General features: G+C 40.0%; 3 protein-coding genes and 4 pseudogenes across 3 annotated transcripts; 4 read left to right on the forward strand and 3 right to left on the reverse strand.

The window, feature by feature from the left end:
• Positions 1-7,895: 7,895 nt before the first annotated feature.
• On the reverse strand, positions 7,896-8,849 carry Olr1869 (olfactory receptor 1869). Its single transcript, NM_213732.1, is given in 1 exon segment — positions 7,896-8,849. A coding segment is annotated over 1 exon segment (954 nt).
• A 13,861-nt stretch (positions 8,850-22,710) lies between these two features.
• Positions 22,711-25,283, forward strand: RT1-M2 (RT1 class Ib, locus M2). Its single transcript, NM_001001717.2, is given in 5 exon segments — positions 22,711-22,805; positions 22,993-23,262; positions 23,483-23,758; positions 24,419-24,694; positions 24,816-25,283. Coding segments are annotated over 5 exon segments (1,035 nt in total). The 5' UTR covers positions 22,711-22,732; the 3' UTR covers positions 24,956-25,283.
• An 855-nt stretch (positions 25,284-26,138) lies between these two features.
• Positions 26,139-27,703, forward strand: Sppl2a-ps1 (signal peptide peptidase-like 2A, pseudogene 1; annotated as a pseudogene).
• Positions 27,704-40,387: 12,684 nt separating this feature from the next.
• LOC147998424 (U2 spliceosomal RNA) lies at positions 40,388-40,524 on the forward strand (annotated as a pseudogene).
• A 2,631-nt stretch (positions 40,525-43,155) lies between these two features.
• Positions 43,156-44,121, reverse strand: Or12d17 (olfactory receptor family 12 subfamily D member 17). Its single transcript, NM_213731.1, is given in 1 exon segment — positions 43,156-44,121. A coding segment is annotated over 1 exon segment (966 nt).
• RT1-M3-3-ps (RT1 class I, locus M3, gene 3, pseudogene) lies at positions 53,668-58,182 on the reverse strand (annotated as a pseudogene).
• Or11a7-ps1 (olfactory receptor family 11 subfamily A member 7, pseudogene 1) lies at positions 62,171-62,788 on the forward strand (annotated as a pseudogene).

Consider the following 64,299-nt stretch of genomic DNA (forward strand, 5'->3'; position numbering starts at 1 on the left):
CATGGTCAAGTTGTCACAGACATACTCCACTATGCTGGTACCAATTTGTCTTAGTCAGGGTTTCTATTCCTGCACAAACATCATGACCAAGAAGCAAGTTGGGGAAGGAAAGGGTTTATTCAGCTCACTTCCAAATTGCTGTTCATCACTAAAGGAAGTCAGGTCTGGAACTCAAGCAGGTCAGGAAGCAGGAGCTGATTCAGAGGCCATGGAGAGATGTTTCCTACTGGCTTGCTTCCCCTGGTTGCTCTGCTTGCTTTCTTATAGAACCCTAGACCACCAGCCCAGGGATGGCACAACCCACAATGGGCTAGGTCCTCCCACCTTGACCACTAGTTGATAAAATGACTTACAGCTGGGTCTCATAAAGGCATTGCCACAACTGAGTCTCCTTTTCTCTGATAACTCCAGCTTGTGTCAAGTTGACACACAAAACTAGCCAGTACAGGGACCTAGGAGCAGTCAGGGGCAGGACTCTTCCAGTTCCTGCCTGTGCCTAGAGCTGAAAGCCAGCCGCCAAGAGCAACTACACACCTGAAAACAGAACACTCTGTTCCCAGAACTGGATGAAAGAAAACAGGAAAACAGGTCTACAGGAGTGCTGACACACAGGCCTATAGGAGGGTCAAGCCATTATCAGAGACAGCAAGACAAGCTAACACCAGAGACAACCTGATGGCAAGAAGCTAGTGCAGGAAACTAAGCAGTAGAAACCAAGACACCTTGGCATCATCAGAGCACAGTTCTCTCACAAAAGCAATTACTGGATATCCAAACACAATGGAAAAGTAAAGTTTAGATGTAAAATCACATTTTATGATAATGATGAAGGACTTTAAGAAGGACATAAATAACTCCCTTAAAGAAATGCAGGAATACACAAGTAAACAAGTAGAAGCCCTTAAAGAGGAAACACAAAAATCCCTTAAAGAATTACAGGAAAACACAACCAAACGGGTGAAGGAATTGAACAAAATCATCCAGAATATAAAAATGGAAAAAAAATAAAGAAAGCAAAAAGGGAGACAACCTTGGAGATAGAAAACCTAGGGAAGAGATCAGGAGTCATAGATTCAAGCATCACAAGCAAAATATAAGAGATAGAAGAGTGAATCTCATGGGCAGAATATGCCATAGAAAACATCAACACAACCATCAAAGATAATGCAAAAGGCAAAAAGCTCCTAGCCCAAAAAGTCTAGGAAGTCCAGGACACAATGAGAAGATCAAACCTAAAAATAATGATTATAAAAGAGAGTGAAGACTGCCAAATTAAAGGGCCAGTAAATAACTTCAACAAAATTGTAGAAGAAAACTTCCCTAACCTAAAGAAACAGATGCCCGTAAATATACAAGAAGCCTACAGAACTCCAAATAGATTGGACCAGAAGAGAAATTTCTCAAGTCATATAATAGTGAAAACAGGAACTGCAAAAAACAAAGAAAGAATACTAAAAGCAATAAGGGAAAAATGTCAAGTAACATATAAAGGCAGACCTGTAAGAATTACACCAGATTTCTTACCATAGACTACGAAAGCCAGAAGATCCTGGACAGATGTCATAGAGACCCTAAGAGAACACAAATGCCAGCCCAGGCTACTATGTCCAGCAAAACTCTCAAATAACATACATGGAGAAACCAAGATATTCCATGACAAAACTAAATTTACATAATATCTTTCTACAAATCCAGCCTTACAAAGGATAATAGATGAAAAAGCCCAACACAAGGAGGAAAACTACATCTTAGAAAAAGGAAGAAAGTAATCTTCTTGCAAAAAAAAAACTAAAAGAGAGACACATAAACAAAACTCCACCTCTAAATACAAAAATAACAGGAAGCAACAAACATTATTCCTTAATATCTCTCAACATCAATGGACTCAATTCTCCAATCAAAAGATATAGACTAACAGACTAGATGCATAAAGAGGACCCAGCATTTTGCTGCATGCAGGAAACACACCTCAGAGACAAAGACAGACACTGCATCAGAGTAAATGGCTGAAAAACAACTTTCCAAGCAACTGGCCTGAAGAAACAATGCCATTCGAATATCAAGTAAAACTTACTTTCAACCAAAAGTCACTAAAAAAGATAAGGAAGGACACTTCATATTCATCAAAGGAAAAATCCACCAAGATGAACTGTCAATCCTGAATATCTATGCTTCAAATGCAAGGGCACATACATTCATAAAAGAAACCTTACTAAAGCTCAAAGCACACATTGCACCTCATACAATAATAGTAGGAGATTTCAACACCCCACTCTTTTCAATGGACAGATCATGGAAACAGAAATTAAACAGAGACATAGAGAAAGTAACAGAAGTCATGAACCAAATGGATTTAACAGATGTTTATAGAACATTCCATCCTAAAACAAAAAGATTACCTTTTTCTCAGTTCCTCATGGTACCTTCTCCAAAATTGACCATATAATTAGTCACAAAACAGACCTCAACAAATACAGGGAGGTAGAAATAGGCCCATGCATCCTATCAGATCACCATGGACTAAGGCTTCAATAACAACAAAAACCACATGATCACTTCACTAAGTGCTGAGAAAGCATTTGACAAAATTTAACAGTCCTTCATGATAAAAGTCCTGGAAAGGTCAGGAATTCAAGACCTATACCCAAACATAGTAAAAGCAATATATAGCAAACCAGTAGCAAACATCAAACTAAATAGACAGAAACGTGAAGCAATCCCACTAAAAGTATGGGCTAGACAAGGCTGTCCACTTTCTCCTTACTTATTCAATATAGTACTAGAAATCCTAGCTAGAGCAATTAGTCAATGAAAGGAACTCAAATGATGCAAATTGGAAAGGAAGAATTCAAAGTATCACTATTTGCAGATGATATGATAGTATATTTAAGTGACCCCAAAAGTCCCACCAGAGAACTACTAAACCTGATAGCTTCAGCAAAGTGTGTGGGAATAAAATTAACTCAAACAAATCAGTAGTCCTCCTCTACTCAAAGGATAAACAGGCTGAGAAAGAAATTAGAGAATGACACCATTCAGAATATTGCCAAATAATATAAAATACCTTCGTGTGACTTTAGCCTAGTAAGTGAAAGTTCTGTATGACAAGAAATTCAAGTTTCTGAAGAAAGAAATTGAAGATCTCAGAAGATGGAAAGATCTCCCATGCTCGTGGATTGGTATGATTAATATAGTAAAGATGTCTATTTTGCCAAAAGCAATCTACAGATTCAATGCAATCCTCAACAAAATTTCAACTCAATTCTTCATAGAGATAAAAAGAGAAATTTGCAAACTCATTTGGAATAACAGAAAACCTGTAATATGGAAAACTATACTCAACAATAAAAGAGTTTCTGGGGGAATCACCATCCATGACCCCAAGTAGTATTACAGAGCAATAGTGATAAAAAATGTATAGTATTGGTACAAAGACAGACAGGTAGATCAATGGAATAGAATTGAAGATTCAGAAATGGACCTATCCACCTATGGTCACTTGATATTTGACAAAGGAGCTAAAACCACCCAATGGGGAAAAGATAGCATTTTTAACAAATGCTGCTGGTTCAACTAGAGGTCAGCATGTAGAAGAATGTAAATTGAACCATTCTTATCAACCTATACAAAGCTTAAGTCCAAGTGGATCAAGTACCTCCACATAAAACCACATGCACTCAAACTAATAGAAGAAAAAGTTGGGAAAAGCCTTGAACACACGGGCACTGGAGAAAATTTTCTGAACAAAACACTTTGTTTATGGCTTATGCTCTAAAGATCAAGAATCAACGATACTGCAACGCTTCTGTAAGGCAAAGGACACTGTCATTAGGACAAAACAGCAACCAACAGATTGGGAAAAGAGCTTTACCAATCCTACATCTGATAAAGGGCTAATATCCAAAATATACAAAGAACTCAAGAAGCTAGACTCCAGAGAGCCAAATAACCCTATTTTAAATGGGATACAGAGCTAAACAACGAATTCTCAGCTGAGGAATATCAAAGGGCTGAGAAACACCTAAAGAAATATTTAACATCCTTAGTCATCAGGGAAGTGCAAATCAAAACAGCCCTGAGATTCCACCTCACACCAGTCAGAATGGCTAAGATCAAATATTCAGGTGACAGCAGATGCTGGTGAGGATATGGAGAAAGAGGAACTCTCCTCCATTGTTGGTGGGATTGCAAACTGGCACAGCCACTCTGGAAATCAGTCTGGAGTTTCCTCAGAAATTTGGAAATTCTACTAACTGAGGACCCAGCTATACATCTCCTGGGCATATACCCAAAAGATGCTCCAACATACAACAAAGACACATGCTCCACTATGCTCATACCTACTTTATTATAACAGGCAGAAGCTGGAAAGAATGCAGATGCCCTGCAACAGAGGAATGGATACAGAAAAGTGGTATATCTATGCAATGGAGTACAACTCAGCTATCAAAAACAATGACTTCATGAAATTTATAGGCAAATGGATGGAACTAGAAATATCATCCTGAGTGAGGTATCCCAATCACAGAAAAACACACATGGTATGCAATCATTGATAAGTGGAGATTAGCCCAAAACTTCAAATTACCCAAGATGCAATCCATGGACCACATGAAACTCAAGAATAAGGATGACCAAAGTGAGGATGTTTCACACCTTCTTAACAGGGGGAACGAAAATATCCATAGGAGGGGATATGGAGGTAAGGTTTACAACAGAGACTGAAGAAACGGCCATTCAGTGTTGACCCTCGTGTGGCCCATATATACATATACATATATATATATATATACATATATATATATATATATATATATATATATATATATATATATATACAGCCACCAAAACTGTATAAGATTGATAAAGTTAAGAAGTTCATCCTCACAGGAACCTGATATAGATCTCTTGCTTACCATTTGAGAAAACTGGTCTTTTCTTCATAACAAGGCAGGCTTAGTCTGATTAAAGGAACAAAGCTTTCTTCCTACAAACTTGAGTTTAATTCATTTAGCATTAAAAGGGTAAAAGCATTTTCTTTCTCTATTCAAAAAGGATTGGAGCTCAGTTTTCATCCAGAATGAGTGAGTTCTTTCTGCATCGGTGCTTGGTCTTTGGCTCCAAATGCATATGTAAGTATGAATGTGTGTGTTTAAGTATGTAATTGTGAGAATGTACACAAATCAGACACAACTGATTGAAATGTAAATGTATAAATATACAGGAATTAATCTATATGAATTTATGTAAGTTTATGCATATTTGCTTATGTAAAAGTTTTTCCTTCTACACATGTTATTCTCTTCTCCTTGTTCAATAGAAGTTTATTGCTCCAAACTTCCCACTAGCCTGACAAGCAAGAGGCATCTGGACAAAAGCAAAAAGGTTCTAGCAATTAATCCTTTACTTAATCTCCTGCTGTTTTAGGATGAAGTGCTAAGTGCCAGAGATAGCAGTTTCTGGCCTCAGAGGAACACAAAAGGCAGACCAGCTACAGCAGTAAGGTAACTTAGACTTAGACAACTAAACATTTTGTTATTATGTAGCATCCATAAATACCTTGTAAGACAAAGTCTTAGTCCCATGTCTTGTAAGACAACGTCTTACCTTCCACTGACACTCTTCTCCCTCCATTGCCTCAAAAAGACCCCACTGGGGCTGCCCCTCAAGCAATAGTGGACATGAAAAACTTAGGCCCAGGAGATTGAGGCAAGCAGATCTTTAAGTTTAATGTCAGCTTGGGACAAATCATGTTCCACATCCAGGTGTTGTGGTACACACCTATAATCTAGGCTACACCTTCTTCTGGAGCTCTACATAAGGCCCTTGAAAACAATGAAATTCACTCTTCCTTGCCTGCTTTCACTTACTTGCCAGCACATCTGTTGGAATTTACCTCTTCTAGATTCCAGCTTATCCAGCATACCAGGTGAAACAGCTAGCCTTGTGGACTGAGCAACTACTAGGTTTTTGGACTTACCATTCACAGCTATCCATTGTTGGGCTAGTTTGACTACAGGCTGCAAGTCATTACAATAAATTCCCTTAACAATAATCCACAAATTCTGTGATTATAGAGAATGCTAGTACATATCCATAGCCCCATGTTTGGAGACCCTTTCCCTAGTCTTTTCTGGCCTATGTGCTCTAATTCCTCCCTGAGTCCATGTGGCAGGGAGCACCTGGGTATTCAGGTAGGATCTTGTGGCCCTTGCATTCCTCTATGAGAAGGTGTAAATAGTAAACAATCCCAGATGTGGAGATATTTTGCAAGAGGATGCAACTGAATGTCACAAGATGGCAGTTTCTTGGCTCAGAGGGCAATCTTTCATGGCAAGTAATAAACCATGAATCCTATCAAGCAAATACAGCATGAGAGAGGAACCATCTTTAGATGAGCAATCCAAAATGGAGAAGACAAATGAAAAGGACAGAAACTAAAATAAGTAACTCCATTAGAGACTAACTGCTGGGACCCTCCCGGCCTGGAGAGAGTAGTGGTAGGGTGCACAGAGTAGGACTCTGGCTGGCTTTAAAATCTCAGGGTCTCAGGACTTTCTAGGTCTCTGATTGTACTGAAATGCTGATAACTTCTAAAATGTCCTAAAATTTTCTTGCTCTTTCTGAGGGGAAAAGGCTGCTGTGGCTTAGGTGATTTACACCTGTAGCCTAACGACAGAAGATTAAGTAATGTGGTCTTTGTTCTGTCTCAGCAGAAACTGCTGAGCTCTAACTTTTCTGCATGCTTAGTCAGCAGTCTCATGAAGAAAAAGGGACACTTAGAAAAGTTATTACATCGTTGATAACTACGTTTTTAAACAGTTTCCTATGAAAGCTATCTGATGGAAAAAGCAGAAATATCCTAAGTGGGGAAAGGAAAATTTCTTTTAAGTGGTGAAAGGGAAAAAATTAGTCTCTAAGCGGGGAAAGGGAAACATTCTCTTCTTTTTCATGTCTTTGTTCTCAGTACTTATACATCTTTCAGAATACATTATCACATGTTACAATGTCCATCACCAGTTCACACACAAAATCAAATCATAAATTGAAATTAAAGTTTACAACAGAGAATGTTTGCATGCATATCCATTAGGAGTAATTACCTGGCTAAACAACCATCATCTGTTACAGCTTCACAGGTTCACAGAAGGTTTAAAACCATAACTAAGTTATTAGTTAAGTGTTGTATAGATAAACCCAGTTAATATTTTACCTTCTGTCCTAGCACTTATAATAATTCATTGGTTCCTTTTTATGACCTTTGGTTAAGGGTTTTACAACCATTTGGAGTTTGCTCTGAGTAGGAGAAAGTCTGGTTACTATCTATGAGCAATTAACTGGAGACACTTGGGAGACTGGCAGAGTTCTCATTGCAGTTTTGACTGTCTAAAAAGGAGTTAATAGCAGTCCCACTACACAAGAGCTTAATAACCATTGATATCATTTTAGAAAGTCTTATAGGATTATAGAAGTCATCTATTTGTCTATATAGCATCACTACAAGAAGTGCATCTTCATGGATCGCCAGAGATTTGCTCCAAAAAGGGTGTCCTGTTACTTAGTGATTGTTATATATGTTTAATAAGAATGGGAAAAGCATATTAAGAGGAGGAATTTTTCCTAAAATTAATTCCCTTGTGGCCTTGCCACATTAGGGTGAACCTATCACAGATTATATGATAGTCTGAATCAGGCCATCTCAGGAAGATCACCTGCTAGTTATTAGCTTGCCCCATTATGGCTCCTGACAACTAACAAAAGATCAGATATTTACAACTAAGGTTCTGTATGCCAACTCTTCATTCTGTATCCAAATATCGCAAGCAGATTTTAAGTCAAATATTACTAGCAACAACTGAGTGGGGAAAAGAATGTTGATTACAGGTAAGCAAGTCTTATGTATCAGAAGAGAAAACTGATGGCTGCCACTTTCTCCCAATGGCCTTCACAGCCTCTTTGATGTCCTTATTCCTCAGTGTATAAATTACAGGATTCAGCATGGGTGTGACAACACTGTACATCACTGGGATTAATCTGTCTTTCTCTAGTGAGTAAGAAGATATGGGCCTCACATATGTGAAGCTGGCACTTCCATAATAGAGAATAACAATGACCAGGTGGGAGGCACAGGTGGAAAAGGCTTTGTGCCTCCCTTGAGAGGAGCGGATCCTCAGGATGGTGGAGATGATGTAAAGGTAGGAAAGGATGATGCACAGGAAAGGAGTCCAACCTATGACGATCCCAATGGATAGCAAAGCCAGTTCATTAAGGGCAGTATCACCACAAGACAAGATCAGCAAAGGAGGTATGTCACAGAAGAAATAATTGATCTGATTGTTACCACAGAAGGGCAGGTGGAAGGTCATTACTGTGTGCAGCACGGAGTTGAGAAACCCACCTGTCCAGCATGAAGCTGCTAACCAGCTGCACAGGGCCTTGTTCATAATAAATGAGTACCTTAAGGGCTTGCAGATGGCAATGTACCTGTCATATGCCATTGCTGCCAGGAGGAGGCACTCTGAGCCAACAAAGAAAATGAAAGCAAAGAGCTGGGTCACACAACCTCCATAGGAGATGGTTTTCTTCTCTGACAGAAGATGCACCATCATCTGGGGGACATTAGTGGTAGTGTAGCAGATGTCAATAAAGGCAAGATTTCGAAGAAAATAATACATGGGTGTATGTAAGTGGGAATCAACAATGGTCACCACAATGATAAATACATTGCCTCCTAAAGTACATATGTAGGTCAGAAAGAAGATGGTGAAAAGTAAAAACTGCAATTCATTCAGGTGGGAGAACCCCAAGATGATGAATTCAGATGGAGCTGTTCGATTCTTTCCTTCCATGATGTCATCTGGTTTCTCTTTGTGGATTTGACAAACAGGTGCATTGATAACAGTCTGCAAAACAAGAAAGCAAGTGCTAGTATCAATAATGTCACCACCAACTACATTGGCTACTAAACCACAAAAGAAGCACTTCTTTACAAGCACACCCCATACCTGCCACTGAAGATATATGTGCATAAAAAGTGCAGGCTGACTGGAACCGGATGTAGATCTCTCCTGAGAGACACAACCAGAATACAGCAAATACATAGGCGAATGCCAGCAGCAATCCACTGAACTGAGATCGGGACCCCCGTTGAGGGAATCATAGAAAGGTCTGGAAGAGCTTGAAGGGGCTCAAGACCTCATATGAACAACAATGCCAACCAACCAGAGCTTCCAGGGACTAAGCCACGACCCAAAAGACATGGACTGACCCTGGGCTCCAACCTCATAGGTAGCAATGAATAGCCTAGTAAGAGCACCAGTGGAAGGGGAAGCCCTTGGTCCTGCCAATACTGAACCCCCAGTGAACGTGATTGTTGGGGGAGGGAAGTAATGGGGGGAGGATGGGGAGGGGAACGCCACATTGAAGGGAGGGGGAGAAGTTAGGGGAGATGTTGGCCCAGAAACTCGGAAGGGGAATAATAATCGAAATGTAAATAAGAAATACTCAAGTTAATAAAGATTAAAAATACTTTCCTCCAATAAAAAAAAAGATATATGTGCATGCTCCCAATGTTTCTCCCAGGAATCAAGTCCCTGTGGAATACACAATACTACCATGTTGAACCGAGAAAAATCAAATAAGGACTCTTATCTTCTAAGGCCTCTCTTTTGATAATGACTAGGTCAAGCTCTTTTCTTGGTGACATGCAGACATGTTGCACTGTAGACAGAATAGTTGATTGTGGCTGATAGAATGCCAGGGCTCCAGATCCTACTGTACAGCCATCTCTGCTCCTCTTCTCCATTTTTGGAGACAAACATTAAATACACATCTTTGTTTTCTTGTTACAATTAATGTGTTTTCAGAAAGACTCAAGGTCACATACCACATAGATATTTCTGCATCCATATTGGTTTCTGTACTTGCTACAAAATCATCAAATGTAACCAGCCTAGATATCTATCAATAGATGATTGGAATTTTTTAAAAATGTAGTGCATATCTTCAATGACATTTTATGATAAAGAATCAGTTAATGGTATTCCATGTACATTCATTAGTCCTGATTTAGACATAAATCAAAAATGCTGGTCTGACAGTAGATAGAACAAATAGCTTCAGTCATTTAAGGTTTTATAAATTAATTATGGGGCTAGAGCGATGGCTCAGCAAATATAGGACCTTGCAGAAAAGACTGATGACTTGAGTTCAGTCCCCAGAACCCTCCAGGTAGGAGTCAACTCCTTCAAGTTGTCCTCTGACCCCCACATGTGCATGCCACAAGCATACATGATAATAAACAAATAATTGAATAAAAAGTAAAACCTATAGGTTATTTTTATCCCATTGTTAGCCATATTTCTGATTCTACTGAACATCATGGTTTGCTGTAAGAAGTTACTTAAAAATTTAGCAAACTTTTCCTGTTTCCGATCCTTATTAATGAATAGCATTGTTTCGTTTACTTGGGGCCTAGTACATTTCAATAGTAAGCATGCTAAATTATACTCCATGAGTTTGGGATCTTGTCACTTGTACTTTTACAAATTTTTCAAGGATTGATGCCTGTTCTAGTTAGGTTTTTGTTGCTGTGATAAACACCATAACAAAACAACTTAATGAGGAAAGAGCTTATTTTACAGTTCATCACTGAGGGCAATCCAGAACACTAGGCATGACTCTGGAGATAAGAAATGAAGTAGAAGCCATGAAGAAGTACTAGTTACTGGCTTCCTCCCCAGGATTTGTTCACCTTGCTTTCTTTTACAACAGAACCTACCCAGAGTTGGCACCACCTACACTGAGGTGGGCCTTACCACAACAGTCATTGATCAAACAAAATATTCTATGGACTTTCCCACAATTTGGTGGTAATATTTTCCAAATTAAGGTTTCCTCTTTACCTCTTCCCAAATGATTCTAACTTGGGTCAAGCTGGCTATTTTGGTCAGTTTTTAAGCAAGAAAATACCAATGAAGGACATACAAGAGCGATTCAAGTTTCCCAGATAATTTTGAAGACTTTTTGACATAATATTTCTGCTACTCTTATTTTTTTGTTTTCATTTGTTTTGTTTTGTTTTTGAGACAAGGTCTCACCATGAACCCCTGGCTGGCCTCACTACTCACTCTGGAGATCAGGCTGGTTTGCATTCACAGAGATTTGCCTACCTATGACTCCCAAGCTCTGGAATTAAAGGCATGTACCACACCTGGCTTCAGCTACGCATTATACAAATCCAGTGGGATGCACAGCATGATCTCTCCTGTATTCTATAGTGAGTCACAGTCTCAGCAAGATCAATCTGTCAGAAGTTATCACAGGATAAAAAGATAACTTCCCTCTCCCAAGATAATGTACAAAATTGGTGACTGAAGTTGTAATTTGTTTTACCTAGTAAGAGCAGAATGCTGTTTAAAAAAACATTGTTCTTGTTTCTAAGGCAATTAAAGATCATGCAATTGGATAGTTTATCCATACCATCACAAACGTTGATAGTTTGTTCCTGTAACTATGAATGTGCTCTGCGCACCCTCACAGAATCAATAATTAAACCTAATTATTGCCAAAGATTTAATCTTCTACTTGAACACTTATTTTTAAAAATTTAAATGATAGTGTGTTTTTTCATTTCTTAACATAGTTGAACATTATTTCAAAATTTTTTGTTTGTGCTACTAAAAGATACTATTCCAAAGCCTTGGCTAAGTCAATTAGTTAAAATATTTTAATTGCAAGGAGAATTATTACATAGCAATTTAATTACCAAATTACACCTTATTTGTGTGTGATATTTATTACACAAATTCTTTAAAAAGTTGAGATAAATAAAATGGATTCATTTTTAATGTCATTTTAAATTAAAATATTGTATGTTTACTCAAACTATGTACTTTATTGATTTCCCTGACATATACAGTTTTCTACATTTTACTCACAAGTTTGAAAAGCCATTTGTCTGTATTTTTGATTGCTTCCTTCACTTGTAGTAGACTAATGTGAAGATATTCAGTGGTGGGAAAGGAAAATTGGATAAAGCTTTGCATTTTCATAATATGTTTCTTTACCAAAATAAATGAATTCTCTAATACAGCATTCACAAGTTCATTCCACAACCTAAGAATCTCCAAGCTCTACTCCCTGATCCACATCTTATCCAACTTCTCATCTCTGCTTCTGCTTTCAAGTTACTTTAGTTTTAAATTTTACTTCTGTAGAAGTATTAAGCCAACTCTGTAAGCTCATGTTTTCTGTTAATTTTATTTAGCAAGCAAACTTTCATAACTCTCAGCCTGACACATATGGGCTAGTTTACTAAAGATGAAAACACAGAATTTGACCATGCACCAGAATGATACATTGAAGGTTATCTTGCATAAAATAATTTATAATATCTAATAATCATAATTATTGCCATAAAGGGAAAAAAGTAAGGAAGATGGCCTGGTTTGGAGACTAGTTAACAAAAACTTCCCAGAAAAGAAAATTTATTTGAGCCTCATGAATGAACATGAGTTGAGTAGATCAAGCAAGCTAGACGTAAACAATCTCTTTATGTGAAAAATAGGACACACGAAAAGGCTCCAGGTGTAGGGGAATCATGAGACGTTAACGAAGGCAAAGATGTTGTACTTAAGGGAACAAGGGAAAGAGACTTCTTTAGGAGAGATGAAATCAAGATATCAGAGCAATAAGAAAAAGTTCAAGTGCATGAGATATCTGTTCTGACAAAGAAAACTGTTCCCAAAATAAAAACTTTGCCTATTTGTCAAAATAAGACAAGCATGCAGACAGTGGAACCAAGGGGAAAGAAGATGAAATGAGCCCTTTGGATTTGCTCTTTGGTCATCCAGGAAAGGTATTGGAACTTCACACTAGAGAGCTGGGTTGGAAAGACATGGAGGAGCTGGGTGACATCAGGGAATGCAATCTTTAAAATTCAAAATGAGCAAGGAACAAAAGTTTAGGGATAATAACTGACATAAATTATATACCTTTTAAATGAGCCATGTGATAAGTCTTATGGCATCTCGTCCTGACAAATGCAATAAATATATATATTAGATATGCCATGTTAGAAAAGTTACAGGGGATAAATAATTTTCCTAAAATGATACTGATTAAAAAATAGCAATATTGGGAGGCACATTTCAGTTCATCTGAAGCCACAATGAGTGTCCTTTGCTCCTAGTTTAACAAATGGTCTGTGGAGTTTCTCACTGAAACACGGACAGCAGGAAACACTCTACAGCTAGGGTGGATCATGGTTCAGTTGTGGCCATGTGCAACTGGAGGCATCTTTGAGATACCCAGGTAAATATTAAGAGAATTAGTACTTGAACTTTAGAAGAAATGTATCTCTAGGGAGATAAATTATGATATACCAACATGCATGTGAATGGAAGCAGATGAAGAAAGAAAGGGAGGAACATGGGAAGGACATTTTTAAGGACTTGATTAATTTGCCACACTGGTTAACTTAACAGAAAGACTGAGAGGGAAAAAAAATAACAAACTAAAGAAACCCAGTGAAGCTCTAAATCACAGTTGAAGTATAAAGCCTGGTGCAAAAAAAATGTAAACACAAGAAGAGTCCTAGTTATCCACTCAGATGCTTCTCATAGAGAACTTTCCCTGCTGTCCCTTCATGGACAGGTCCTATGGCATCAGCAATCACAGCTCCTCCTCCCTCTTCAGTGTCTGCTCCACACTCAGAGAGCAAACGGAGGCCCTGAGGCACCTAGGTTTAGACACCTAAGCTCACACACAAGTCTCCTGTGCCCCTTTATCTTCTCTTTTCTTCTTCTTTGTTCTAGTTCATCAGCAAGCTCCCACATAGCAACGCAGATAGAATAAGTGAAACCATGAATGTTTCTCCACTAGGGTTACTTGCCTTGAAAGTTTTCCCAGGACAGACTTCATAAGTCTAAACACACAACCTGTATGTGTCTTCTTAACCTTATTTCTCTCTGTCAATCTTTATTTGTTCAAATCTCAATTTAAATGCCACCTTTAGCTTCACTTATAAAAAGATGTTTCTGGAAACTCTGGGGGCCTTTTTTTCCCCAATATTAGCTATGAAACTTAAGTCATTCTGTTTGCTTTTCTGACTTTCATTACCTATTCTGGGGATAAATCTTTTCAGAATAGATACCCTGTCTTATGTACTTTTTTAGTAAAGTAATGAACATATGTGTTAAAACATTCAGCAACAACCCAAACCTTTTGGAACAACAGACACTAGTAAAATTACCAAGAAAAGAAAGAAAGGAAGAAAGGAAGGAAGAAAGAAAGAAAGAAAGAACAAAAGGAAGGAAGAAAGAAAGAAAGAAAAAACAAAAGGAAGAAAGAAAGAACAAAAGGAAGAAAGAAAGAAAGAAAGAAAGAAAGAACAAAAGGAAGAAAGAAAGAAAGAAAGAAAGAAAGAAAGAAAGAAAGAAAGAAAGAAAGAAAGATTCTCTTTTATATAGTCAGAAGGTTGAAAAACTTGGGCAAGTTCCTAAAAAGGATGTCACTATTCTCATAGAAACCAAAGGATTAAAATAATTACTATTATAATGAATTACTAATGTCACACAGTTAACAAATCCACACTAAAACCAGAAATACAATAATTCCGTTTCTAAATCTGGAACAAATTTCGTTATTTCCTAAATGAAGTAGGCTAACTCCACACCAAACTGTCGAAGCACAATAAATCACCAATAAACAAATAAATGCTCACTCAGAGGTAGAGGGGAAGTGACCTTTTATCTCTTCTTGCAAAACTAGACAATTTAACACAAGAAAGGAAACAGACTTTTTATTTTTGTTTTCAGGAATATTGCATGGTAAGAACTCAAGAATTGTTTTTAAGCACCTACAGGGAAAGTTTTTCAAAACATTTAAGAGAAAGGATTCCTGTGTGTTGGGGACTTTCATGTCTAAGAAAACTCATGTCCCTCTTTAAAGAAGGTACTCAAGAGAACAGCCCTAGAAATGCAGAATTTTTATATAGCCCAGATCATCTGAACTATACCTTCAGCAGAACACTGGGAAAAAGTGTATTGGCCATTACCTGCCACTGAAAGCACATAAAAACTGTAAAACTGTCACACAAGTGTCCAATAATAAATAAGAGATAGATACAACAATATCAGACAATTCTTGTGAGAAACACAAAGTATCATCCTCACTGTTCTCTGCAATCCAGCAAGTAGTTCCTTTATTGAATAAGGAATCAGCAGGTTAACAAAGACCCATAACATAGAAATTAACCAAATTTAAAGACCCTCCCCCCAGTTTGCACAGTCACCCCAATCCTGCCCCTCACATCCTAGACAGAAAGTTTGAATTCTGCACCTTGGCATCCCTCTGGTCCTTATGCACCAAAAGATGGAGATGGAAAAGTCTATCTCTAAGAGTAATAGAGTTATAACTGTGCAAATATTAACTACTTACTTAGCTGTGAACAAAAATACTCAAGAGAGATCACCATACAGACTCTAAGAGCTGCTTTTAAGAGGTATGGGATAATATCCCTGGAGAGTCTAAGAGTGCCAAGAGCAAGCTCAGACTCTGCTGGCAAGTTCATGAGTCAATACCCTCCAGACATAACAAGTTCCACATTTTAGTTTGGTTTGGTTTTTCCTATTTCATCCACAAGATGAGACCACATCCTTATACGGAACTGAGCTGCCCAGAATCCATCTTCCCCAGTGTGACTTCAAGGTCTCCTGACTTTTCTTTCTGAAACTGGTTTTGTGACTGTGCCCCAGTGTCTGTCTCTTCTTAGTACAGTGTGAGAAAGTGAGAAAACCATGCCAGCACTGAGTGCTGAACAACCTCCCCACACTTCCCCTTTTTCCTTCCCCAGCTGCTATTCTGATGAAAATTTAACATTCTCTGAGCTGCAAATTCCTTCTTGAAAATAAAGCTGTGGATTTGTTTATATTTAAATTGTGATTAGGATATTCGTTTACAAAGAAGAAAATATACAAAAGTTTAACATAGTGCCTAGAGCTTTTATGTCTCCATTTCCAGTGATGAACTCAGTATTACAATTTTATCCCCCTGAAATAGGTAGATAAAATATCTCCTATTTTATCCAACATTGCTTTGGACATTTGATCCCACTGGGGATGTAAATTGGGGGGCCCTGGAGCATGTGAAAATTCATCTAGCCCGTGAGCTGCAAAGCTCAGTGATACCAAGCAGTAGTTCCTGGTCTGCAAAATGAGAGAAATTTCTAAAGAAAATGCAGCCCTGACACTAACATGCTCATGACTATCTGGTCTCTAACAGCATTCACTGCACAGTGAGAATGAAGGAAGCACAGTAGAGGCCACAGATGACCCTTTCCTATTTAAGCTCATGAGGAGATTCCAATGCCAAAGCCCTAGAAAGAAGAGTTTATTTTGTCAGTTTTTCTTTACTAACATTTTATTTTCTTTTGGTGTCTCTATTGAACCAAGGTTTTGTTCATCTTTTATTAATGTTTTAGCATAGTAAGGGAATGATTTATTCATTCTTATATTTTGAGACTTATGTATCGTATTTGTTCTACTTTATCATCCCTCCTACACTCCCATCCCTCATACCCAAAGCCACGAGCTGCTGACCAACTTCCTCTCCAGCTTGTATACTTAGGTCATGTTACCAACTCTCCCTTCTTTCCCTGTCCTCTAAGAAAATGTTCTCTCTCATGATCTCCTTTCTAGTTTCATGTCTATGCAGTATGTGTGTGTGTGTGTGTGTGTGTGTGTGTGTGTGTGTGTGTGTGAGAGAGAGAGAGAGAGAGAGTGTGTGAGAGAGAGAGAGACAGAGACAGAGACAGAGAGAGACAGAGAGAGTCAGAGAGAGTCAGAGAGACAGAGAGACAGAGACAGAAAGAGACAGTGAGAGAGAGGCAATATTATGCATAGGAGACAAAACAAAGTTTGTGTCTGATATCACTTAGCATGATGATTCCTGGTTCTAACCCCGTTTCTACATTGCTGCAATTTTATTTCAAGTAAAATTTCTACTGTATGTATGTATCACACTAACACTGCTTGTTCATCTGTTGGTGGAATCTAAGCTGGTTCTATTTCATAGCTATTTTTAAAAAGTGCAGCAAAAGACAAGCAAACAAAACATGTAAGTATCTGGCATGATACCTAAAATTCTTCTAACATATGCCTAAGAGATGTATCCTTGGGTCATGGAGTAGTTCTAGTTTCAGTGTTTGAGAATGTTCCATGACAACTTCCGTAGTGTCTGTGCTAGTTTACAATAGCACCACAGCATTGGTGGTCATGTTTTATGATAGCTCTTCTGATTGGGGCAAAATGGGATCACAAAACAATTTCTAACCAGTCATTCCCCAGCACACAGATGTGAAACACTGTTTCAACTCTCATTGCCCATTTTTTTTACTAAAGAAAAAAGCTTTAATAAAACTATAAGAATGAGTGTATTTTAAAAACGTTTGGTGACAAGTAGAGAGTCTTTTGTCATGTGGACGCATTTACTTGACAAAGATGATTACCGATGGCTACCTGTCCATATTTTTTATTTTAATTTAAATTATTTTATTTTATTACATCCCAGTTGTTTCTTCCTTTCTGCCCCCCCCCCCATATTTCCTCATCCCATTCCTCTTCCCCATGACTAGGAGAGGATGCCCCCCACCAGACCTACCCTTCCCTTGGACCTCAAGTCTTCTCTCACTGAGGCCAGACCGGGAAGACCTCTTCTGCACATGTGTCAGGGGCCTCTGACTTGCTGTGTATGCTCCTGGTTGATGGCTCAGTCTCTGGGAGCTTCCTGGAATCTGGGTTAGTAGAGACTGCTGGTCTTCCTGTGGGGTCGCTCTCATTTCAGTTTCTTCAACCATAGGGGTCCCTGAAGTCAGGCCAACGGTTGGGTGTAAGTATTTTGTGTCTTCTTTTAAGAACCTCCTCTCTGGCTCGCTAACTTGATTCTTGATTGCACAATTAGAAGGTTAGTGTTTAACTTTGCAGTTCCTTGTATATGCTATATACCATTCTTTGTGTAATAACGAGGCTTTAGGCTTGGAGCTCATTAACTCTTCTTGAGCCAGAGAGAAAGAATAAAGATAAAGGGAAAGCCATGTGTGCACATGCACACACACACACACGCACACACACACACACACACACACACACACACATATGCCGCACACTCAGTCAGGCCTGATCATTGGTTTCATCAATTTCACAACTGAACAGGCAACTTATATACATACACATATATTATGTATGTATATACATACATATATCAGACATATATGCATATAAACACGTATGAAAATGAACATTTGGTGGACGGAGCAGAGCTCCAACAGTCACATTTTTTAGCTTCTTAGACAAAAAGATTTTTATAAAATTACCTCACAGATAAAATTACACAAAAGGGAGTTACAGGACAATGTCCACAGTAAGCTTAAATCAGTGTTCCATTCTATAAGCTCATTATAAGTTCAAACACTAGCTGAGTACTCCATTGAGAAGATGTACCACATTTTCTGTGTCCATTCCTGTGTTGAAGGGCATCTGGGATCTTCCAGCTTCCGGCTATTATAAATAAGGCTCCTATGAACATAGTGGTGCATGTGTCTTTGTTGTATGTTGGAGCATCTTCTGGGGATATGCCCAGGAGAAGTATAGCTGGGTCCTCAGGTAGTGGAATATCCAATTTCTGAGGAACCTCCAGATTGATTTCTAGAGTGGTTGTACCCGTTTGCAATCCCACAAAGGAGGAGAGTTTCTCTTTCTCCACATACTTGACAGCATCTGCACTCACCTGAGTTTTTTATTTTAGCCATTCTGACTGGTGTGAGGTGAAATCTCAGGGTTGTTTTGATTTGCATTTCCCTGATGACTAAGGATGTTGAACATTTCTTTAGGTACATCTCAGCCATCCAATATTCCCGAATTGAGAATTCTTTGTTTAGCTCTATACCCCATTTTTAATAGGCTTATTTGTGTCTCTGGAGACTAACATCTTGAGTTTTTTGTATATTTTGAATATTAGCCCTCTATCAAATGTAGGATTGGTAAAGATCTTTTCTCAATCTGCTGGTGGCCGTTTTGCTCTAATGAGAGTGTCCTTTGCCTTACAGAAGTTTTGCAGTTTGATGAGATCCCATTTGTTGATTCTTGACTTAGAGCATAAGCCATTGGTGTTTTGTTCAGGAAATCTTCTCCAGTGCCCATGTGATCGAGGCTCTTCCCCACTTTTTCTTCTATTAATTTGGGTGTATCTGGTTTGATGTGGAGGTCATTGATTCACTTGGATGGAGCTGTGCATTGGGAGATAAGAATGCATCAATTTGAATTCTTCTACATGCTGATCTCTAGTTGAACTAGCACCATTTGTTGAAAAAGCTATCTTTTTCCCATTGGATATTTTAGCTCCTTTGTCAAAGATCAAGTGACCATAGGTGTGTCAGTTCATTTCTGGTCTTCGGTTCTATTCCACTGATCTACCTGCCTGTCTCCGTACAAATACCATACAGTTTTTGTCACTATTACTCCATAATACTGCTTAAGTTCAGGGATGGTGATTCCCCCAGAAGTTATTTTATTGTTGAGTATAGTTTTCTCTATCCTGGGTTTTTTGCTATTCCAAATGAATTTGCAAATTGCTGTATCTCTATGAAGAATTGGGTTGGGATTTTGTTGGGGATTGCATTGAATCTGTAGATCGCTTTTGGTAGAATGGCCATTTTTACTATATTAATCCTGCCAATCCATGAGCATGGGAGGTTTTTCCCTCTTCTGAGATCTTCAATTTCTTTCTTCAGAGACTTGAAGCTCTTGTCATACAAATCTTTCACTTGCTTGGTTAGAGTCACACTGAGGTATTTTATATTATTTGGGACTATTGTGAAAGGTGTCAGTTCCCTAATTTCTTTTTTTGAGTAGCCTTCATGAAATTCATAGGCAAATGGATTGAACTAGAAAATATCATCCTGAGTGAGGTAACCCAATCAGAGAAAAACAAACATGGTATGTACTCACTGATAAATGGATATTAGCCCAAAAGCTCAAATTACCTGAGATACAATCCACAGACCACATGAAGCTCCAGAAGAAGGATGACTAAAGTGTGGGTGCTTTACTTCTTCTTAAAAGGGGGAACAAAAATATTCATAGAAGGGGATATGGAGACAAAATTTGGAGCAGAGATTGAAGGGATGGCCATTCAGAGCCTTACCCACCTGGGGATCCAGCCCATATATATATATATATATATATATATATATATATATATATATATATATATATATATATATATACTGCCACCAAAACTGTATAAGATTGATGAAACTAACTGCAAGCTGACAGGAACTGGATATCGATTTTTCCAGAGAGACACAGCCAGAGCATGTCAAATACAGAGGCAAATGCTAGCACCAAACCACTGAACTGAGAACAGGACCCCTGTTTGAAGAATAAGAGAAAGGATTGAAAGAACTGAAGGGGCTTGCAATTCCATAAGAACAATGCCAACCAACCAGAGCTCCCAGGGACTAAACTACTACCCAAAAACTATACATGGACTGACTGACCAATGGCTCCAACTGCATTAGTAGCAGAGGCTGGCCTTGTCAGGCACCAAGGGAAGGAGAAGCCCTTGGTCCTGCCAGAGTTGAACCCCCAGTATAAGAGAATGTTGTGGGGGTGGTAAGGAGGTGTAGATGCAGAGGGGAACACCCTTATAGAAGGGGAGTGGGAGAGGTTAGGGGACTTATGAACAGGAAACCAGGAAAGGCAATTACACTTGAAATGTAAATGAAAAAATATCTAACAAAAATGTCAAAAACAAACAAACAAACAAACAAACTCCAAAACAACGAACAAAGAGTAAATGTTAAAAATAAAATTTTACTGGGACCTCCTCATTCTTTGGAAATATTCACTTATTTGGGAAACGAGTTCTGAAAAATGTACAGAAAATAAAAACGGATAAAGCTCAAAAAGAAGAATGACCAAGATGCGGATGCTCCCACTCCTTCTCAAATGGGAAAAAAATATCCATAGGAGGGGATATGGAAGCAAAGTTTAGAGCAGCAACTCAAGGAACAGCCATTCAGAGCCTGCCCCACATGTGGCCCTTATATATACAGTCATCAAAACTAGATAAGATTGATGAAGCTAAACATTGCATGCTGAAAGGGACCGGATACAGATCTCTCCTGAGAGACACATTCAGAGCATGTCCAATACAGAGGTCAATGCTAGCAGCAAACCACCGAACTGAGAACAGGACCCACTTGGGGGGAATTAGAGGAAAGATTGAAAGAATTGAAGGAGCTTGCAACCCCATAAAAACAACAATCCCTACCAAACAGAGCTTCCAGGGACTAAACCACTGCCGAAAGACTATACATGGACTGACCCAGGGCTCCAACTGCATATGTAGCAGAGAATAGCCTTGTTGGGGCACCAGTGGAAGGGGTAGTCCTTGATCCTCCCAAGGTTGGACTCCCAGTGCAGGGGAATATGGGTCAGGCAGTAAGGGGATGTATGGTGGTAATACCCATATGGGAGAGGAGGAGGAGGGGGGATGGGGACTTATGGACAGGAAACTGGGAAGGGGAATAACATTTGAAAAGTAAATATATCTAATAAAAAATTTAAAAATGGATAAAATATGGAGGTGCACAGGGTCCCTTACCCTTGTCTGTTTGCTGCCCATATCTTAAACTATATTTTTGCAGAGTCCCAGATATTGGAACTATGGCACTTAGAGACGTTTCCCTTTTCTATTTGATCCAAATCCCTTCCAAGGTGAACCCTTCTCCTCTGGTGCTTTTGCATAGCAACTACTGTCATGGTATATTGTTTTCTATTACAGATCTAAGGGTCAGTGTGCATGGATTTCACATCCTCCCTGTCTGCTTTTCACTGCCTCCCTTGTATGAATTTCCACACAGTTCATTCATGCCTCACCTTCTGTTTCAGACTCTAAATGGCTGTGAGCCACCATCTTTCCTGGATGGATCCACATGGTTGTACTTAAGATTCTCCATTGCAATGGTCCCTGAAGAAGCTAAGAGTGGTATGCTTTCATTGTCACAACAAGGATGGACATCCACATTATCGAAAACAATTCCCCATGCATACTATTTTCACTGATTATTCTCATATACTTCAACCTGTAACATAACAGGTTAAAGGCAGAAGTATATATAAAAATCCATCAGTGAAAGACAAGCAAAATTGGAACATGTAATAGAAAAAATCCACTCTTCTAAGTGTATTTTTTAAAATAATTATTTTTCCTAAAACAGTATTCCTATAAAAGGTTACTAAACTCTCTTAAGTGAATTATTTTGTAAGGGTCTATTTCTAATAAAAAATCTAATAAATCCTGATAGAGACAAACCATCATTAGGAATTTACCCTAATTCTTAAAGTCATATGAAGACTAAAACCTTAGCAAGACTTGGGGGGAAATGTAAGAATGAGCTCTGGGTACAGATCAGGGTTCTGGCCAAAGGCCCAGGTACACAAGAGGAAGCTTCTGGAGTCTCCTTAGGGGATTCCAGCAAGGGAATTCCTCACAACCTTGGGGTTTCCCTTCTTTTGTAAGCCAAATGAAGATCTTCTGCATGGACACTGATGACTACACTCCAATTCTCATCCCCATTGGGTATCAGGTTCCTAGAGAACGGCTGTTGAGGTTCCTCATTATATAATCACCAAGGACCCATGTGACCGACTCTCTTCAACTCCAGAGAATGGAGACTTCAGCAATCCTCACTCTCCACCTGCTGCTGAGCGCTTCTTTGGCCCTGACCCAGTCCTTTAAAGGTGAGTGCAAGTCTTGAGGGAAGGTCCTTTAGAAGAAGAGCACCCGGGATGTCCACCCAGCCAGACATTTTCAGTTGGGCTACCCACATCCCCCCACTCCACCTCCTGCTTTCCTTCTATCACCTGCCCTGGATCCCCATGGGAGGATGTTCAAGCCAGACAGTCATCAGCCTTCTGCTTTCTCGAGGCTCCCACTCCTTGCGGTACTTTGACATCGCAGTGTCAAGGCCTGGCCTAGAGGAGACCCACTACATGACTCTTGGCTACGTGGATGACACAGAGTTTGTGCATTTCAACAATGAGGCAGTGAATCCGAGGTTTGAGCCCCGGGTGCCCTGGATGGAACAGATGGGACAGAAGTACTGGGATGACCAGACACGAATTGCCAAAGTCGCGGAACAGCAGATTAGAGTGTACTTTCAGAAACTGCGAGGCTACTACAACCAGAGCCAGAACAGTGAGTGTCTCTGAGCCCAGGTTCTGTCCCACAAGTCTCTCCCATATTCCCACATCACCAGGGTCAGCCTAAATCTATGAGGCCACAGAGAGTATTGATCCAGAAGGGCTGAGGGAACTACGAGCAGTTTATGGTTCTCAGCTGAGGTGCAAATCTGGTTGGGTGGGTAGGGAGGATGAAAGGGCCAAGCAGGTGGAACTAACTTGTGGGACGGAACCAGGTTCTCACACCATCCAAAGGATGACTGGCTGCTACATTGGACCAGACGGACACCTACTTCACGCATACCGTCAGTTTGGATATGATGGACAAGATTACCTCACTTTGAATGAAGATCTGAGCACCTGGACTGCGGCAGATTCGGCAGCTGAGATCACCCATAGAGAGTGGAAGGCAACTAATGAAGCTGAGTTCTGGAGGGTCTACTTGGAGGGCCCTTGCATGGTGTGGCTCTTTAAATACCTGACAGTGGGAAATGAGACTCTACTGCGCGCAGGTACAAGGGGTAAAAAAGTAACTCCTCCTGATGAACTGGAGCTCATCAGGAATTTCAGATGGTCTCATCAGAAGGGAGAAAAAATGATACCATCTGGAATTCTCTGTATGTCTGTCCTTTGTCTCTGTGTCTCTGTCTATCACTCACAATCTCTGTGTCTATCCTCTCTCTCTCTCTCTCTCTCTCTCTCTCTCTCTCTCTCTCTCTCTCTCACACACACACACACACACACACACACCAGGAGAGGGAAGAATGGTCCTGGGATTTTTGGTCCAATATCGGTTCAGAATTTATCTCAAAATAGGAGAAAAGATCCCTAAAGTTGCCATTCCCTTCACAGCTGCAGCCCATGGCCTCTCTCAGGTTATTTTCTCTGGCCACACTCAATGGTATGGCACAGTTGCAGTGATGTAGAGTTTCTTGGCCTCACTCAGTCAGGACAAGATTTTTATTTTTCCTGGTAACCCAGCATCTCCTACCGTAGGCCAGTTCACCTTGATTCTACAACTTTTCAAGCAATCTATTATTGCAGATGCCTGAGTACAGTTGCTGTGTAGGTCTGGGCATATTCCCCTGACTATTTCCAAAATAATTACAAGAATAACACCGAGTCCCAAGAAAAAATGTAAATGTGCAAAATTTCCAACTCTTCTTCCTCAGATCCCCCCAAAGTATATGTGACCCATCACCCCAGACCTGAAGGTGATATCACCCTGAGGTGCTGGGCCCTGGGCTTCTACCCTTCTGACATCACCCTGATCTGGCAAAGAGATGGAGAGGACCTGACCCAGGACATGGACGTAATTGAGACCAGACCTGCAGGGGATGGAACCTTCCAGAAGTGGGCAGCTGTGGTGGTGCCTTCGGGGAAGGAGCAGAATTATACATGCTATGTAGAACATGAGGGGCTGCCTGAACCCCTCACCCTGAGATGGAGTAAGTAGGAAGTGGGCACATATTCTGTGGTTAGAGAAAGCAGAAGCCCTTCTGGAGACCTTGAGCAGGGTCAAGGCTGAGATCTGGGGTCAGGGTCCTACATATTTTCATTTCTTTCCAGGTAGACCTCCTCAGTCGTTCATTCCCACAATAGTGGTTGCTGTTGGCCTGGTTCTCCTGGGAGCTTCTGTGGTTACACTTGTCATTTGGAAGAAGAGCTCAGGTGGTGGAAGGGGTAGCCTGAGATTTCTTTCCAACTGAGGAACTCCAATCTCCAGATAAGTCTTCTCTGCCTCCTTGTTGGGAAGGGATATGGCCTGTTATTCCCAAAGGCACAATTCAGAATGTCATAACCACAAATATTTCAATCTTAAAAGATCAAAATACAAATTTTTAAATGTATCCAAAACCATACGCTAAATTTAAAGGCATATTTACATACACACACACACACACACACACACACACACACACACACACACTAAACAAAGATAGGAAGGAAGGAAGGAAGGAAGGAAGAAGGGAGGGAGGGAGGGAAGGAAGGAAGGAAAGAACGGAAAGCATGATAGAAAAGGGGCCTCTGTATGAACCCAGATACACTAACAAAAATCACACTGATGTAGCACTGTGAGGAGTAAACAATATTCACAAAGGCCTAGGTGGACAAACAAAATGTGTATATGTATATCCCCATGGTTGTCAGTTATGTGTGGGGAGCACTGCACTTGCAATTGTCTGAAACACTGGGGCAGACAATATAAGTTTTCTGGGAATGTTAATAAATATCAACAGTGGAGTGCCATCAATATCCAGTCATCAAAAAACACAAGATCTTGATAAATGTTATCTACACACATGGAAACACACAAAAAGGACATCTCCAGTTACTAAGGACGTTTCAGTCTTTTCATATTGTACCATGCTCACAAAGTCCACACTGTAACACATCTTCACAGACTCAATTTTGCCAAATATGTAAACCTAATTAGAGCCCTCAGAAAAACCTTCCCACAGTTTGAACCTCCGTTGTTAGAAATGGAAATGGTCTAAGAATGAAATAAACAATACTTCATATATGATGCTGAGAATTGTTTTGTTTATTCTTGTTTTCTTTTTATTATTTATTCGCTTTACAGGCCAGTTGCATAACCCTAGTTCCTCTTCTCCCAGTCTGACCCTTGCAAATCTTTCTCCCATTAACCCCTCCTCTTCTCCTCAGAGAAAGGGAAACTGTCCTTGGGTAAACCCCACCCTGGGACATCCAGTCACAATAGCTGTGGGCAGTATGGGGACCTAAGGAGAACCCAGGATTACTCAGGTAAAAGGCTCTGCCAGGAGCTGACAGTCTCCACAGAGTCCAGACCTAGTGGGAGGGACCGGAAGAAGAAATCAGGGCTGCACCCCAGAGGTTCCAGTACCACCAGCGCAGCTGCCCACCCATGGAATGGAGCTGCTGCATTAGCTGCAAGCTCCCGCTGCTGCCCTGCTCTGGAGCTGCCTCATTGAACTGACAGCTGCTCAGGAAGCTATCCTTCTGTGTCTGCAAATTATGTATCTTCACTTTCCAAGGACTGCTGCATGAATTTTAACAACAACTGGATGCAGCTTCCAAGTTCCCTAGAAAATGCAACTTCTCTTAGCTTGATGACTCTGACTGGCACAACACTGTGCCATCGTTCTGATATTACTCTTGATGGCATAAAGAACAAGTCAGTGGTGATGCACTGGGGACCCTGCCATTTACTTGAAAAAGCCAAAATTGCACAAGAAGGTGGTGCTGCAGCATTGCTGGTTGCCAACAACAGTGTCCTAATTCCTTCCTCAAGGAACAAATATGCATTATGAAATGTAACTATACTAATAGCAGTTATAACCCAAAAAGACTTTAAAGATATGAAAGAGACTCTTGGAGATGATATTACCGTGACAATGTATTCTCTATCCTGACCTAACTTTGACTATACCCTGGTGGTCATTTTGGTAATTGCTATGTTCACTGTGGCATTAGGAGGATACTGGAGTGGACTTATTGAATTGGAAAACATGAAGGGAGTGGAAGATGCTAAAGACAGAGAGACAAATAGAAAGAAGGAAGATTACTTAACATTCAGTCTTCACATGGTTGCCGTGTTCATGGTCATGTGCTGTGTAATGATTGTCTTACTGTATTTCTTCTACAGGCGGCTCGTTGTATGTTATGATAGCAGTTTTCTGCATAGCGTCAGCAATGAGCCTGTACAACTGTCTTGCTGCACTGATTCATAGGGTGCCATGTGGACAGTGCGCAGTGTTGTGTTGTGGCAAAAGCATTAAAGGGAGCCTGATTTCCCTTTCTGGACTGTGCATCTCAGTTGCTGTTGTGTGGGCTGTGCTTCGAAAAGAGGATAGGTGGGCTTGGATTTTACAGAATGTCTTCGGAACTGCTTTCTGTCTCTACTTAATTAAAACAATGAAGTTACCCAATTTCATGTCATGTGTGATACTGCTAGGCCTTCTCCTCATCTATGATGTGTTCTTTGTCTTCATAACACCCTTCATCACAACATAGGGAGAGAACGTCATGGTGGAACTTGCTGCTGGGCCTTCCGAGAATGCTGAGAAGTTGCCAGTAGTTATCAGGGTGACAAAACTGATGGGTTATTCACTCATGGGTGTATGCTCAGTGCCTGTTTCAGTATTGGGTTTCGGAGATATCATTCTACCAGGTCTGTTGATTGCATATTGTAAAAGATTTGATGTTCAGACGGGTTCTTCTCTATACTGTATTTCATCCACAATTGCCTATGCTGCTGGCATGGTAATTACATTTGTTCTCCTAATGCTGAGGAAGACGGACAGCCTGCTCTCCTCTATTTAGACACTTATTGCTGTCTCAGTCATTGCTTGGAATCGTAAGAAAATGAGAAATTTCTGGAAAGGTAGCAGCTATCAGGTGATGAATTACCCGGGCTAGTCAGCAAAGGAGGAAAAACCCCAATGGCTACTGATGAGCAGATTGCGCAACAGTAATTACATGGAATTACAATGGTGTGTTTTTTATTTTTTTACAAATAGATTTTGGCCTTTTCCCCGTTTTTCTTTTGCTTTTTTGCTCTTCAGGACAGAGTCAGGACTGGAGTTCAGTGCTTTGCTTCTGCCTCCCAAAGATTGGGACTACAGATGGGTAACACCATGCCCAGTGAGATTTAAATCAAACTTGGGATTGAAAACTGGGAACATTTACAGTGATGTTTGCAAACCTGAATGTTTTTATGAGCTGGTAAAATCCCATCCTACATAGTGAAAATGCAGTTTCTTTAAATTATGATAAAGTTGTTCCTTCACAATCAGATAAAAGCATAGGGTTTATATAGTATCCAAAGTGTATTATTGCATTATATTTTTCTAAAAAAGAAAAAAAGCTACCTTGATCTTCCTTTGTACTTGTCTTACTGAAGTATTTCTCCAAATTCTAAGGATAGGTCACATATAATTGTCATAGCAAGTTCCTGTTTTTGTTAAAGATTTATGCAACTCTTAACCAGAAATAAATACTTAAGGCTACAAGAAGGTATTTGGGCAGTGAAAAAAATTAAGAGCCTGGCAATAGGTGACAGCACTGTTCCATATGTTCTTTCATAGCCTTTGCCTTAATTAATTTATTTTGTTTTTTTTAATATTTGTATATTTACATTTCAAATGTTATTCCCTTTCCTGGTTTTCCTTCCATAAGCACCTTACCCCATTCCCCTGCCCCTTTCTTCTATGAGGGTGTTTCCCCGTCCCCAACCACCCTCCCTTTCCACCCTGACAATCCCCTATACTGAGAAGACCAGCCTTGGTAGGACCAAGAGCTTCTCCTTCCATTGGTGCCCAACAAGGCCATACTCTGCTACATATGCACTTGGAGCCATGGGTCTGTCTTGTGTACTCTTAGATGCTGAGAAAGCATTTGACAAAATTAAACACCCCTTCAGGTTTAAAGTCTTAGAAAGATCAGGAATTCAAGGCCCATATCTAAACATAGTAAAAGCAATATACAGCAAACCAGTAGAGAACATCAAACTAAATGGACAGAAACTTGAAGCAATCCCACTAAAATCAGGGAGGAAACAAGGCTGCCCACTCATTCTCTACTTATTAAATATATAGTACCCAAAGTTCTAGCCAAAGCAATCAGACAACAAATGGAAGTCAATGGGAAAGGAAGAAGTCAAAATATCACTATTTGCAGATGACAGAATAGTGCACTTCAGTGACCCCAAAAGTTCCACCTGAGAACTACTAAGCCTAATAAACAACTTCAGCAAAGTGGCTGGGTATAAAATTAACACAAATAAATCAGTACCCTTCTTCTACTCAAATGATAAAAGGGCTGAGAAAGAAAATAGAGAAATGCCATCCATCAAAATAGTCACAAATAATACAAAATACATTAGTGAGACTCTAACCAAGAAAGTGAAAGTTCTATATGACAAGAACTTTAAGTCTCTGAAGAAAGAATTTGAAGATCTCAGAAGAAGGAAAGATCTCCCATGCTTATGGATTGGCAGGAGTAATATAGTAAAAATGGCCATTTTTCCAAAAGCAATCTACAGATTCAATGCAATCCCCATCAAAATTCCAACACAATTCTTCATAGAGTTAGAAAGAGCAATTACAAATTCATTTGGAATAACAACAACAAAAGCAACAAAAACCAGGATAGGGAAAACTATACTCAACAAAAAAAGAACTTTTGGTGAAATCACCATCCCTGACTTCAAGCTGTATTTCATAGCAATAGTGATAAAAACAACAACAACAACAACAACAACTGTATGGCGTTGGTATAGAGACAGGCAGGTAGATCAATGCAATAGAGTTGAAGATCCAGAAATGAACCCACATACCTATGGTGACTTGATTTTTGACAAAGGAGCTAAAGCCATCCAGTAGAAAAAAAGATAGCATTTTCACAAATGGTGCTGTTTCAACTGACAGTTGCATGTAGAAGAGTGCAAATTGATGCATTTTTTTTTTATTTATTAGGCCTTTTATATTTTTTTTTATTAACTTGAGTATTTCTTATATACATTTCGAGTGTTATTCCCTTTCCCGGTTTCCGGGCAAACATCCCCCTCCCCCCTCCCCTTCCTTATGGGTGTTCCCCTCCCAACCCTCCCCCCATTGCCGCCCTCCCCCCATAGACTAGTTCACTGGGGGTTCAGTCTTAGCAGGACCCAGGGCTTCCCCTTCCACTGGTGCTCTTACTAGGATATTCATTGCTACCTATGGGGTCAGTGTCCAGGGTCAGTCCATGTATAGTCTTTAGGTAGTGGCTTAGTCCCTGGAAGCTCTGGTTGCTTGGCATTGTTGTACTTTTGGGGTCTCGAGCCCCTTCAAGCTCTTCCAGTTCTTTCTCTGATTCCTTCAATAGGGGACCTATTCTCAGTTCAGTGGTTTGCTGCTGGCATTCGCCTCTATATTTGCTGTATTCTGGCTGTGTCTCTCAGGAGCGATCTACATCCGGCTCCTGTCGGTCTGCACTTCTTTGCTTCATCCATCTTGTCTAATTGGGTGGCTGTATATGTATGGGCCACATGTGGGGCAGGCTCTGAATGGGTGTTCCTTCAGTCTCTTTTTTAATCTTTGCCTCTCCCTTCCCTGCCAAGGGTATTCTTTTTCCTCATTTAAAGAAGGAGTGAAGCATTCACATTTTGATCATCCGTCTTGAGTTTCGTTTGTTCTAGGGATCTAGGGTAATTCAAGCATTTGGGCTAATAGCCACTTATCAATGAGTGCATACCATGTATGTCTTTCTGTGATTGGGTTAGCTCACTCAGGATGATATTTTCCAGTTCCAACCATTTGCCTACGAATTTCATAAACTCGTTGTTTTTGATAGCTGAGTAATATTCCATTGTGTAGATGTACCACATTTTCTGTATCCATTCCTCTGTTGAAGGGCATCTGGGTTCTTTCCATTTTCTGGCTATTATAAATAAGGCTGCGATGAACATAGTGGAGCACGTGTCTCTTTTATATGTTGAGGCATCTTTTGGGTATATGCCCAAGAGAGGTATAGCTGGATCCTCAGGCAGTTCAATGTCCAATTTTCTGAGGAACCTCCAGACTGATTTCCAGAATGGTTTTACCAGTCTGCAATCCCACCAACAATGGAGGAGTGTTCCTCTTTCTCCACATCCTCGCCAGCATCTGCTGTCACCTGAGTTTTTGATCTTAGCCATTCTCACTGGTGTGAGGTGAAATCTCAGGGTTGTTTTGATTTGCATTTCCCTTATGACTAAAGATGTTGAACATTTCTTTAGGTGTTTCTCAGCCATTCGGCATTCCTCAGCTGTGAATTCTTTGTTTAGCTCTGAACCCCATTTTTTAATAGGGTTATTTGTTTCCCTGCGGTCTAACTTCTTGAGTTCTTTGTATATTTTGGAAATAAGGCCTCTATCTGTTGTAGGATTGGTAAAGATCTTTTCCCAATCTGTTGGTTGCCGTTTTGTCCTAACCACAGTGTCCTTTGCCTTACAGAAGCTTTGCAGTTTTATGAGATCCCATTTGTCGATTCTTGATCTTAGAGCATAAGCCATTGGTGTTTTGTTCAGGAAATTTTTTCCAGTGCCCATGTGTTCCAGATGCTTCCCTAGTTTTTCTTCTATTAGTTTGAGTGTGTCTGGTTTGATGTGGAGGTCCTTGATCCACTTGGACTTAAGCTTTGTACAGGGTGATAAGGATGGATCGATCTGCATTCTTCTACATGTTGCCCTCCAGTTGAACCAGCACCATTTGCTGAAAATGCTATCTTTTTTCCATTGGATGGTTTTGGCTCCTTTGTCAAAAATCAAGTGACCATAGGTGTGTGGGTTCATTTCTGGGTCTTCAATTCTATTCCATTGGTCTATCTGTCTGTCTCTGTACCAATACCATGCAGTTTTTATCACTATTGCTCTGTAATACTGCTTGAGTTCAGGGATAGTGATTCCCCCTGAAGTCCTTTTATTGTTGAGGATAGCTTTAGCTATCCTGGGTTTTTTGTTATTCCAGATGAATTTGCAAATTGTTCTGTCTAACTCTTTGAAGAATTGGATTGGTATTTTGATGGGGATTGCATTGAATCTGTAGATTGCTTTTGGTAAAATGGCCATTTTTACCATATTAATCCTGCCAATCCATGAGCATGGGAGATCTTTCCATCTTCTGAGGTCTTCTTCAATTTCTTTCCTCAGTGTCTTGAAGTTCTTATTGTACAGATCTTTTACTTGCTTGGTTAAAGTCACACCGAGGTACTTTATATTATTTGGGTGTATTATGAAGGGTGTCGTTTCCCTAATTTCTTTCTCGGCTTGTTTCTCTTTTGTATAGAGGAAGGCAACTGATTTATTTGAGTTAATTTTATACCCAGCCACTTTGCTGAAGTTGTTTATCAGCTTTAGTAGTTCTCTGGTGGAACTTTTGGGATCACTTAAATATACTATCATGTCATCTGCAAATAGTGATATTTTGACCTCTTCTTTTCCGATCTGTATCCCTTTGATCTCCTTTTGTTGTCTGATTGCTCTGGCTAGAACTTCAAGAACTATATTGAATAAGTAGGGAGAGAGTGGGCAGCCTTGTCTAGTCCCTGATTTTAGTGGGATTGCTTCAAGTTTCTCTCCATTTAGTTTAATGTTAGCAACTGGTTTGCTGTATATGGCTTTTACTATGTTTAGGTATGGGCCTTGAATTCCTATTCTTTCCAGGACTTTTATCATGAAGGGGTGTTGAATTTTGTCAAATGCTTTCTCAGCATCTAATGAAATGATCATGTGGTTCTGTTCTTTCAGTTTGTTTATATAATGGATCACGTTGATGGTTTTCCGTATATTAAACCATCCCTGCATGCCTGGGATGAAGCCTACTTGATCATGGTGGATGATTGTTTTGATGTGCTCTTGAATTCGGTTTGCCAGAATTTTATTGAGTATTTTTGCGTCGATATTCATAAGGGAAATTGGTCTGAAGTTCTCTTTCTTTGTTGTGTCTTTGTGTGGTTTAGGTATAAGAGTAATTGTGGCTTCATAGAAGGAATTCGGTAGGGCTCCATCTGTTTCAATTTTGTGGAATAGTTTGGATAATATTGGTATGAGGTCTTCTATGAAGGTTTGATAGAATTCTGCACTAAACCCGTCTGGACCTGGGCTCTTTTTGGTTGGGAGACCTTTAATGACTGCTTCTATTTCCTTAGGAGTTATGGGGTTGTTTAACTGGTTTATCTGTTCCTGATTTAACTTCGATACCTGGTATCTGTCTAGGAAATTGTCCATTTCCTGAAGATTTTCAAATTTTGTTGAATATAGGTTTTTATAGTAAGATCTGATGATTTTTTGAATTTCCTCCGAATCTGTAGTTATGTCTCCCTTTTCATTTCTGATTTTGTTAATTTGGACACACTCTCTGTGTCCTCTCGTTAGTCTGGCTAAGGGTTTATCTATCTTGTTGATTTTCTCAAAGAACCAACTTTTGGTTCTGTTGATTCTTTCTATGGTCCTTTTTGTTTCTACTTGGTTGATTTCAGCTCTGAGTTTGATTATTTCCTGCCTTCTACTCCTCCTGGGTGTATTTGCTTCTTTTTGTTCTAGAGCTTTTAGGTGTGCTGTCAAGCTGCTGACATATGCTCTTTCCTGTTTCTTTCTGCAGGCACTCAGCGCTATGAGTTTTCCTCTTAGCACAGCTTTCATTGTGTCCCATAAGTTTGAGTATGTTGTATCTTCATTTTCATTAAATTCTAAAAAGTTTTTAATTTCTTTCTTTATTTCTTCCTTGACCAGGTTATCATTGAGTAGAGCATTGTTCAATTTCCACGTATATGTGGGCATTCTTCCCTTATTGTTATTGAAGACCAGTTTTAGGCCGTGGTGGTCCGATAGCACGCATGGGATTATTTCTATCTTTCTGTACCTGTTGAGGCCCGTTTTTTGACCAATTATATGGTCAATTTTGGAGAAAGTACCATGAGGAGCTGAGAAGAAGGTATATCCTTTTGCTTTAGGATAGAATGTTCTATAAATATCCGTTAAGTCCATTTGGCTCATGACTTCTCTTAGTCTGTCTACATCACTGTTTAATTTCTGTTTCCATGATCTGTCCATTGATGAGAGTGGGGTGTTGAAATCTCCCACTATTATTGTGTGAGGTGCAATGTGTGTTTTGAGCTTTAGTAAGGTTTCTTTTACATATGTAGGTGCCCTTGTATTTGGGGCATAGATATTTAGGATTGAGAGTTCATCTTGGTTGATTTTTCCTTTGATGAATATGAAGTGTCCTTCCTTATCTTTTTTGATGACTTTTAGTTGGAAATTGATTTTATTTGATATTAGAATGGCTACTCCAGCTTGCTTCTTCTGACCATTTGCTTGGAAAGTTGTTTTCCAGCCTTTCACTCTGAGATAGTGTCTGTCTTTGTCTCTGAGGTGTGTTTCCTGTAGGCAGCAGAATGCAGGGTCCTCGTTGCGTATCCAGTTTGTTAATCTATGTCTTTTTATTGGGGAGTTGAGGCCATTGATATTGAGAGATATTAAGGAATAGTGATTATTGCTTCCCGTTATATTCATATTTGATGTGAGGTTATGTTTGTGTGCTTTCATTCTCTTTGTTTTGTTGCCAAGACGATTAGTTTCTTGCTTCTTCTAGGGTATAGCTTGCCTCCTTATGTTGGGCTTTACCATTTATTATCCTTTGTAGTGCTGGATTTGTAGAAAGATATTGTGTAAATTTGGTTTTGTCATGGAATATCTTGGTTTCTCCATCAATGTTAATTGAGAGTTTTGCTGGATACAGTAACCTGGGCTGGCATTTGTGTTCTCTTAGGGTCTGTATAACATCAGTCCAGGATCTTCTGGCCTTCATAGTTTCTGGCGAGAAGTCTGGTGTGATTCTGATAGGTCTCCCTTTATATGTTACTTGACCTTTTTCCCTTACTGCTTTTAATATTCTTTCTTTATTTTGTGCGTTTGGTGTTTTGACAATTATGTGACGGGAGGTGTTTCTTTTCTGGTCCAATCTATTTGGAGTTCTGTAGGCTTCCTGTATGTCTATGGGTATCTCTTTTTTTAGGTTAGGGAAGTTTTCTTCTATGATTTTGTTGAAGATATTTACTGGTCCTTTGAGCTGGGAGTCTTCACTCTCTTCTATACCTATTATCCTTAGGTTTGATCTTCTCATTGAGTCCTGGATTTCCTGTATGTTTTGGACCAGTAGCTTTTTCCGCTTTACATTATCTTTGACAGTTGAGTCAATGATTTCTATGGAATCTTCTGCTCCTGAGATTCTCTCTTCCATCTCTTGTATTCTGTTGGTGAAGCTTGTATCTACAGCTCCTTGTCTCTTCTTTTGGTTTTCTATATCCAGGGTTGTTTCCATGTGTTCTTTCTTGATTGCTTCTATTTCCATTTTTAATTCCTTCAACTGTTTGATTGTGTTTTCCTGGAATTCTTTCAGGGATTTTTGCGATTCCTCTCTGTAGGCTTTTACTTGTTTATTAATGTTTTCCTGTGCTTCCCTAAGTGTGTTCAGGTCTTTCCTGAAGTCCTCCAGCATCATGATCAAATATGATTTTGAAACTAGATCTTGCTTTTCTGGTGTGTTTGGATATTCCATGTTTGTTTTGGTGGGAGAATTGGGCTCCGATGATGGCATGTAGTCTTGGTTTCTGTTGCTTGGGTTCCTGCGCTTGCCTCTCGCCATCAGATTATCTCTAGTGTTACTTTGTTCTGCTATTTCTGACAGTGGCTAGACTGTCCTATAAGCCTGTGTGTCAGTAGTGCTGTAGACCTGTTTTCCTCTCTTTCAGTCAGTTATGGGGACAGAGTGTTCTGCTTTCGGGCGTGTAGTTTTTCCTCTCTACAGGTCTTCAGCTGTTCCTGTGGGCCTGTGTCTTGAGTTCACCAGGCAGTTTTCTTGCAGCAGAAAATTTGGTCTTACCTGTGGTCCCGAGGCTCAGGTTTGCTCGTGGGTGCTGTCCAGGGGCTCTCTGCAGCGGCAGCAACCAGGAAGACCTGTGCCGCCCCTTCCGGGAGCTTCAGTGCACCAGGGTTCCAGATGGTCTTTGGCTTTTTCCTCTGGCGTCCGAGATGTGTGTGCAGGGAGCAGTCTCTTCTGGTTTCCCAGGCCTGTCTGCCTCTCTGAAGGTTTAGCTCTCCCTCCCACGGGATTTGGGTGCAGAGAACTGTTTATCCGGTCTGTTTCCTTCAGGGTCCGGCGGTGTCTGTGGCAGGGGTCCTGCCGCTCCTGGGCCCTCCCCCACTGGAGCCCAGAGGCCTTATACAGTTTCCTCTTGGGCCAGGGATGTGGGCAGGGGTGAGCAGTGTTGGTGGTCTCTTCCGCTCTGCAGCCTCAGGAGTGCCCACCTGACCAGGCGGTTGGGTCTCTCTCTCACCGGGTCTGGGAGCAGAGAGCTGCTGCGGGCCGGGATCCGCGGGTGTGGGACTTCCGGTAAACACAGAACGTGCCCGGTTCTAGAGAAATTCTGCTTCCGTGTGTCCCAAGCTCACCAGGCAGCTTTCTTGCAGCAGAAAATTTGGTCTTACCTGTGATCCCGAGGCTCAAGTTCGCTCGTGGGGTGCTGCCCAGGGGCTCTCTCAAATTGATGCATTTTTATATCCCAATACACAACTCAAGTACAAGTGTATCAAGGACCTCCACCTGAAAACCTCCACATGAAACCAGATACACTAAATCTAATAAAAGAAAAAGTGGGGAATATTATCAAACACATTAGCACTGGGGTAAATTTCTTGAACAAAACACCAATGGCTTATGCTCTAAGAACAAGAATTGACAAATGGGATCTCATAAAACTGCAAAGCTTCTGTAAGGCAAAAAAAAAAAATGGTAACCAACAGATTGGAAAAAGATCTTTACCAATCCTACATCTGATAGAGGTGTAATATCAATTCATAGAAAGAGCCCAAGAAGTTAAACTTCAGAGAGTCAAATAACCCTATTAAAAATGGGGTACAGACCTAATTATAGAATTCTCAACTGAGGAATATCAAACGGCTGAGAAGTACCTAAAGAAATGTTGAATATCCTTAGTCATCAGGGAAATACAAATGAAAACAACCCTGAGATTCCACTTCACATCAGTCAGAATGGCTAAGATCAAAAATTCAGGTAACAAAAGTTTCTGATTCTTACCACTCTTCCATTGTCGGTGGGATTGCAAGCTGGAACAACCATTCTGGAAGTCAGTCTGGAGGTTCCTTAGAAAACTGGATATAGTACTACTTGAGGACCCAGCTACACCACTAATGGGCATATACTCAAATGATGCTCTAACATATAACAAGGACACATGCTTCACTTATTTATAATAGCCAGAAGCTGGAAAGAACTCACATGCCCTTCACCAGAGGAATGGATACAGAAAATGTGGTACATCTATACAATGGAGTACTACTCAGCTATCAAAAACAATGACTTCATGAAATTCATAGGCAATTGGATGGAACTAGATAATGTCATCCTGAGTGAGGTAATCCAATCACAAAAAATGCACACATGGTATGCATTCAGCGTTAAGTGGATATTAGCCCAAAAGCTCGAATTACCCAAGATACCATCCATAGACCATATGGCTCAAGAAGAAGGACGACCAAAGTGCAAATGGTTCAGTCCTTCTTAAAAAGGGGAATGAAAATATTCGTAGGAGGAGATATGGATACAAAGTTTGGAGCAGAGATGGAGGGCAGAACCTGTGCCACCTAGGGATCCAGCACATATATATTCATCCACCAAACCTAGACAATATTGATGAAGTCAAGAAGTGCATGCTAGCAGGAGTCTGATATAACTGTCTCCTGAGAGGCTCAATCAGAGCATGACAAATAAAGAGGTGAATGCTAGCAGCAAACCATTGAACTGAGATTGGGAGGGGGTACCCATTGGAGGAGTTAGAGAAAGGTTTGAAGGAGCTGAAGGGGCTTGCAACCCCATGAGCACAACAATACCAACCAACTAGAACTCCCAGGGAAAAAGGTACCATCCGAAATGTATACATGGGACAGACTTATTGCTCTAGCTGCATATGTAGCAGAGGATGTCCTTCTTGAACACCAGTAGGAGGAGAAGTCCTTGGTCCTGCCAAGCTGGACCTCACCAGTGTAGGGGAATGTCAGGGTGGAAAGGGACGGTGGTTGCGGAGGGGGAACCCCCTCAGAGAAGACGAGGGAGGGGCATGTTATAGGGGCCTCATGGACAGGGAACTGGAAAGGAAATAACATTTGAAATGTAAATTTAAAAATGCAATAGAAATGGTAAAACAAAACAAAACAAAACACCATGACCAGAAGCAACTTGAGGAGGAAATGGTTGATTTCACTCACAGTTCCATATAAGAGTTCATCATTGAAAGCAGTTAGGGCAGAATCTCAAACAGGGAAGGTCATAGGTCTATGGAGCAGCTGTGCTTATTGACTTCCTCATGATAATTTGCTCAGTCAACTTTCTCATGGCACCTAAGACTGGGCCCTCTTCTTTCAATCACTAATTAAGAATATGCCCTTCAGTCTTGCCTACAGCTAGACCTTATGGAGGCATGTTTTCAATTGAAGTTCTTTCCTCTCAAATGACTCTAGCTTGTGGAAAGTTGACATAAAAACAGCCAGGATTTTCTTTCTGCACTAATTTTTTTGCCAACTAGACACAGACTTCACCAGTTCTTTCAGACACATGAGGCTCTAAATCCTTAAGAAATGTTCACTATTGGGTCGGGAAAGCTGGCTCTGTGATTAAAAGTGCTTACTGCCCTTGCAGGGGGGAGGTCTGTGGTTTGTTTCTCAGCACACATATCAGGAGATTCACAACTTCCTATAACTTCAGCACACATGCACACATCCACACATGCACAAATGTGGACAATCATGTCCATACCCAAGTGCACTCTCTTTTATACACAGTAAAGTAAATAAATGTTCCTCGAGTTTGTAGTTTTCAGTGTTGTCTTTCAGAATTGTGATCAGCACAGACTGGGATATAATGTCTGCATCATATGCATGTGCAAACTTCGACTTGTGTACACACAGGTACAAACTTGGACCTGCATACAGACTCTATGATAAATAACATAGAAAATGTAGTACAGATTTATTACCATGTATATTCTGAGCCTGATTCCCAGCACCTAGAGGTCAGAGGAGAAGGTTCTTCTGAGGGAAGGCTCCAGGAGGGCAGTTGCCCATCTCTCCTCTTGCTTCTCTATTGTTTGGATCTGCAGAAAGAATTGTGACTTTCCCTAGTGTCAGGACTAAGATTTTTTTTTACATTCTAAAGGCTCTGCTTCTTCTCTATCCTTCCATAGTTTTTACCCTTCCCGCAGGTGGAAGAAGCCACAAATATACTTAGAATGTTAGTAAGTATGGTGGGGGGGTGAAGTGTATGAAGGAGCTAAGCTAGCTGAAAATTCCCCCCTTTAGGCACATGTCCTGTGGATTCAGACTTATTATTTTGTTCTGCCTCATTTAAGTCACTTCTCAAGGTTCTGATACATTTTTCATGGGTTAAAAATTTGACACCATAGAGCCTATGAAATTCAAGGAGGGTAGAGTGGAGAACAGACTCCTGGTTTAATGGTGTGGGGACTCAAGTGACACAGAGAGTATGTAGTAGGTTATTGTAAGTATCACTAATCACAGTGACTAATCTTAATTCCTTTCTGATTATTTTCTTCCATAGTATAAGACCATGCCATATGCTATTCACATCCACAAAGGATTTGTTGACATTTCTTCTCCTCCATATGCTGATTTCTCTTTCTGTAAGTGGCATTTAACTGTGTCCAAGTGTCTGTCCATTGTCAGTACCATGTGAGAAAGTAAGAATCTCAGCCCTGCTCAATTCTAAAGTCAGTGTGTGTGTGTGTGTGTGTGTGTGTGTGTGTGTGTGTGTGTGTATGAGTGTGTGTGTATGTGTGCATTTTAAATTTTTTATGTGGACAGAAATCCAACCCCATAAGTCAACTATTCTCTTTTATTTTCACCACTGCACATGGTACACAGTTATTTTGAGACAGAGTCTTACAATATGCCTTGGGCTGGCCTTGAGCTCCCAACATCCTGCCTCAATCTCATAAATACTTAACATAAGCTGTACATTTGTATTAGGATGAGCTGTGATATGTAAAGATTGCCTGAAAAAGAACAGGGAGAAGAAGGAAAGGAAAGAGAGCAACATATGTCTCTGAGCTCAGGGTGAGGATCTTATGCTTCAGGGGTCACAGAGAAGCGCTGGTCTAAGTCCCAGTCAGAAGAGATCCTGTATCCAGGAGTGGGAAGGTATCTATACTGATCCAGATGGCATTTATTCAACATTGTCTACAGAACACAAAATTTTGTCATATAGGATAAAAAAACTGAAAACAGTTTTGTGTACCAGCCATGTGGGGGATGTAATCTACTGGGAACTAGCCCCTGCTACACACTACAGAGTAATACATGAGGTTGGTGACCCATTATAAGGAGATAAATGTTACAGAGAAAAATATCCAGAGTGCAAGGAAGATGGCTGTTACTAGAGTGCTCAGTGTACACTTCAGTGACTTCTTGGGAAGGCCAGTTGTAAGGACAGATGTATAGGAAATGGAGGAATTGGTCATAAGCGTGTCTGCAGAACATTCTTTCAGATCAATGGGATCATTTATGCCCTCAGGTTAGGATCGTAGCTGTGTTCTAGAATCTAGGATTGATAGCTTCTCGGCCTTTTGGCTAAGATCAAGTGTAGAATCTAGGATTGGTGAGCAGTCATTGAGAGATAAAAGGCACAATCAGTCTTGTAGGCCAAAACACAGCAGAAGAATGATTACTGTGAGTGTGGCAGTTATAAATCAACAGATTCTATGTGGCTATTTTCAAAGGATCATTCAGCTTTACAGATGAGAACAGGACTAAAACACAAAGCTTTGGAGAGTTGGCTCAGTGGTTAAGAGCACTGATTGGTTCTTCCAAAAGAACCGGATTCAATTCTCAGCACCCACATGGCAGCTCACAACTGTCTATATCTCCAGTTCGAGGGGACCCCACACCATCAAACTGACCTACATGCAGGCAAAACACCAATGAACATAGATAAAAGTAAATAAATCATTAAAAACAAAACAAATAAACAAAATAAACCAGAAAAGCTGGCAATATATTGGGAACAGGATAGGAAATTATTTAGTCTTCCTGATAAGAATTGTCTATGTTGATTCCTGGAGCTCTGTATTAACAGTTGAGATAATGAGATAATGAAAATGATTGTATGCTCAGTCTATGCATTTTGAAGATGAATTTTATAGCATCTATTACTAGACCAAATCCAGAAAGTAGAAGAGTATTTTTTAGTATTATATTTATTATTAACTGGAGGAAAAATTTAAATATGTTTAATGCAATAAAACTGTGTGACTAAGGCATAAAAGATTAATATTTTTAAGAAGAGTAATTTTTAGTACTGAAATTATGACAATATGATTACAAAAGGAGTTACCCTCACTTGGTATGGGTAGGATCTTTACAGAATGTCTTCAATAAGAGCATCCACTAAGCTAGGGATTAAAAACCTATCCAACCATGCTCATATTATGCAATGAGTAGAAAAGAAGACATGGCAAAGGCCTAGTCAGGAAAGAGGTAACATTGGAGAGATGTTGGTAAGAAGAATTTTTATGAGGTGACAGACTTGGAGATATTGTATTTAACAGAGTAGCTCTAGTTTTACAACAAATAATTGGATACTTGAAAGTTGCTAGAAGAATAGATATTAAATGTACTCAAAAATTATTTGTAACTTAGTGGTGTGGCTAATGCTTAAAGTCATGTACATATTGGTTAGCTTTATTCAGTCATTCGACTGTGCACTTACACAAAACACCATGCTATACACAATAAACATATATAAATTTTATCTGTTAATTAAATTATGGTAAAATTCTTTAAACTAATTTATGCTAATACAAAAACTCCTCTATAACTCATCTTTTTTTTTTCATCTTTATTAACTTGGGTATTTCTTATTCACATTTCGATTGTTATTCCCTTTCCCAGGTTCTGGGCCAACATCCCCCTAACCCTTCCCCCTCCACTTCTATATGGGTGTTCCCCTCCCTATCCTCTCCCCATTACTGCCCTCCCCCCAACAATCTCATTCACTAGGGGTTCAGTCTTGGCAGGACCAGTGGCTTCCCCTTCCACTGGTGCTCTTACTAGGCTATTCATTGCTACCTATGAGGTTGGACTACAGTCCATGTATAGTCTTTGTGTAGTTGCTTAGTCCCTAGAAGCTCTGGTTGGTTGGCATTGTTGTTCATATGGGGTCTCAAGCCCCTTCAAGCTCTTTCAGTCCTTTCTCTGATTCCTTCAACAGGGGTCCTGTTCTCAGTTCAGTGGTCAAACTCATATTTGCATGCTGCATTAACTTTCTGGTAAGACAAGGAAAACAAATATTTGTTCCCCTCATATAGGACACTAATAACAGGCCAAAGAATTGTTACCACAAAATATAACTTGATAAGCCAAGAAATTTAGTGTTGCTTATAAGAGTTAATATAGAGTCTGCCTACAAGAGTGTGATAACATGTGGGTGACTGCATCACTGAAGAAGCACCTTCCTCAACCTGAACAACCATTATCAGTTTATGTGTCCTTGGGGAAGGATGTGTCCTCTTATATCTAGTATACGGACTTGTATGCTACCTTGATAGACACCTCCCATATCTCTTGTGACTTGTAACTTGTATCATTTGTTTTCCATGGCCCTGTGTCCCACCTCTAAGACCTCAAATGAAACAAATAATAACACCAATAACAAAAACTGCCTGAAGGCAGATGCCTGCTCTTTGCCTCAATCATGAGTACAGAGGGAAGCTGTGAGGCCAGGTGTCCACTGGGTAGCTGATGTTAGTTTTATCTGGAGGTAAAACATGTTGGGGGGCAGTTCAGATCCTCAAGTGCTTAGGAACTCCTTTTCACCAGGATTGGATCTTATCGCTGAAATTAATCTCTATTCTCCCTCACTAAGGAATCAAGCTACTATCAAGAGTCACAAATTTTTATATCTAATCATATAACCCTTCTGTTGTAACCAATCTCCCAATTGAGGTTTGCTTGGAGCCTACTATAAAGCCTATTGTTAATATAGACTCAGATGTGAATCAAATGGCCAATGAGTTACTTAAGGCAAAGGCCAAACATGTTGTCTAATATATATCAAGAACTTGATCACATCTCTCTCTGTCCCTCCTGGCTTTTTAAAAATTTCTACAGCATTGAATGACTCTGGTATATGTACTGTGAATAACCCTTGACACATTAAAATTTATATTTTAAAATATTGTAGAATTGGTTTGTTAACTTCCATGTGATTTGAACGTTCTCTCTTGCCTGAAATGTTCATAAATACCATGAGAGGAAAAAAATCAGGCCAACTTATCACTTAATAGCGTGAAGTACCTTCATGTACTTAAGATATGAGTGTCATTGATCTCCTGCATGTAGCTGGTTGTCTTTAAACAACTTCTTCCCAAAGTTCCTTTTCAGAGCCAACATCACCTCTTTGTTCCTAAGAGTATATATCAATGGGTTCAGCACTGGGGTGACTGCACTATAGATGATGGCCACCATCCGATCCTCACTCATGGAGGACGCTGATGCTGTGGCAGGACGGATGTATGTGAAACCAACAGGTCCATAGAAAAGACAAACCACCATAAAGTGAGAGGTGCAAGTGGACAGAGCCTTCCTAAGCATTCTGCAGGACCTGTTCTTGAACAGAAGAAAAGCAATGATGTAGAAATAGGAGAGGACTATGAGGAGGAAGGCCCCCATGGATATACTGCCTGTGACAACAGAAAGAAGCCACTGGTTGAGTACTGTGCTGCCACAGGCCACTTCTAAGAGAGGTTTGACATCACAGAAGAAGTGACTGAGTTTGTGAGAGTGGCAGAAATTCAAGTGAGCAGTCATGACAGAATGCAGCAGAGCATAGAAAAAGCTGGTGAGCCAGGCTGTAGCTGCCAACAGGATGCACAACTGAGGATTCATGATAGCAGTGTAGCGGAGTGGGCTGCAGATGGCTACAAAACGGTCAAAGGCCATCACAGCCAGCAAGATGGCCTCCGTGCTTCCCAGAAAGTGGAAGAAATATAGCTGAGTGATACAGCCTAGGAAAGATATGGTCCTATGCCTTGAGAGAAGGTTGATGAGAACCTTGGGAAGAGTCACCGAAGAGTAACAAATATCCAGGCAGGAAAGGTTTCCTAGGAAGAAGTACATCGGGGAGTGAAGTCTTCTCTCCAGAGTAACGATCATTAATATTACTCCATTTCCAACCAAATTCAGCAAGTAAATGGTTAAAAACATCACAAAAAAGATGGGCTGCAGTTTCTGAACAGTGGTCAGGCCAAGCAAGAGGAACTCATCCACTGAAGTGGAGTTCTCCATCACTAGGGGAAAATATAAGGAAAGCAATGTGTTCTGGTTTTCTGAATTGAAGACATTACTCTGAAGGGACTAAGTGAAACACAAGCTGACTCTAGGAGGAACTCGGGGTGAGTTTCTGTGTAAACAACATCCAGGACTAATGGACTCATCCACTTACAACAGAGTTAGAGATGGGTATACCTGATAAATTCTGAACCTGTAAAATGGTGTTTGACCAATAATTGAAGCATGTTAGAACTAAGCCAAATATATAAAGGCACTTTTAACAGGACCTGCAAATCAAGAATTGAACCTGTTGAAAGCACACAGAAAATTATTTACCTTCTGTTTTAGGTATTGAGAATTGTACAGATATAGCCTAGTGAAATTTTCTCCACTTCTGAACCCAAGCAGTCAATGATGGATCTCTATCTTCCTTGACCACCTAAATCTTTCAAGACATAAAAAGAAGATTATGAGTTTGAGGTCAGCCTAGGCTACAATGTGTCTGAGACCATGTTTCAACAGGAGAGAAAAAAATAGAAAAAGAGAAGGTGACAGAAATGAGAGAGGGCAGGGGAGGAAGGGAGAGCCCACAAATTTCAAATACCATGTAAGTAAAAGAAATGTAGAGTAATTGCATTACAGAGTTGCAGCATAGCTGTGGGGCACTGAGTATAGTTGGGAAAATATTAAATACTGAGAGGTTGTAGAAATATGGCAACACCCCATTTTCAGCCCAAAAAAGTATCCCACAGTGAGATTTTCTTGAAAGGAGAGGAGCTAGCAGGAAGAAAACAAGGCACAACATAAGGGTGAAGGGAAGAAGGACCTAGTAAATTAACAAGTAAAACTGCCATTTGAAAAAGAAAGCAACCATACAAGCTTAACAGAAGGAGGAGCCCTCGGGCTGTGTGCCATGTTGAAGCATTGTTAAAGAATGTGGGTTATTTTCCACTACCACCCACAGAAGAGTATCTGCTAGTTAGTGATCCAGAATATCAGAATCCAATATAAACTCCCAGTAAATAGCTTTAAAAGTTAAAAGAATGAAGAATTATATACTTTGTATACCTCTCAATAAAACTGATTAACTAAACACCCAAAAAGTAAGAATATGAACATCTGAACAACATAACTTCACAATTTGGTTAATTCATGTAAAGCATTGAACATAAAAATAAAAGAATTCATATTGCTGGGGCACATTGAACATTTACTAAGTCAAGCATAGACTGATTCATTTAAAAAGCTTGGGGTCTTTTTGCTATGTTTTGGTTGGTTGGTTGGTTGGTTGGTTGGTTGGTTGGTTGGTTGGTTGGTAGGTTTGTTGGTTTGTTGGTTGGGTTTGGTTGGCTTTATTTCAGAAAGCAGAACTACTCATGTTCTTTGAAACATGAACCTGAGGAAAATAAGATGGAGAAGGTAGAAATAACGGGAATTTTACAGTAAAAAACACATACACAATGAAGAAAATTCAGCAACGATAATCAGAAAATTATAAGAAAGCAATCTAAAAATCTTGCTAAGTGCTTCAAACCAAGTAACATCATTTAAATAACCTATTTATAGATAAAAATGGAAACCCAAATAGAAACTAGAAAATATGTTAGATGATTAGGGAAATAAGACATATCAAATTTTGTTATGTAGTGAAAACAATAAGTAGGAATACCATTGGCCCCCAGTGAACGTGATTGTTGAGGGGAGAGTGGTAATGGGGGGAGGATGGGGAGGGGAAGCCCATATAGAAGGGGAGGGGAGGGGCTAGGGGGGTGTTGGGCTGGAAACCAGGAAGGGGAATAACAATCAAAGTGTAAATAAGAAATACTCAAGTTAATAAAGATTAAAAAAATTCATATATAAGAAAAGGATAAACATTGAAAACCTGCATAGAAATAATAAATATTTGTAGTAACGAGCATGTAAACTAACATGTCTTGATCATTATAAAATTGTATACATATCAAAACATCCCACTGGGGCTAGACAATAGTGATGCATGAATGACTTTAATTCCAGCATTTAGGAGGCAGAGGCAGGTGGATCTGTGAAGCCCAGCCTCCTCTACATAGCAAGTTCCAGATCACCTAGATCAACACAGTAAGACTTACCTAAAAAAAGAAAACTCACATCACACTCATGAATATGTACAATTATATGCTAATAGAAACAAAATAAAATAAATGGAAGTGTTTAAATTTTCACTTCCTAAAGCTAGTTAAATACGTGAATAGATGCTAGAAACTTAAAACTGAAAAAAAATAAAATGGAAATAATAAAAAAAATCACAGGAATTTTACATGAAAATCAAATGTACATAGAGAAAATTCAACAAAGTTAAAACTCTTATTTAAAAAGATTATGAAGATGATAAACTACACCAGATGCATGCTACCAACTCAAAAGATAGTCACATTGAAAATATGATCAATGTTAAAAATGTAGAAAACAAATTGATCAAATGTTAACAAATACAATATTATGTATTTGTTAATTAGAATTTACAGCTGCGGTTGCACTGTAGTCCTTTCAAAACTTCAGCCATTTCCTCAGTAAGCTGAAAATGTATAATATATTCACATTATATATAAATATGCATGTATTATATATCCACAAAATATTACACACTAATGTTTGTAGAATACTCATTTATAAAAACCAAAAACTCAAGATAAGGCAAAAGCTCTTCAATGAATAAATAGCAAAACAAATTGTATTATATGCTAGAGAAAACAATCGTGCAATATGGGAAGAACAAACTGGATGTGGTGATTAATATTTGCAAAAACAAAGCAAAACCATTACAAGGAAGGAATGAACAATTCAACTAAACACCTCTGTAATCTGTTTAATTTTAGCCTCTCCCAAGAGGTTTTATTCGAGTTTTGACAACCACTCTGGAAATCAATTTGGAGGTTCCTCAGAAAATTGGAAATAGATCTACCTGAAGACCCAGCAATACAATTCTTGGGAATATACCCAAAAGATGCCCCACCATGCCACAGGGGCATGTGTTCCACTATGGTCATAGTGACCTTATTTGTGATAGTGAGAAGCTGTAAATAATGCAATGTCCCATGACAGAAGAATGGATACAGAAAATATGATCCATTTACATGATGGAGTACTACTCAGCTATTAAGAATGAGGACATCCTGAGTTTTGCAGGCAAATGGATGGAACTAGAAAATATAATCCTGAGTGAGGTAGCTATTGTAGCATGTTTTTAAGTGGATAATGTTTAGAAACTGAGAAAAGATAAGTAGTTTCCAACGTTGTGGAATGAGGTGTAAGAAGGGGCCGATATAAGGCTGTGGACATGAAAGGATAATGATTGATCCCCATGAACACACTATTCTGTATTTCCAGTGGAGTCGTAGCTGTAAGGACACATGATGAAATTATGAAGATGTAAACACAAACATAGAATGGATGAGTGCAGGGGCAGCTGGGTAATCATTAGAGTGAAGAGTCACAGCAGTTTATTAACCTCCCTGTGTCTTCTGTTATAATTTGTTACCTTTGGAAGAACAGACTACAGGAACACACCATGTCTGCATTGTTTACGGTCATACTGCATGTTGCAAAGACTATAATTAGGATTGTGGCTCATATGTTTGACAACAACAAAATGTTTTAAAAATAACCTGTTTTTTGAGGATATTAAAATAGGAATTTGTCAGGACAGGATTTTGTTCTATATATATGAAGATAAAATTTTGACTCTATCAGCACTGTAAGTTTTCAATCATGTGTATTACAATTACAGCTTACCTGTACAAGTCCCTGAACATGTGGAAAATTACATATTATGACATTATGTTCATATGACCATTTTAAACACAAGTGAACGAAAATAATCTAATCACTGAAAACTATGGCTAAATTATTACATTTATAAAAGGAAATATATGCAGAATTTAAGCATATATGTGCATATAAATGTGCTCAAAATAAAACTTAACTACTATATAGACTCAGAAAAATGCAAAAAACATACATGCTTTTAGGTATATATAATACAGATGCACACATAGGGCATACATTCAGAATGCCAGGATGATTTGTTGAATGACGAAAATCAAGGTTCAGTACAAGATGGTCAATGGGCTGAGAGTTCTCATTGAATTTTCTTTTGCGGGTAGAAAAACCCTCTCAACTCACAAGAAGAAACAACTAATGATCAGAATCTCTGGGAAAAGGGTTTCGATGGCAGATGGAGTAAGGTACAAGGAATGCACACCTTTCACAACGTTATTGATTTTGCAAATTATTAACATATAATATATTCAACATATAATATATATATAATCATGTGTTTACAAATAGGAAGGAGAAATTGTACAAGACTAGAGTGTTAAAATAGAAAAATGTGCAAGGTATACACAACTTTTAGTCCACTTATCATATTCAAGAACATTGAGGTTTGGGGTGACTCATGGTCTAGACTTTGCAATCTAGGAAAGAGAAATTATTTCTACACACCCTTTCACTCAAGAGCAATACAGCAAAAGGCACGAAGTAGAAATTTTAATAATTCTATAGTCAGCTATTCTAAGTATAGGTTCACATTTGTCTTTTTTGCCACAGCATACAATCATTGGAGATTTTCTTAATTACAGCATAGTCTTTCAAATCTTTGCAGTTCCAATACCATGCAAAAGTTGAGTGGAATTCAAATTGTGAATATCTTTAGCCATTCATTGCTATCATAAGTGACGTGTAGAATGAATAATGCCCCTGATGCATTCACTGATAAGTATAAAATACATCTGGAGTCTCCAAATGATATTATTTCCATTCATTCCAAGTAATACTTCTTTTAAACCCCATCTTGGATCACTGTTACCTATGTCTAATGATTTGAGGTCTCCAGTGCCTCTCATGTTGTTTGAAGGTTTAACACGCTGTGGTGAACTAGAAAACCATGCACCACCTTCCCCCTTTACTTACACATGTCTCTATGCTCTTCAACTTCCTTCCTCAACCACACTGAACTCAACCAAGTCAGCACCAGTTGTCCTAAACTCAGTGTTTTTCTGATTATCTCATATAAACACACACACACACACACACACACACACACACACACACACACGCATGCACGCAATTGTTGTCCTTCCCTGATCAGTTGTTATCAATAGACTGTATCTTAATTTGGTGTATTGAGTTTCATTACATATTTTCAACATGAATTCAAGTTCTAGGAAGAAACAAAAATGCTTTCTAGTTTTTTTCTAAGACTGTAACCTCAGAATCCCAAACAATAACTATCATTTTTACCTGCCCTCTGTGACTTACTGGGTTCATAAAGAGCCTAATGTTACCTATTCAATGCTGGATAACAAACCTCATGAGATCACATTTACCTATTATCATAGTTTGCATCTATACTTTATCCACAAGATTATCCTGATTGTAATGCTAAATTTAATGATCATCAGAGCACATAGAAACAACACATCAGAACTAAAGTGATCTGTGTCCTGGACTATGTAAATGACTTTAGCAAAAGAGGGACAATTGTTTGGACATTTTGTTGTCCTATATGACATATTCAGATTAGTTAGCATCAAAATCAGTATGGAAATTTCATTACATTATCAGTGATTCAACACAGAAAACAAGGAGATGCCTGCCATGAACACATATATAGGACAAATGTTCTAAATGTAACCGTTGATGATGGGCATTCCAAGAATCATGAATCATACTAAACAGACACATGGCCAACAATTTGGGCTTATATAAAAGAAATGTTGTAAGAAGTATATCCTACCAAGGTTCACAAATTATTTTCATGTTTCTGATAAAAGAATCCTCCCTCTTCCACTAAAACCATAGTATAGAGTCATGTGTTTATTTCACACAAACACAACCTAACTTGTTACTAGCACTGGAGCAGAACCTGCTTCTCTGATGATCATTGACTTTAACAGATACTAAGAGATGAATACTCTAATTCTTTGCTCTCTCTCTCTCTCTCTCTCTCTCTCTCTCTCTCTCTCTCTCTCTCTCTTTCCCTTCTTCTTATCTCCTCTCATCCTTACATGGATACAAGTGTCCAGACAAAATACTAGATCCACTAAAGTCACACACCAACATCCTACCACATATTTACTACATATCATATGCTTGATCACACAGCCTATTCTGAGATCTGAAAATCCCAAACACACCAAGAGTGCATGGAAAAAATTACAAACAAATTAGGAAAATAAAAGATTTCCAGATAGTGACTTGTACAGTGAACCTACTCTGTCTATGATATAGTTTTTACAAACTGCAGTCAAAAATGGCCCCCAGTTCCCCTCACTCACCCATTGCTGTGGTATGAACTTCCTTTCATCGGAGAGGGGAAAGACCCTAAAATGGATGTGAAGACACATTCCACATAAGCCAACCTCTCAGGAGGTGGATGAATTAGGTCCTCTGCACATATGTAACAGCTGCTCAGCTTGGTCTTCCTGGGGATTCATAACTGTGGGGACAGTAGCTGTCTGTGACTCCGTTACCTGCCTTTGGATCCCTTTCTCCTCACTCTGCTGCCTTGTCTAGCTTCAGTAGATGTGCAACTTGAAATGCATAGGCAGTTTGATATTCATTGGAGGCTTCCCCTTTTCTGAAGAGAAAGGGAGGGGGAGAGGGACAGACTGGGAGAAACAAATAACTGAATTAATATTTTTTAGTAGAGAGTTCTAAGAGTTAGTTAGGGATTTCCACACTAGTTTGGGCTATTGAACACCTTGTCTAAGGAAGGAAGGGAATTGGGGATGGGAGAAGGGAGGGAAGGAGGGAAAGGAAGAGAGAGAGAGAGAGAGAGAGAGAGAGAGAGAGAGAGAGAGAGAGAGAGAGAGAGAGAGAGAGAATAAACATAGGGGGAAATGAAAGAAAATTTCTCCCAATATTACATTGTCGTAAGTCTAAGCTGCTGTGCATACTTTAGAATGGACATAAGAACCTACTTATAATTATAATACTAAATCTCAGCAGATCTCACTTTGTGTTCTGACAGAGGGAAGTCCAGAATGAGCCCTCTCATACTTCCCCAGCAGCATCTTAGAGCATTAACATCTTGGGGTTTTCTCTCCAAGGAATCATTCTGTCCAAATTTCTTTTCCCATAAGAATCAAGTCATTTATTTTTCTTTGTGTTCTAGTAATTTCATTGATGTTAAAAAAATAAAATTTTGGTAAGACCTTTTGCCAATTACAAGGGTGAAAGGGGTCATAATATCAAAAATGGGGCAGCACCAGAGCCGTCCTAGTCCTAAGAAATTCAACATATAGTGAATGCAAAAGTTCATGAAACATAAAGTAAGATACTGCAATTTCAAATAATGAGCTTTATGCTAAGTTCTTTAGACCCTGTGAATCATTTATGATCAAACATGGAGACTGAGTCTGACATAGGTGGTGCACACCTTTGATTCCAGTACTCAAGAGGCAGAAGCAAGAGGATCTCTGTGAGTTCAAGGCCAGCATTATCTACAAATCAAGTCCAGGAAAGTGAGGGCTGTGAAACCCTGTCTCAAAAAAATAAAACAAGACAAAACATATTATTTTGATATTGAGCAATGGGGGTGAGTGTTTGGTTAACTTACCTGTGGAAACTGGTGTTTATATAGAAACTTGGCATTAGTGGAAAGTGTGCCTATTTAAACAGTGCAATTATTATTAATTAATTTTATTTTAAACAATATTTCTATATATCCATGTAATTTACATATAATACTAATAATATTTATAATATTTATAATATTTATATAATTAAAACATGATTTTATATATATTTTAATAATTGTCATATATTATTCACATTATACATAATATGATATGTTTATATAATGTGTACTCTTCATATAATACACTATAATATATTGTTCATATAATATTCATATGATATTCATTTTATTTTATTAACATTTCTGAGTGTGAGTTGGGTAATAATATATTTATGTCAATTCACTAAACCATTGAAATCAACGTTAGATTCATTAGACTTCATCTCAATATTTTTGTTTTAATACTGTCCTTATTTCCTACCTTCCAGCACTGTTCACCCTACATTGCAGCCAAATTGCTAGTTGTGTTCATGAATCTGTATCCAAGTCAGTTTCCTGTGCCTACATTGACTCCAAGAATTCTTGCTTGGATCCCCAGTGGGATGGGAGGACCTTAGAGCTTGCAGATACAAAAAATTCAGGGGCTTCCACTTTTAATATCCAAAAGGTCTGACTGTAAGACCTCTTGGCAGATTTTTCACCAGAGCTCCAGTGAATTTGTTAGGAGGAACCAAGGATCCCTTTTCTAGTGTGTTTACTGACCAGATTGCATACCTCCCATTTTAAAACTATGTTTTGCAGAATAGAAGACTGCCCTGCCTGTAGAATCAACAAGGTTTCCATTTATGTTAGTCAAAGCCATACACAGGACTTTTCCCCTTCCATACTTTTCTCTCCTCCTTCCTCTTCATTTCCTTCCCCTACCCCCTCCTTCCCCTCTCCCTTCCTCTCTCTCTCTCTCTCTTTTCCTCCCCTTCTTCCTACCCTTCCTTTGTTCCTCCCCCTCCCTCCCTCCCTCTCTCCTTCCCTTCCTGTTTCTTTCTTCCTTCCCTCTTTCTCAGTACTGAACTCCCTAGCTGAAAAACCTTGTTGAATTCTTTCCAAATTCCATTATGGCTACTCCTCTCTGAGACTGGGTTTACAAGTGTGCATCCCCAAACAGGACCTTGACACTTCTAACTTCCAAATGTGATAATTACTGGCAGACCGAACCAATAAAAGTTATCCATGGAGTCTGCCAGAGGACCTAGGTTTTATTTCCAGCACTCACATAGAGATAAATAGGGTTTCTAACTTCAGTTCTGGTGGATCAGATGCCCTCTTCTACTCTCTGCTGGCACCAGGTACTCACTTGGAGTACAAACAAACATATAAGCAAAACATCAGTACACATAAAACAAATGAACAAAAATGTTTGTTTGTTTGTCTGTTTGTTTCTTTTGGAGAACATACAGAGATAGTGAAATGTTTGAAGGGCTCTAGGAAATGTGACATTAAGTACTCAGTGTAGGAGAACAGGAGTCAAGGCAAAGCCCAGGTTCTACACTTGACTCTTCTTGGTGAGAGTCAAAGGAGTAGGAAAATAGGATGGAGAATCCTCCATTTCCTTGGAGATTTCACTTCTTTGTAACTTAAACTTTGCCTGATACTTTTGCATGGATATTGGTGATACTTGCCCAATTCTTATTACACTTGGGTGTTGGGTACCTAGAGAATCCAATCAGCACTACCACTGGAAGGATGGGGGAACTCAGAAGACTGCACTCTCCTGCTGGTGGTAGTGGTTTTTCTGGCTATTACTGAAGTCAAATTGGCCCCAGTGAGTTGAGGAGTCCAGTGGCAACCAACCACAGAGAAGATGAGCAAGGGCTTAGGAACAGACCCTTCCTCACCCTGTCCTGAGCTCCTTGTCCTGCCAAACCCTCTCCACCACCACCCCCAGAACCACTCCTGCATTGCCTGCATCCTCAGAGAAGTGTCCTGATCTCACCTCTCTTACACTCACATTCACTGTGATTTTTCACAACTGCCCTGTCACCCCTAGGTCCTGGGGAGGCACAGTACATCTCTAGGTTACAGAGATGACAGGCAGTTTATGCTCTGTGATAGCAATGAAGAGTTTCCAAAGATGGAGACAAGTAGACCCTGGATGGAGTAGGAAGGTCTAGAGTATTGGGAGGATCTGAAATTCAGAGTCAAGAACATTATTCAAAGAATCAGAGCTTACCTTCACACTGTTCAGCTAGTACAACTGACTATAGGCAAATGAGTTACCCTGGCCTGGGCTGGACTCCTACATGCCTCCACTACAGACCTCTAGTAACCCCAGGTACCACATTCCAGGTATGGGGGTAGGCTTTAGAGCCATCAGAAATGCTGAAACAGTTTCACTTTCTGTTTAGGTCAAATCATGGGGATGGGAAGAGAAGGGTGGGGTGACACAGGCTGACAGCCCTGTTGTGGCCAGGCTCTGACATCCTGTGGTGGATGGTTAGCTGCTAAGTAGGGTGACATGTGCTCCTTCTTGAAACATACTAATAGGAAGCATATAATGGCTTGGATTACATCACCCTGAATGAGGACCTGAGCTCCTGGACTGCAGCAGACATGGTGGCTCAGATCACAAAGAGTAAGTTAGAGTCAGATGGTACAGCAGAATACTTCAGAGCCTATGTGGATGGAGAGTGCCTGGAACTGCTCCATAGATTCCTGCAGAATGGAAAGGAGACTCTGCAATGAGCAGGTGTGAGGAACAACTAGGAACCATTTTTAGGAAACAAAGGTATCTCCTCAACTATACAAGTGAGGTCCTTATTGTCTGGGAAGGGAGGAAATACTGGATCAGCTGGAATACTGCTTAGGAGGAGAAAGAGTGCTACTGGCTTTCCTGATCCAACATCAGACAATGATTGCCTCCAGGGCTGACCCTACTTTCAGAACAGTTCAATCTGTCCTAGATGGAAGGAGAAAACACCCTGAAATAAACAACCAAACACTTCCATTCAGTCATTGTGAACCCTGACCTCTTTCCCTCTTTCGGGCTTGGTTCTCTGCCAACCCCCAATATCTTTGGGAGTCACACTCCACTGATGCTGCCTCTCTCAGGACTGATATTCTCTCTCTCTCTCTCTCTCTCTCTCTCTCTCTCTCTCTCTCTTCCTCTCTCTCTCTTCCTCTCTCTCTCTCTCTCTCTCTCTCTCTCTCTCTCTCTCTCTCCCCCCAATCAAGAATAGAGATGAGAAATCTGAAGACTCCTACTTGATGCTGTCTTAGTATTTCTACTGTTACAAAGAAACACCATGCCCAAAAGCAAGTTGGGGAAGAAATTGTTTATTTGGCTTACCCTTGCAGAATTGTTCATCACTGAAGGAAGTCAAGATAGAAAGTCAAACCACTGATCTATAGGGCATGAAGAAGTGCTCCTTCCTGGCTTGCACCCTATGGCCTGTTCAGTTTGCATGTTTATAGAATCCAGGACCTGCAGCCCATCAACTGTACCACCTACAATGAGTTGGGCCCTCCAGTACCCATCACCAATTAAGAAAATGACCTATAGACTTGCCTACAGTCTCATCTTTTGGAGGCATTTTATTAACAGAGTTTCTCTCCTCTAATATGACTTTAGCTATGCCAGGTTGACATAAAACTATCCACCTTGATTTTTAGAACATTCCAAGGAATAGAACATGCTAGATCCCTGAATCTGGGCTCCTGAAAGGTGTTTGCATTCCTCCTTTCCCTAATTCTGTCCATTCCAAGGAAGCTGACATGAGCCGCAATGACTCCCCAAAAAAGAGTGCAAAATGCTTAAAATTTCCAATACTTTCTCCTCAATCCCCCCATAGGCCCATGTGGCTTATCACTCTAGATCTGAAGAAGATGTCATTCTGAAGTGCTGGGCCCTGGGCTTCTGCCCTGTTGATACCACACTGATCTGGCAGAGAGATGGGAAGGACCTGACCCAGGACATGGAGCTTTTGTAAACAAGGCCTTCGGGGGGATGGAACCTTCAAGAAGTGGGCAGCTGTGGTGGTGCCTTCTGGAGAGAAGCAGAGATACATGAGGGGCTAACCCAGCCTTCTGCCCTGAAATTGAGTAAGGATGGGTAAGGGTAACAGAGTCAAGGAAAGAAGGAGCCTAGATCAAGATCAGGGATGAGAACTGGGGATCAGGATCCTCACTTTCCACTCCTTTCCCAGGAAGATCTTCTCAGTCCTCTGTCATCATCATGGTAGTCATTGCTGGTCTGGTTCCCCTGGGAGGTGTGCCTCCTACTGTTGTGGTGTGCAAGAGGAGAGGCGCAAGTAAGCAAAAACGTAGCCTGAATCATCTTCCTCACCTGTAGACTCCAGGTCTTAGGTGGAATTGATCCTGCCTCTTCTCTGGGAAAACCTTTGACCCACCACCTCAAATGACACGATGATTTATTTTATTTTATCGTTGTATTTTATTATCTGTCTATGAATGTATGATGTATGAGTGTATGAGTGCTTGTGTGTATAATGTAGCTATGTGCTCATTACATGTGTGCATGTGTGTATGTATAGGTGTGTGTATGTGTGTGCATGTTTGTTTACATGTGTGCATGTTTGTGTGTGTGTGTGTGTGTGTGTGTGTGTGTGTGTGTCTAAGACAGAGGTCAGTTCTGTGTGTCTTCCTCTATTCTTTCTCTCTCTTTTTGAGATGGGATCTTAATGATGTGGTTAGAACAGTTATCCAGTAAACACCAGGGATTCTCCTATTTCTGCCTCCCTAGTACTGGATTACAGATATGAACCAACTGTGTACAGACTCAAAATATGCAATTTAAAAAATTTGCATCTGAATACCAAATAATTAAATTTTATAAAATCAAAATTACAATATTTTTGGAATATTTTTAGTCATCTAAAGACATTTACTTTCATTTTAAAAAGGTGTTTACTAAGGTACATAAAAGTATCACAGAGGCCACTTTATCTTACAAAATAGGTAATAGCATACATGTTTGCATGCACAAGCATACAGATACACCAATGAAAGTCACACTAATGTAGCATCATAAGCAACACATGCTAGGAAGCAGTATCTCAAACAAATGCTGACCTTACCTGAGTCTCTGTGATGACAAACTACTGTACATGGGAACATGGGAAATAAAAGCCATATTCTTCATCCAGAGTCAAAAGTAGGAGTGGAAGGTCCCTGCTGAGGAAAGACCCTACAGAAAGTTTATTACACTTCCTTCATATCTTGCTGTGTTTTCCCTGAGTCTGCAGTCCTAGTTCTAGTAAATTCCCTTGTGCTAGGTTTAAGGTGTTTCACTAGACTATCTTAGCCATGCTATCTTCCTGGCCTCTTATCCACTGTTTTCTTTACACAGGGGAAAGGAGCAGCAGTTCTACTCAGACTGCCATTAAGAATGGTGCCTATTATGGGATAAATAGACAGGAGTTCATGGAACAACACTGCCAGCTCATCTTGTGGTGTCTGATAGAGTCTCATTTGTTTTGTTACAGGTAGGAACAGTGATTAAGGCTCTGATGATTCTTTCACCATCTAGAAGAATAAGAACTTGCAGGGCCTAACCTGTGGCATGTGGTGGGACAGAAAATAGACTCATGCGTTATGGGGATGCTAAGCACTGGGACATTTTGAGTTGAGTTCTTTAGAGTATCTCCACTCCCAGAGAATAGTCTGAATTTCCTCTATTTTCTTCCACAGTGTACTGGCTAGTTTTGTGTGTCACGTTGATACACGCTGGAGTTATCACAGAAAAAGGAGCCTCAGTTGTGGAAATGCCTTCATGAGACCCAGCTGTAAGGAATTTTCTCAATTAGTGATCAAGCAGGGGAGGACCCAGCCCATTATGGGTGGTGCTGTCCCTGGGCTGGTGGCCTTGGGTTCTATAAGTAAGAAAGCTGAGCAAGCCAGGGAAAGCAAGACAGTAAGAAATATCCCTCCATGGCCTCTGCATCAGCTCTTGCTTCCTGACCTGCTTGAGTTCCAGTCCTGACTTCCTTTGATGATGAACAGAAATATGGAAGTAAGCAGAATAAACCCTTTCCTCCCAAACTTGCTTCTTGGCCATAATGTTTGTACAGGAATAGAAACCCTGACAAAGACACACAGCATAAAAGAACTGCCTTGTGTGGGACTGAGTGTTACAGGATGTATTCAGATCTCTCCTTCTCTATTATGAATCCAAGTCCACCTGTTTCTCTTTCTGCAGTTGGCATCTCATGCTGTCTCATGTCAACACAGACAAAGTGAGCAGCCCAGACCAACCCTGAGGACTGAGTCTGTTCCTCATACCTGTGTCTCCTCCCTGTCTCACCTGTACCACACGGGGATCTGGGACTTCTTCATCACTTGTAGAACTTTAGGTTTCTATGAACAGCTCCTTACTTCCCAGTTGAAAATAAGGATGTAGATATAGCTTTATTTTTTAACTTTTGGATATATGGTGTGGTTTGTGTCATTAAAAGAGGAAGATTTGCAAATTTGAAAGGAAATAAAACATGAAAACTCACAAACCACATGTGTTTAATGCACTCAGTCTTTTGTGGGTGATTCAGGAGAAGGCTGGAGGACAGACTGTGGTTGGGATTTGACAGTGCTGTGTCTTCCATGGTTTGGGATGTAGTCATCTACTCTGCACTTGATCTTCAGTAGAATGAAATAGATTTGGAATGTGATGCCATGTGAGTTATATGTATGTAATATCCTGAACATTGATGAAACCTCCTAGGGAATGACTAAGATGAGGAAGGGAACAGGGACTGAGCCCTGCTGCTCTAGTAATTTTGTATTGGCAGTTATCTGAAATAGAGTGATGGGTTAAACTCTATTTTTATTTGGAGATTTTACTTTAGTAATTTTAAGGCTTCACCATTTCTCTATGCCCTCTTTCCTCCCTTAGAATGGAAATGTAAATTCTGTGCCATTGTATGTTGGAAGTCTGTAATTTGATTTGAGCTTTTGATTTTACAGTGGTTACAGATAAGAGATTTCCTCAAGTCTCAGAAGAGACGTTATACATGGGAATTTTAAACTGTATCAAGACTGTGATAGACTAAAGAGACTTATGAAATTAGACCAAATGCATTTTACAATATGATATGGCCACAAAGCTACAGGCTCCGTTAAATGGAATGTGGACATTTTTTTTTTTTTGGAGCTGGGGACCGAACCCAGGGCCTTGCACTTGCTAGGCAAGCGCTCTACCACTGAGCTAAATCCCCAACCCAGAATGTGGACATTTCAATATGGCCCTCAAATGGTGAACTATTTGAATATTCATTCCCAGATGTTAGAACTTATAGGTTTCTTCTACTAAGTAATAAATTGAACGTGAGTCAAATTAAAGTATAAAGGCAGGTTTACTGAGAGCAGCTCTCAGGTGGGTTCATTAGATCCACAGGAGGAGGTCAGATGAGTTCACTGGGTTCACAGGAGGATTTCGGTGAAGTCTCATAGCTTGGCTAGGTGGTGGCATTGCATGCCTTTAATCCCAGCACTCTCTCATGATAGAGAATGGAGGCAGAGGTAGGCAGATCTTCAAGTTCAAAGCCAAACTGATCTATGATCAAAGCAAGTTCCATGATAGCCAGGGATAAACAAAGAAACCCTGTCTTGAATAACCGAAGGAGCAAGAGCAGGAGCAGGAGAACAAGAAGCAAAAGCAGAAGAAGCTTAAGAAGGAGGAGGAGGAGGAAGAGGAGGAGGAGGAGGAGAGAAGAAGGAGAAAGAAGCACAAGAAGATGAAGCACAAGAGAAAAGAAGCAGAAGCACAAGAAGAAGCACAAAAAGAAGTAGCAGAAGAACAAGGAGGTGGAGGAGGAGGAGGAGGAGGAGGAGGAGGAGGAGGAGGAGGAGGAGGAGGAGGAGGAGGAGGAGGAGAAAAACTACTGCTGCTGCTGCTGCTGCTGCGCTACTGTGGGTTTTTTATGAATGGATGCTACTCGGGGTTTAATAATTAAGACATGGAGACATCTGTATAATATAAGGTGTTAGTCTTTTTTCTGGGGCAGTCTCCTGAACTAATAATCCCAACTTGACCCTACCTCTCCAGCCACCTCCTCTCAACCATGTAGCCCTCAGATGGCCTCTCTGCTCTGCTCTGCCCTGAGTTCCAGCCTCCAACACTTTGTATTGTTGCATAGCAATGGGCAGCATGGAAAGATATACACACAGGTTCAATAAATGGTACTCACATGTTGGTGGCAACCAAATACTGTCTAATTGGACATAAAGTCAACTAATCAGCAGAAAAGTCAGACCTTGCAATGAAAACCTAGGCAGCTTCCCTGGCCTAGTGAATGTCATATTATTTAGTAAAGAATCAACTGTGACCACTTTGCTAAACCAACATAACTCCTTACTAAATTCTAAATCTTATCCCTATACCCACAGATAAATTTAGCTATGACCCGTCATCAAAGAAGCCTCTTTGTACAGCAAATGAAAACTGTCTTAGAGTTTTCCTTGCTCTGAAGAGATAACATGACCAAGGCAACTTTTATAAAGGACAAATTTAATTGGGATTGACTTACAAGTTCAGAGGTTCAGTCCATTATCATCATGGTGGGAAGCATGGCAACATCCAGACAGACATAGGGTTAGAAGAGCTGAGAGTTCTACATCTTGTTCTAAAGGGAAACCAGAGTTGTCTCATGGGCAGGTTGAAGGAGGGTCTCAAAGCTCTGACCCACAGTGACATAGTTCCTCTAGAAAGGCCACATATACTCCAAGAAGGCCACACCTACTCTAGCAAGGCCACACCTCCTAATAGTGCCACTCCCAGGACCAAGCATATTCAAACCGTCACAGAGATCATCACAAAAAATCACAAAAATAGAACAGAAATTAGTTGACCACAGGGATCCCAGGTCCAATGCATACATCTACATCCCAGCTCCTGTCTAATGACAAGTTTAACGAACATCTCAGAAGGAGGTGAAAAAAATTGAAAAAGCCAGAATACCTGGTGTTCTGTTGTAATAAAGTGTTGCCTAGAAATGGCTCCATAAGCAAGACATGAACAATGGCAATATCAACATGCAAGCTGGAAATTTGTGTGTGGTCCCACACCTAGACAAAGATCTGAGGACAGCTGATAACTTCTGGAGGAAGAAGAATTAGAGTCTCCCAGGAATAAATAATCCACCCATTGTTTTGCCAATGCAGGATGGTCAGTCCTGAAATCATATACATGTACAACAAAAATGGACTCAGTATATATATATATATATATATATATATATATATATATATATATATATATATATATGGGAATTTATGATACTTTAGTGACTATAACATAGAGATCAGAGACTATTGAGATAAGGGAGACTAGGGGACAGTGATTATGAGATTCCAGCAAATTTTCAGTTCACTTGTAGTAGTTGGCAGTTGGCAGTTTTTGGAAAGGAACTCTTTGTGGTTGAGGGTTACATCTAGCAGACATCTGAAGAATGTTGCAAGTGACATGTGAAGGAATGTATTAGTGACTATACAGACTGTGGAGCTAGAATTACACGACACAATTACTGGATAGAATTGTACGTAAAAGGTTTTGAAATATCAGAATTATAAACAAGAAGTTTATAAAAGGAAAAGGTTAAGGAAGGATAAGAGCTGAAGAAGCGGAGATTTTCTCTTTTAAGAAAGTGTAGCTGGTAAGGAATATCGAATGGTTGAGGAGCACCTAAAGAAATGTTTCAACATCCTCAGTCATCAGGGAAATGCAAATCAAAACAACCCTGAGATTCTACCTCACACCAGTCATAATGGCTAAGATCATAAACTCAGATGACAACAGATGCTGGCGAGGATGTGGAGAAAGAGGAACACTCATCCATTGTTGGTGAGATTGCAGACTGGCACAACCACTCTGGAGATCAGTCTGGGAGGCTCCTTAGAAAATTGGACATAGTATTACATGAGGATACAGCTATACTACTCCAGGGCATATACCCAAATCATGCTCCAACGTATAACAAGGGCACGTGCTCCACTATGTTCATAGCAGCCTCATTTATAATAGCCAGAAGCTGGAAAGAACCCAAATTCCCTTCAACAGAGGAATGGATACAGAAAATGTCGTACATCTACACAATGGAGTGCTACTCAGCTATTAAAAACAATGACTTCATGAAATTCATAGGCAAATGGATGGAACTAGGAAGTATCCTGAGTGAGGTAACCCAATCACCAAAAAAAAACAAAAAACAAAAACAAAAACACATGGTAGGCACTGACTGATAAATGGATATTAGCCCAAAAGCTGGAATTATCCAAGATACAATCCACAGACCACATGAAGTTCAAGAAGGACAACCAAAGTGTGATGCTTCAATCCTCCTTAGAAGGGGGAACAAAAATATTCATAGGAGGAGATATGGAGACAAAATTTGGAGCAGAGACTGAAGGAATGTCCATTCAGAGCCTGCCCCACCTGGGGGTCCCCATTGGAGGAGTTAGAGAAAGGATTGAAAGGGATGTGAGTGGAGAAGAGAGTGAGTAGGAAAAGGAACCCCTAAAAGAGTCAAAAGTCCATCTACAGTGACTGGCTGCTTGCTCCAGTTCTTCATATTTGGCTCTTGGATACAGATGAGTATTTCCTGCTGGCTGCGATGACATATGATTGCTACCTTGCAACCTGTCACACCCTATAATACCCATCCTGATGGTGCCACAACGGTGCCTGGAGTTGGTACCCACAGTCTGGATGTCTGGCTCTATGTTAGATAGACTAGTTGTTGCTCTGATGGCCCAGCTGAGGTTCTGTGGCCCCAACCAAATTGATCCCTTTTGCTGTGATTTCTCTCACCTTTGATGGCTTGCTCAAATACCAGAGTAGCCCAGGTGACTACATTTATTCTCTCCATTGCATTCCTGAATATCCTCTTTGAGCTGGTTCTGATCTTCTATGCTGAGATTGTGGTGACTGTGCTGAGAGATTGAAAGACCCCCTTCCTGAAAGGGAATTATACAAGCCCAGCCCTAGGCCCTCAAACATAGAAATGAAAGATAAGTTTTAAATACATAGGCTTGGAACTAAAATAAGCCTTATGAGAAAGTTCAAGAAGTTCAAATGTGTCCCAAGACTTGTGGGACAAGCTGATCCAACATTTAGACAAAATAGCCCAGAAAAGAAAACAAAATGCAGAAACCAGACTAAAATATGGGCATTGCTCCATGGGCCACCTGGCAGGGAAAAAGCAACAGTCCCTAACCCCCCGGGAGACCCGACCACCATGTACTTTTTGCTAACTCACTGTTATGATTATAGCCAAAATAGGTAACATACACCTATGCCTCATTTACTCCACCAATCACATCCCTGTAACCATGCATCTGCTTCTGTAAGCCTGCTTCTGCTCTCCAATACACTATAAAAACCCGTCCCTGGTTCTGCTAGGCGCGCCAGTCTTCCGAATTGACTGGGATGCCCACAGATACCTGTGTATCCTGATCAATAAAAATCCTCTTGCAGATTGCAGCCGGTGGACTCAGACTGGTCATTGGGGCTTGAGGATCTCCCTCCTGAGGGAAGATTCTCTCTGAGAGTCTTACAAGATGCCTCAGGGACTAGAAGGACCAAAGACTTTCCCACATGCTCCTGTCACTTGACTGTGGTGTCTATATTCTATGGAACACTCATGGTCTTGTGCACTGTGCCCTCTGCTGTCCATTCCCAGCCCCCCCTCCATGGTCACTGCCCTGATCTACAACTAAAGTGGTCATCCCCATCTTCAACTGTGGCATCTATACCTTGAAGAACTAGGAGTTACAGCAAGTACTAAGAAGGCTTCTCTACTGTAAACAACTTAAATGTGACCTAAGGAGGAGGACAGTGAAGATTTTCTACTGGATTTTCAATGTCTTGATTGAAAAGTATTCCATAATCGGCTGGAGATGAGTAACTATATTGTTTCTCAGATTCCCCTTTAGGTCTCCTGAACTATGCTCAGAGGGGAAGTAATAGTTAGACCATTTTCAGATGTTAGTTTAAAAGATTATGTAAGGTACTGTGAGTTATTTACTGCATACAACATAAACAGGGCTCTGATTTGATCATCACACAGTGAATACATGTACTGAGCTATCACTCTGTAGTCTGTTGATCATACAGTGAACACATGTACTGGATTGCCATTCTGAAGCTTGTTGCTGTCTGTAGCACTGCAGTGAATGATTAATGAAAAGAAAACCATAGAAACAAGACAGCAATACATACACAAATCTAGAACAATGTTCATTTATGTTATTGCAGTGTGACATTTTAAGATTTCTTTCCCATTGTATTTCGTTTGAGCATGCAAATTTAATGGTGGGACCTTCAATGTGATTTCCCAGAAGTGATATGTCATAAATAATTTTACAAATACACACAAAATAACAATAATAAATTATTTTATTTTTTATTTGCTTTTATTGTGACCTTTATTTAGAATAATAAATTATTGTAAAAGGAATCCTGTAATATGTTCTCCAATAGAAGATAGAATAAACCTGTATTCTTTCTCGTCATGCTCATATTGACCTAGGTTATTGTCAGACTCACCAGCTTCTTGACTTTTCACTTGTGATATAAGTTCTGTGAACACTAAAGCTCCCTTTAGCATGATTTCTCAGTAGTATTCTGA

This window comes from Rattus norvegicus, chromosome 20 (assembly GCF_021556685.1).
Source record: "Rattus norvegicus strain SHRSP/BbbUtx chromosome 20, alternate assembly SHRSP_T2T, whole genome shotgun sequence".
Lineage (NCBI taxonomy): Eukaryota > Metazoa > Chordata > Mammalia > Rodentia > Muridae > Rattus > Rattus norvegicus.